Source organism: Cyprinodon tularosa, unplaced genomic scaffold, assembly GCF_016077235.1.
Source record: "Cyprinodon tularosa strain WSP-4 unplaced genomic scaffold, ASM1607723v1 ctg560, whole genome shotgun sequence".
Classification (NCBI taxonomy): Eukaryota; Metazoa; Chordata; class Actinopteri; order Cyprinodontiformes; family Cyprinodontidae; genus Cyprinodon; species Cyprinodon tularosa.
Genome location: NW_024039297.1, coordinates 1,144,272 through 1,208,829, shown reverse-complemented (window position 1 = coordinate 1,208,829; position 64,558 = coordinate 1,144,272). Strand labels below are relative to the sequence as shown.

General features: G+C 40.8%; 1 protein-coding gene across 1 annotated transcript; it reads right to left on the bottom strand.

Annotated features, from left to right (window-relative positions):
- Positions 1 to 14,839: 14,839 nt before the first annotated feature.
- On the bottom strand, positions 14,840 to 62,101 carry gsg1l (gsg1-like). The gene is made up of 5 exons (XM_038305623.1): positions 61,619 to 62,101; positions 42,104 to 42,151; positions 33,045 to 33,197; positions 28,205 to 28,316; positions 14,840 to 15,464 (listed from the first exon to the last, which is right to left on the bottom strand). The coding sequence occupies exons 1-5, from the start codon at positions 61,905 to 61,907 to the stop codon at positions 15,137 to 15,139; spliced, it is 930 nt and encodes a 309-aa protein (XP_038161551.1). The 5' UTR covers positions 61,908 to 62,101; the 3' UTR covers positions 14,840 to 15,136.
- Positions 62,102 to 64,558: the final 2,457 nt, after the last annotated feature.

Genomic DNA, 64,558 nt, shown 5'->3' with positions numbered 1-64,558 from the left:
TAATGTCCTTAAAACAACCTTAAACGTTCTTTTTTTAAATATGCTACTCACCGGGTCGTCAGCGATGTTCAATGACGTTCCAAAAAATGTTTCGTAAAGAAAAAACGTTCCTGTAGTGTTTTATTTAGCATTTTGTAAATCCCATTGAGTTCTGTTGGAATAGTCAATATTCCCCTGCCACCGGAAACGGAAATGGGGCCTGTTTACACAGTTGTAGTCTTTTCGCTTCACTCTGTGTACTCCGACGTCGAGAATCAAGAATCCACCTTTCGTATTCCATTTTCAGAGTTTTTTAAAGTGTTTAACAGAGACGTTAGCACCTCGACGTCGGAGTACACACAGTGAAGCGAAAAGACTACAACTGTGTAAACAGGCCCCATTTCCGTTTCCGGTGGCAGGGGAATATTGACTATTCCAACAGAACTCAATGGGATTTACAAAATGCTAAATAAAACACTACAGGAACGTTTTTTCTTTACGAAACATTTTTTGGAACGTCATTGAACATCGCTGACGACCCGGTGAGTAGCATATTTAAAAAAAGAACGTTTAAGGTTGTTTTAAGGACATTATCGGACATGCACTATGGAAGCCATTCTGAAGCAGCCAGGGGGGGATTCTGCATGAGCCAAAAAGCAGAGACAGGACCAATCGTCAAAATTTTGGTGTCGATCATTCGATTTCCTCCTGGACACTACAGAAAATGGGCTAAAAGTGTTAAAAACCGGAATTCTCCTTTAAGAGTAGACATATACATTTGTCTGTCACAGAATAAAGGAGAATTTTTTATCAGATTTAACAGTAAGCAATACAGAGAAGCTGAAATACGAGGAATATTTTTTCTCTTTCTAATTTTCAGCAGAAATTTGGCTGCAGCATTTTGGATCAGCAGCAGACTTTTTACTTCATTTTGTGGAGTTTCTGGTAAAGATAATTTATTTTACTTTATGGGTCTGAAACCTGCAGCTGTGGATCAGAAACATTTAACAATATACAAGACATTAGCTGATATGGTCCCTTTAAACTGAGTTTCCCAACATTATGATCCCAATGAAGACTGCCTGTCTGGGGCTGCTACCTAAATCTAAAACTTTAACACCGTAACATGATTGGAGCACTGACTAAAAGTCCAATCAGTTATATTTAAATAAACCGCAGCCCTGAGGGAAGCCATTGTTCCTAATTCTGGTGTGGCAGCTGCTGCCGTGAAGCACCTCTGCATTCAGAAATAGCCCCAGTGGTCCCATGATGACCTCACCTGTTCATGGATGGAAGAGGAAGGCTTCTCCAGATGTTGGAGCTGGTGATTTGTTGCCACGCTCGGATGAGGGCCTTCCCAGGACAAAGCCAAACTTGGTGGTTTATTCCCACACTGCAAAAATGGTCTCGAAATAAGTAAAAATGTCTTAATTCAAGCGTATTTACCCTTCATTTTAGTAGGTAAATAAGATGATTTGCCAATGGAATTAGTATTTTTACTCTTAAAATAAGATTATCAGATAATATCCACTTGAAATAAGACAATGCGGTTGCTTTTTCTTATTTTAAATGTAAATTGTCTTGTTCCATTGGCAAAGCATCTCACTTACCTCCTCAATTCAAGAACAAATGCACTTAGTTTAAGAAAAAATGACTGATTTAGATTTCCATTTTTTGCAGTGCACAGACAGATGTTTCAGGTTCCAGCTGGGAGTCTCTCAGCTGTGTTGTTCAGGCTTTAGGGTGGGGTTCTCCTCCGCCATATGTTGGTGTTGGAGGGTAGGAAGAGAAGGAAATCCTCTACTAACACCTAGATTCTTCAAATCCTCCAGGAAGAAACCACACCTGGAAAAGATCATTGCAATAAATCAGAACATGTTTGTAATATTATTACTGGTTTTACTTCAACAGATCACAAAAAATGCTACACGCTGCTGTTATACAACAGTAAAATAGTTTACTGCTGTATAAAAGGACCCTTTGTAAAGCAAGAGCAGCATATTTCTCCTCATTAATAGAGGAGGATAAGAATAATCCTAGATTTCTTTTTAATACAATGGCCAAACTCACCCAGAGCCATAGCTCTGTTTAACCGTCCATTCCACCTGCTCTTAGAAGTAATGATTTTATGTGATTCTTTATAAATAAGATTGATCTTATTAAAAATAGGATCATTAGCGCTCCTCTATCCGCGATTGTACCTGAGGTAGTCATGGAATCTGAACCGGGTTTAGACTGCTTTGATCCAGTTGAACTTTCTGAGTTAGCAAAATTATTGTCTTCATCTAAGCCTTCAACTTGGATGTCAGATCCAGTTCCAACCACATTATTTAAGGAGGTATTCCCTTTGATCTCCTCCTCCATTTTAGATGTGATTAATCAATCTCTGTTACAGGGATATGTACCTAAGGCTTTTAAGGTTGCTGGAATTAAACCTCTGCTTAAGAAACCGTCTCTTGACCCAGATGACTTGGTCAATTATAGACCTATATCCAATCTTCCTTTCTTATCTAAAATTCTTGAGAAAGTAGTTGCCAAACAAGTGTACGATCACTTACACCATAATGAACATTTTGAAGAGTTTCAGTCTGGCTTTAGAGCTCATCATAGCACTGAAACAGCTCTGGTGAAAGTCACTAATGATATTCTCATGGCCTCAGATCTTATCTATCTGATCGAATTCAGTTTGTTCATGTTAATGATAGATCTTCCTCATGCTCAAAGGTTACCTCTGGAGTACCACAGGGATCAGTGCTAGGACCAATTCTCTTTACTTTATACATGCTCCCAATCGGTAGAATTATTAGACAGCATGGGATTAATTTCCACTGTTATGCTGATGATACCCAGCTATATCTGTCTATAATCCAGATGAAGCTAACCCATTATTACAGGCATGTCTGAAGACATAAAAACCTGGATGACTCTTAACTTTCTGCTTCTGAATGCAGACAAAACAGAAGTTATAGTCTTTGGACCAGAGTCTCTGAAAAAGAAGCTGATTAGTCGGTCACTTCATTTGGATGGGATTAAACTGATTTCTGATAATTTAGTAAAAAATCTTGGTGTTATTTTTAATCAGGACCTGTCATGTTTGAATTGGCTCTATAGAAATAAACTGAATTAAAAATTTTAAATGATTCTATTTGCTTGTAAATCACTGAACTGTCTTGCCTCTGAGCTTCTACATCCTTCCAGATCTCTTTTAAATCTCTTGTCAAAACTCACCTTTTCTCCTTAGCTTTTAACATCTAGCAAGACAGTGGGCTTTATTTCATTTTATTTTATTTTTTATCTTTTACCCAATGTTATTGATTTGATTGTGTGAATGTTATTTTTACCCATGTTTTAGCTGTTTTGTTTATAGGTAGATAGATAGCACTTCTCAGTTTCACAAGGTTTTATTTCTGGTAGTAAGGAGTAGCTAGCCTAGGCTAGCACTAGCTTAGCATCACTATGGCTTCCCTCTCTCCCTCCCTTTTAATCATCTAGGCAACTGGCCAAAGCAAAACCATTTACTTCACAGCATCATTTAAAGTTTTTAAATGATGCTTCTTTTATGACTTGGTAGGATTTTTGTAATGGTCTTTATGTTGGGCTAAGCCAAGAATCAACTTAAGAAAGAAAACATGAACATATCACTCCTGTTTCAGCCTCTGTTCATTGGTTTGGAATTTTTTGCGTTTTGAATCTAAATGTTTTTTGTTTTTTTTTGGTGTGTGTGTTATTATCTGTCAAACATTATTTAAATGTCTGTTCCCTCCCGTTCTCTCAGCTCGATCCATCTGTTGATGTTGGTTTTTCCCAAAGCCAGTAAGGAGGTTGTGAGGAGAGTGTTTTTAGTTTTTACCCCCAAAATGTGGATTGAGAGGCCGTTAGAAATAAGAGGCAGACTTACCTGCTGTTTTTAGCTCCTCTCTATAAACTTTTTTCCATGGCTCTTAACTCAGTTTGAGATGTTGGCTCTTATTATTTTACCCTTTTGCTTTACTAATTTAACTATTCTATTAGTTTGTTTTATATTGTTTTTATTTCATTAAATGATTCTAGAAAATCTGTTTTTATGTTAGATCCACTAACATGTAATAGTTTTATCAGTGTATAGTACTTTGATCACTGATGTTTTTAAAGTGCTTTATAAATAAAGATGTATGTATTGAATAGAACACCTGCAGCCAGCCTTGGCTGATGTGGGAGGAGTTAAGTTTGTTGCTAGGCAACATGGCCTGCCCCTGGTTCGATGACATCATTGTGACATCATCACCTGTGACTCTGAGTCTATAAATAGAGTGAAGGCATCAAGTCATTCCATTGCTACACACCTCCTGTAGGGTGTGTGTCTCCTGAGTTCCTTCCTTGAGATTAGAGAAACAGTTTTTTCCCCACAGAGCAAATCAGTCCAGTCATCAGAAAAACAGCTTTTCTTGTTGAAAATAAAGCTTTTGTGTTTTTAACCGACGAACAAACTATTGTTGCCTTTAAATGGGAAACAACTGCTCTTTCTTTGTTGGTAAATCAGGTAAGTTAAACGTGGTGCCTTCAGTTAAAGCCGACATGTCGCCGCAAGCTAAAGTAGAAAATACAATGGAAGTTACATCTGGTAGCATAGCTGCAAACTGTTCTGGAAATGCGTGTTCGGCTGCTGTGTCTCAGGAAATGGATGCAGGATTTGGACATACCAATGAAACAGCTAGGCAGCTGGAGTCTGAGCTAACGGCTGAAAGGGAAAAGGTGCAGCAGGATGAAAAAATGGCCGCTCTTCAACAAGAAAATATGAGATTATCAGAAAATCTGCAGAGACACGCCGCTGAGCTTGAAAAACTGCAGGCAGAGCGTCAATCTGCCAACGACAAAGCTTGGCTACTGGAGACTGTGGTAGTTTGTATGAAGCAAAGTGTGCAGGAAGCTGTGATCTGCATAAACTCAAAATTAAAGCACATCGTAGCAAATCAACAAGAAAACATCAAATCATCTAAAAAACTGAGGAGGATGGTAGTAAAGGAGGCTGAGCTTGGCTTTAAGTTAACAGAAGAGGGAAGAGCAGCAGTTCAACAAGAAAACACCAGATTATTAGAACGAATTAAGATTCTCTCTGTCTTACCTCAGAAAATGGAGGCAGCTGTTCTTGCTGAGACGGAAAAAGCAAAGGAGGCTGAGATCGGCTTAGCCCAAAAAGAGCAGGAAACCAGTGAACTCAAGGCTGCTTTGGTCAAAATGAAGAAAGATTTGGAGGAACAGCGGCAGCAGTGGGAGGAAGAAAAATCCAATCTTATGGCCAACCAACAGCAAAGAGATGAGGTGGAGCAGCTGGAAAAGCAGGTGGGGTTACAGAAAAGTGAGTTAGAAAAGGAAAACGCTTATCTGCGTCTGAAAGAGCAGGAAAACAACCAATTAATTCAGGATGCTGCAAGAAAAGTCATGGAACTGGAAACGAGTCTGCTTGCTGAGAAAGCCAGAACAAAGGAGGCCGAGACCTCCTTAGCTGAGAAAGAGCAGGAAACCAGTTCCTTAAAGGCTGCTTTGCTGAAGATGGAACAAGATATGAAGAAGCAAACGCAGCCCTTGGCCTGTGAAAAGTCCCGTCGCCTGGGCAGGACTGTTGCTGCTCTGCTGCTCAGGACTGTTCAGCAGAAGAACGTCATTAGAGATATGGAAGCAGCTTTGAACGACCTTCAGGAGGTTCTGCATGGTGAAAGGCAACAGTGGCAAACAGAGACGGCCTGCCTTCAAGAGACAGTTGCAAACGCTAAGAAGGCTCTGACAGAGATGGAGGAGGAGAAGAAAACGTCAACAGAGAGCCTTATGGAGGAGCTGAAAAATCTGCAACAGAAGATTGAAAAATCCCAAGAAAGAAAACCAAAAAAGAAAAGAAAACAAATGCAAAGAATTATCAACTTCTTCAGAAAACTCAAGAAACTGTCCTCCAACCAAAACTTTAAACTTTAAACCACCTTATAGAGACTGACATTATTTTGGGAATCCCATGGGTCACGGGATTCCCGTGGGATTCCCGTGGGATGGGAGTCAGTATTAGTAACGATCACGGGATTGGGACGGTACAGGATTAAACATTAACGGGAGCAGACGGGAGCAAACCAATAGTAACTTCCGCTCTGAGTTTTTCACCCGCGCTCAAAAAAAACAAGAATGGGAGTGGTGCGGGAGCGGGAGTCATTCTGAATGGGAGTGGGAGTAATTTCACCAGGAGTGGGACGGGACAGGATTTAGATTTCTACTCTGGCCCGGGATCGGGACGGGACACCATTTTTTTCTGTGGGAGTGGGACAGAACAGGAGTGAAAATCCACTCCCGTGTCAGTCTCTACCACCTTAGGGCCCCACAGACGGTGGATTGTTTGAAGAATGGATTGAAAACTTTCCTTTTTAGAAATGCTTACAATTGCTGATTTTTAGATTTTTTTTTTTATAGGCTACGTATGCCTTCAAATGTATTGATTTGAATGATTGTCTTTTTACTCGGTTTTTAATGTTATGGTCTTTTAACCTTGTTTTTATTTTCCATTAACTCCCCAACCCCCACCCCCCTTCCCTATAACCATCACCCTTAACTTTCAAAACTCTTCCTTTAACCCTTAACTCCCCAGACCCATTCACAGAATCCAGTCCATAATATTTAGCCGTCACCCTCCATAAACTCTATGGTTCCCTATGAATAAAAAAGCACTGCCTCCATACCAGGGCCTTTTTCTGAGGTAGATTCCTACCTTGGTATTGATCAGACCCAGGTAAACAGAGTGAGGCTGCACGGTGGGACAGTGGTCAGCGCCGCTCCCTTGCAGAAGGAGACTTTTCTGCATGGAGCTGCCATACTCTCCCGTGCCTGTGTGGGTTCTCTCTGGGTGCCCCAGCTAGCCCACCCCTCTTTTGTCACAGTCAAATGTATTCATATATAAAAATATTTATGATAAATACAAAACTATATTCTTGATAAAAAAAAAATGTAAAAATGCTATGAAAAATGGCCAAAAATCGCACTTTGACCCAAAATGGCCGACCTCCAAGATACTTTTTTTTCATGATTTGAGGAGATCTACTTGTGTGCCAAATTTCACGTCTCTGTGACTTACGGTTTCCCCCGACTCACTTTAGGGGGCGCTTTGGCGTAATTTGGGGGCGGCCATTTTGGATTCCATTATAGACCGGCTATTTCACGCGGGGGACAATTTACTGCCACGTTTTCGTGAGTTTTTGAATATGCGAAGTCCCCATAAAATGCGTTCAATGTGAGAAATGAATAATAATAATAAAAAGAAACTTTAGAAATACAATAGGCCTTCGCAGCGCTTCGCTGCGAAGGCCTAAAAAACATCAAGAACTGAATTTCAAGCTTTTCTATAGGTCCTCCTATACCCCTGTTCGTCTTCAGAGAATGATCCCAGACCGTTCAAATCTATGTTGCAATCGCTTGAGGCATAAATATACTTTTTTCCATCTATTCTGGTCATGTGATTTATTAAGGTCCTTCTGGAGGGACGTTCATTTGGTGATTGAAAAGAAATGTATTTTGTTCCAATGGACGTCTCCTTTGGACGTGGGAGGATTGACTACTTGTTCCTTATTCATGTGGAGTTTATTGTTTTCCCTTCTCTTAAAGTTTGTATGTGTAAAGCAGCACAGGTTTTTCTCTGTATTGTAACTAATCTTAAACTAATTTAAAAAATGCTAAAAACAAATTCCCAAAACACATTTACACTGCATGAAAAGTGGGATTTTCGTCAATATGCGGCACTGTAGATTGTCGTGGAACTTCAGGTTAGCGGCAGTGTACGGCAATTTGGAGGCTTCGCCGAAAACTCCCGTTGCAGGGGTGGTTTTACTCCAAGTGACATTTTTCTAAAAGGTAAGAAAATCTCTGATACAGACTCAGTATAGCCTCTTACATTTTAGCTTGATGATTCAGCGTGTGTAAGCTGTGATTGACACTCCATCAGACGCTCCTCTGGCTGTGATTGGTTGTTTTGACTCGTCCCGAATTATTCTTTCCAGATTGAAATACAGGCAGTATGCGGGACCAATTGAAGTTTTTCAATTTTTTTCACAGGTTACATATCACATGTACTGCTGTCTGGGCATAGGGACACTTTTAGCCAATGTGACAAAAAAGTGATTTTTAAAAACTTACAGACTTCAGCTTTAAGATAAAAAATAAAATGTTGTCTGTCAATATGCTCAATTCACAATAACTTAATTGGAAAGGTTTCAAGAAATGAGTCTGAGATGATTCACTTTATAACATGGCGCATTATCCTGTTGGAAGTAGCCATCAGAAGATTGGTACACTGTGGTCATAAGGTCCGGCCAGGTCAAGATCCGCAATTGCAATCGCACCACACAGGAAAAAGAACATCGACAAATTCCGGTTCGTCAAATTAAAATATAGCAGCAACAGATCGGTGACTAGAAATTATAGCACAATTCTTATATATATATATAAAAAAATCTAACACCGTTTATTTAAATGATTGGATCCAAACTATTGGTTATTCACCAACGAGGAAGCAGATTTCTCATCTCCATCAAAATATTTATTTTATACCGAGGGACTTAAACTTTAATCAAATCCATTCAAAAGAAACTTCTTATTACAGGAATGAAAAGAGATGCTGTGTTTGGGAGTAATGAACAAGTTCATTAAAAAAAAGCAGTTTTGAATTATCCTTATCCCCATTACAAAAATCTACAAATATATATATATATATATATATATATATATATATTTGGGCAGAAACTGAACATATGCTCGATGATGGTGGGATTTTTTTAATATGTCATATTAAATTAAGCGCTCACAGGGTTCATACAGGAATGAGTGACTCTAATTTAATGCTATTTTAATGCTATTTGAAATGATTTTAATGCCATCAACAAGAACCATGTACACAAGTTATTAGTGTACATGAATAATGAAGGAGCTGTAAGCAGAGTTCCATGACTCCTGTATGTATGTAAACACACACACACACACACATATATATATATATATATATATATATATATATATATATATATATATATATATATATATAAGGCCTTGATTTAAAAAAAAAAAGAATGATTTTTTTAATTATTTTTATTGATCCGCGGAAACCCTGGTTCATCTCGCGCATGCTCTCTACGATCTCCAAGAAACTCAGAGCGGAGGGGTCTGGAGGATGTATGCTTTGCTTTGTGCAGGCGGTCTGGAGCGGAGTATGTGGGATTTCGAGGTAAAACTCCTCTTGGACGCGATGGCGACTCTGCATCGAACAAGACGAACTCAAAGAAGAGATGCTAGCGGTAAATATATGTTCGATTACTGCCTGCTAGGCTAAAAGAAGCCTAGCCTAAGCTACGGCTAATAGCAGCTTAGCCTAAAGCTATGGCTAATAGCAGCCTAGCCTAAAGCTACGGCTAATAGCAGCCTAGCCTAAAGCTACGGCTAATAGCAGCCTAGCCTAAAGCTACGGCTAATAACAGCCTAGCCTAAAGCTACGGCTAATAGTAGCCTTGCAAGAACAAGCTTTATTAAAGTGTATTTTTTGTGATTCACAGGAAGCAGTACGCCGTCTTCACAACTCGGAGACTAATTGCAGGCGCTATGAACCGGAGCAAGGGTAAGATTTAAAGAATATGCTTTCATTCTGCGGTAAAAGGCAATGGATACGGATGGATACCGATCATAGCTGTACATTTTGTTTTCACAGACCTCCTATTTGCTCGGAGCCATACAGCAAGTCCAGATTTGCACGATGTTGATAAAGACGACATTGTGTGTAAGTGACTTGTTTTAATGTTTTCTCCTTCCTTGTTGCTGTGACTTGCGTTTGATTTTTTATTCATACCACTCTCATTTAATTGTTTTCCAGCTGCCTGTAAGACGTATTTTCAGACGGTACGCAGGAGCTTCAGATATACGCAACCAGCCAACCCGTTGGGTGCGGAGGCTGCCAAGCAATCTGCTCGGAGTCGGGCCAGAAGAAAGAGGGTAAGACTTTATTTGGTGACTATTTTTCAGGTGCATTAATAGATGTGTTGTGTCCATACGCAGTGCGCTGATTCATTGTTTTTTTTCAGCTGCTGAAAGCGAGGCAGAGTGTGCTAGCAGATGAGGAAGTGGAACTCTGGAAGTCCGCCACCGTCGGCCTCATGTCCGACGAAGAAGATGGCGTCGTTGGCGGTGTCTCTGGATGGATTGTACGATCGCCGCCATTTCGTAGGCCGGATCTCACTGAACTCTGTGTTAAGCTGCAGTCCCGGTTAGAAGCGATGCCGAAGTACAGGGCCACGCACAGTAGGCGTCTGCACACCGGACCTGCCTCGGAGGGAATGCTGCCTGTTACCTCCAACCCCGAGGAAGCAAACGGACCGTTCACGGAGTTGTAATTTTTAGATACGCATGTGTTTGGATACGCGTTGTATATAGTTGTGTGTGTTTTAATAAAGCTCTTTCTTTGCATAAACAGCTTCCTGGCAAATGTTCATTTCCTGTATAAATTAATTCATGTCCTTGATGGTAGCATAATAATTGTGTAGTAGTGTAGGATAACATAAATACACACCATATGAATGAATAAATATATGAATGAATAAATATATATTCATAAATACATATATATATATATATATATATATATATGTATATATATATATATATGTAAATATATATATATGCCAACCAATCACGAGCGACTTTACTTGTTTAAAAAGAAGTGGTTCCGTCCAATACTCAGTAAGAAAATTAAAGCCTGGCGTGGCCACGTGTGGTTTTGCTGCCAATCACGAGCGATTTCACTTGTTTGAGAATAGTGGTTTCAGCCAATACTGAGTAGGTTATTCAAGCCAGACCTGGCCAGCCCCGCGGGTTTGCTGCATTCATATGCTAATTAGGGCCATTAGTACAGCTGATCGCTCTCCACATACGTCAGAGTCAGTTTCCGACAATTTGTGGCACGACAAACGCGGACAAGCGCGGGTTGCAAATTGTCGGAAACTGACGAAAATCAGGGAGATCTGCGGGAGTTTACGGGGGTTTACGGGGACGAAAATCTCACTTTTCATGCAGTGTTACATACACACACATTGACATAATAATCCTGCCCCATGGGGTCCACAGTCTTAATGTGCTCCTGGTCCCAAGCCCAGATGAACGGAGAGGGTTATGTCAAGAAGAGAATCTGGTGTCAATTATTAGAGAGATATTCATCCAGGTGTCCATTCTTTTTTCTTCTTGAGGGTCATCTACATTGGTTTCATTTGCATGAATATATTTAATAATCTGTGTAAAAGATATAACAGGTCAATAGAGGCACTATAAGTTATATTAAAGCTGGCGATCACTTCCACCATAATGAACTTTTTGAAGAGTTTCAGTCTGGCTTTAGAGCTCATCATAGCACTGAAACAGCTCTGGTGAAAGTCACTAATGATATTCTCATGGCCTCAGATAATGGACTTGTATCTGTGCTCGTCCTGTTGGATCTTAGTGCTGCATTTGATACAGTTGACCATAATATTCTTTTAGAAAGACTTGAATATTTTGTTGGAATTAAAGGAACAGCACTAGACTGGTTTAAATTATCTATCTGATCGAATTCAGTTTGTTCATGTTAATGATAGATCTTCAACACGCTCAAAGTTTTACCTGTGGAGTACCACAGGGATCAGTGCAAGGACCAATTCTCTTTACTTTATATATGCTCCCAATTGGTAGAGTTATTAGACAGCATGGGATTAATTTTCACTGTTATGCTGATGATACCCAGCTATATCTGTCTATAAATCCAGATGAAGCTAACCCATTACATAGATTACAGGCATGTCTTGAAGACATAAAAACCTGGATGACTCTTAACTTTCTGCTTCTGAATGCAGACAAAACAGAAGTTATAGTCTTTGGACCAGAGTCTCTGAAAAAGAAGCTGATTAGTCAGTCACTTCATTTGGATGGGATTAAACTGATTTCAGATAATAAAGTAAAAAATCTTGGTGTTATTTTTGATCAGGACCTGTCATTTAAATCCCATATCAAAGAGGTTTCTAGAATTTCCTTCTTTCATCTGAGGAACATTGCAAAAATTAGAAATCTCCTGTCCAGGGGTGATGCTGAGAAACTAGTCCATGCATTTGTTACTTCAAGGCTGGACTATTGTAATTCTTTACTATCAGGAAGTCCACAAACTGTAGTTAAAAGCCTTCAGCTGATCCAAAATGCTGCAGCCAGAGTTCTAATGAAAATTAAAAAGAGAGATCATATCTCACCTATCCTGGCTTCTCTTCATTGGCTTCCTGTTAAATCAAGAATAGAATTTAAAATCCTCCTTCTCACATATAAAGCCTTAAATGGCCAAGCTCCATCTTATATCAGAGATCTGATTGTTCCTTATGTTCCTAACAGAGCACTTCGCTCTCAATCTGCAGGTTTACTAGTGGTTCCTAGAATTTCTAAAAGTAGAATGGGAGGCAGATCTTTTAGTTCTCAGGCTCCTCTCCTGTGGAACCAACTACCAGTTTTAGTCCGTGAGGCAGACACCCTGTCTACTTTTAAGGCTAGGCTTAAAACTTTCCTTTTTGATAAAGCTTATAGTTAGAGTGGCTCAGGTTATCCTGAGCTATCTCTATAGTTATGCTGCTATAGGCTTAGACTGCTGGAGGACATAGGGACCCCCATTTCATCATTCTGCTTCATTCTCTCTCTGTTCTCCTATTCTGCAGAATCTTTTAGTTCAATCTCTAACCTTCTGCTCTCTCTGCTTTTCCTCAGAGTAGCTTTGCCTCGTCTGTTCCTGTTTGGCTGAGATGCCATCCTGGAAAGAAACATCAGCTGTGCTGCTTCTATCAACACCCTTGTTTATAGATGTTTGAGATCGGCCTGTTTTCCAGTGTGGTCCTGTTTCTCTGACCGTGACTGAGTGGATGTGCTCTCTTCGTCCTCTGTCATGGGAGCTGCCTTGGAGCTCGTCTGCCTGGCTGTGTGTTTCCTGGACGGGGCCGCCTTTTACAGCTGCTTTTTGTATCTCTGCTTCTGTCTCCTTGAACCCCAGTGGGCCTCAGCAGATGGCCGCTCACACTGAGCCTGGTTCTGCTGGAGGTTTCTTCCTGTTCAAAGGGAGTTTTTCCTCTCCACTGTCGCTACAAGCATGCTTAGTGTGGGGGATTGTATTTGAGTCAATGAGTCAATGCAATCAACTGGTTTTCCTTAGATAGAAAACTTTGTATCAATTTGACTGTATGATCTGGTTGAACTGTAAAGTGCCTTGAGATGACATGTGTTGTGAATTTGGCGCTATATAAATAAACTGAATTGAATTGAATTATGAGCAAAGCTTAGTGCTGTATAAAAGTCTGCTCATCAAATTATGATAATCCACCATAATAAGTAACTCTAACTGTCCAGAAACACTTTCAAACATGGCGCCTTCTGCTGCGCTTCTCTACTGAGCACTTCTCTCTTTCATATGGGTTTATTTCTGGTAAGGAGTAGCTAGCCTAGGCTAGCGCTAGCTTAGCATTGCTATGGCTTCTCTCTCTCCCTCCCTTGACTCTTTTCCAACTCTTCCTTCTTCCTCTCCTCTCTCCTGCTCTCTGTGTCAGATGTTCAGTTATTCATCTGCCTCCTTTAGTGATAATGTGTAATAAGTGTAGTATTTTTGTAGTTTTGGAGGCGAGGGGGTCAGAGTTAGAATCCAGGCTTCAGGCTGTTGAACATCCAGGAGTTAAAGTAGGCCCCCCACGTAGCTGTCCTCCAGCAGCGCCTGAACATCCAGGCGATTGGGTAACTGTACGCAGAAAGCGTAATCATGGATCTCTGCCCACTGGTCACCACCAACCCGTTCACGTTTCTAACGGGTTTTCCGCACTCAGTGACACACCCACTGAGAAGCCCACTCTGGTGATAGGCAGCTCCATAGTCAGAAACATTAAATACAGTAAGATCGTTATTCACGCTGGCGGTAATGACACCCGGTTACGCTGTCTCTATAATTATGCTGCTATAGGCTTAGACTGCTGGAGGACATAGGGACCCCTTTTTCATCATTCTGCTTCATTCTATCTCTATTCTCCCACTCTGCAGAATCTGTTAGTTCAATCTCTAACGTTCTGCTCTCTCTGCTTTTTCTCATAGTAGCTTCATCTGGTCTGTTCCTGTTTGGCTGTGACTCCATCCTGGAGAGAAATATCAGCTGTGCTGCTGCCATCAACACCTTTGTTTCTAGATGTTGGAGTCATCTTCCAGCAGTGATGTCACGGTGCGGTAAGCCGAGCGCCATTCTCCCCGCTTTCCAAGCTAAATCAATGGGAACTACTAGACACATCTGCAATCAACAACAATTATTGAAGATTTCCAGAGGACTTCACCATTGAAATTCACCAGAGCTATAGTGAAACTGACAATGCCCACGTGCATGGCAGCTGGATGCTGGAATACATCGGTTAAAAGTGAAAAAAAAAAATATTATTTTACCTTTCTGATTCATGATAACGGTGAAAAACCCGTAATATGTAGCCAACATTTGGAAGAAGAATGTTTTCAAGATGACTTGGATAATAGCGCATTGTGACAAACACCAGATACAGCACTGGGACTTGATCAACAGCCGATACCGCACCGTGACGTCACTAACCAGTAGGTGGCAGTAGTGTTCTTTGACAAACATGGATGTCTCCAGTAAAGCACATTCACATGAAAATTACTCTGAATTAAAAACACTGATCATTTATTCAACTGGATGGAATCATTTCAGATTTAAAGAACTTTCAGAAATTTGAAATCTGAATATGACCAGATTTCTCCTTTAAGTTTATATTGTCTTGTTCCATTTGCAAAGTGTCTCACCTGCTTAATTAAAACAAACAAACACTTATTTTAAGAAAAAAAATACTTATTTAGAGTTTATTTTATTTCAGTGAACCAAAGTCTTTCAAAATAAATATTTCACAACATACATTTAAAGGCCGGACAAAATCTACTTTCCATCCCAGTTCGTCTCACATTCCATTTAGTTTTTTTTTTTTTCTTAGACTGACATCATTGAAATAAACAAAAACATTCATCATCTTTTAGTCCATGTTTTCCCACTTTGCTTCAGGTCAAGTTGGTTGATTCCTGCAAACGGAAACCAAGGAAAAAGTTCTGGAGGTCAACAGTCAGTCTCCAGTCCTCAGCACTGCTCCTCCCCCAGAGAGTCCGTGTTCTCCCCATGGTCTATGGAGGCTGACGTGCCCCTTATTTTACCATGCATCTGACCCGGACCCGGCCCAGCTCTGGGGGCGCCGTGTCCAGGGTAGACCTCCACTGTGCTGGAGATGGACTGGAGGGAGCGGTCCCCAAAGTAGTGGAAGGCTTCCTGGTCCAGGTAGTTCTGCTCCTCACGCAGCCCCTGCTCAAACAGCTTGCGTTTGTGTCGAAACTCGATGACTGTCTTTGTGTAGGAGTTGAGGGTGGTGACGGAGGCGGCCATGCAGCAGGTGAAGGAACCCCACGCCATGCTGGTTAAAAAAAAGGACAGTAAAGGTGAGAGTCACACTGATACGGCACTGACCAAGAACATTCACACCCTCAGAGATTAAATCTTTTGTAATTTTACTAGGGATGCAGGATATAATCGGCCCCCTATCTGTATCGGCCTTAAAACTGAATATCGGACATTGGCCACCCCACCGATATTTAACCCGATATTTGATCAGCTTCTGAGTTTCTAAAGTCTAAAAAAAAATACTACTTCTTCTTCTTCCTCAAAAACTTCTTTTTTACAGACTTAAAAACTTCTAAAGACGAGGGAAAAAATATTGATCCATTAAAATATCCCAATATCTTCATATGCTGATATATTGCCATTTAAAAACACCATATCAATCTCTTTTACTAATGAAATATTGCTATATGTCATCGTTATGCTACGAAATCCCCCGAAAATTCACGAAATGTTGCCATATTTTTATATGTTGATATATTGACGCGGTATCGATCTATTTTACTAACAAAATCTCACAGGAATTTGCAAAATATCACGAGAGTTTGTAACAGAACAATGAAATTTCACCAGATTTTGAAAGTAAAATAGATCGATACCGCGTTTTTAAAAATCTATTTGATATCAACATATGAAAATATATTTGAGTATATTATTTTTCAAAGTGTCAGAAATGGATAACAAAACTGCGATTTTCAATGACTACTTATTTTTGTCCAGCTTTAACATCGGTATCGATATCGGTTATCGGCTACATGAGTTTTAAAATATCGGCATATCGGATATCGGCCAAAATCCAAATATCGTGCATCCCTAAAATTTACCTTACATGTTTCAAATTAAATTAAATTAAAAATCAGACAAAGACAGCCTGAGAAATATTAAATGTGTTTTTTAAAATTATGATCTTCTTATACTGCATTCACCCTAAATACATTTTCTGTCTAAAACGTGCCGAAGGCCTCGTCTTCTCGGACGCTTGTGCCCATTGTCGCTCATCTTGAGAATTTTGAAGTGTGTGCAGATGCATCTGTATGGAGTAAATTTTATTTCATTATTGTATCAAACAAAAGAAAAAAAATGTGAAATTGATATTTAAAAACATTGTAACACAGAAATTAAGCTTTGAACATTTTTATATCAAAATTGTTTTGGAGTAACTGCTTTTCTTCCCCCTAAAAACTTTCGGGAAATCGGGATAATCTAATTAAAGTTTAAATTGCTGCAATTAGGGGGAACATTAAAGACAAATGCAAGTTGTGTATTTAACATTTCTTTCTTCAAAAGTCTGTTAATGACTTGATTTGTGATAATTAAACAGATTTATCTTGTCTCACAGAAACTTGGCTGCAGCAAGAGGATCATGTGAGCAACAATCTTTCAGTCTGACTAACTCATTACTCCAAAGGCAGGTAATACATTTAACCCTTAGTTTCCCTCATCCAAACTGCAAAGCCAGAAAACCTCTTTTTTTTGTAACTCTGTCTCGTCCACCAGGTCTTTACTCGGAGTTTCTATCTGATTTGGTGTTGAACATAGTGGGGATTTTAACATCCATGCTGACATTGAAGGTTATAGTTGAAATGCAGCCTTTAATGGTATCATGGGCTGTGTCCGAACATCTGTCGTAACCCATAAATCCCTCGATCGCTATACAGAGTGGGGACTATATAGTGGACTTTATGGTTTAACTGACTGTTCGGCAGGGGTGGAAAGTAATGAATTACATTTACTCCAGTTACTGTAATTGAGTACTTTTTATGAGTAATTTGTAATTTTCTGAGTGGTTTTTGAAATATGCAATTTTTACTTTTACTTGAGTAAATTTTAACCTAAGTAGTTTTACTTTGCTACATTTAAAACCCCCTCACGTTACTGAGTAAAAAAAAATTAAAAACACTGATGGTGAAAAAATTAAATGTGGCCCTGCCTTGCATCCTTTATATCGTCTCATAATCCAGCGCTGCGCTTCGGAGGATGGCAGCTGCTAATCACAACGTAGGGAGTATGGATGAGGAAAGGCCTGAAGAGGAAACATATTCTTGAGACGAAAGCCAGTAAAACCCTCGGCCATATTTGGAAGGATTATTTGTTTTCAAATGCACAAAAAGGAACAATGTGATAATGCAGTGCAACATGTGACTGCCCAGCAAAACGGAGCTTTCGGCTTTTAAAACATCAACATCCAATTTACGAAAACCTGTGGCGGTAAGTTAGTTATCATGGTGTCTGTTGGACAGTAGGATTGAAAATAGTTTGCACTTTATGGTTCAGGTTGTGACTGTCTGTGAGGAAGTATGTTCTTTAGCCCAGCTGATCTTTTGCAAGTGTGGATGTCCACTGAAATACGCCTTGAAATCGATTAAAACACATTCTGCTCAATTCCATTCATGACTCATCCTTTTATTGCATTAAATAACTCAAAGTAACTAAGAAACTTTTACTCAAATTACATTTTAAATGAAGTAATTTTGTACTTTTACTTGAGTAAATATTGAGATGGGTAATTTTACTTTTACTCTGAGTAGAATTTAGGCAAAGTAAAGATACTTTTACCCAATTACAATTTTTTAGTACTCTTTCCACCTCTGCAGTTCGGACAGATGATCACTACTTTTCTGCGCCCGTTTGTCACGTGACTCTGACTCCCCACATGGTGCATGCGCCATCTTTAAAAGTAGAAAGCTGGCAGTTTTTTTCTAATATTCCGAGCAGCAGACCCAACATACAGGTGGATGGTAGCACAGGGAATGCCCAGCGTTACATCTCTTAAGTCAACTAGTTACTCAGGGAATTGCTGCTGCCTTTTAAAGCGGCTTGACGTGCAAAAAAGGGTTGTTTTTCTTTGGATACTGTCAAACCGTTTGTGTTTACTTTTTTTGCATTTATTTGCACATTTATTTAACCAGTATGTATGATTCTGCTGAGAAATCGTGCTTCATGATGAAATTCAAAAAGGGTTTTTCATGTTGATCAGGGCTCGATGTTAACCATCACCCGATCTCCCGGGGCAAGTAGTTTTTATTGTCGGGAGAGGTCAACTTTCATTGCATTTGCCCGCCGCGCAAGTACAATGACCGCCAAAAAAAAAATTATTTTTCACTCAAAATTACTTTAAAATCACGACATTCTATGAAAACAACCCAGAAGCGTTGCCGGCGCAATTTTTGTTGATTTGTACACATTCTAGCATGATTTGAAAAAGGCGCGTGATTTGGAAAAAAAAAATGGGTGATTTTCCGCCAGATGGCGTGATTTTTGTTCACCTAGCGGTAATTTTGTAACCTGACTCCACCAGATGGATTTGCTCCGCATATATTTGCTCAACCTTCCGTTGAAGTAATTTTGGGAAGGGGCGAAAATACTGGTTAGCTGATTGGCCTATGTTGGTGATAGACGGGCCAAATAAACCAATCAGATCAACGAAGCATATGACGTACTAACAGAGCGACGACGAAGAGGAGCCAATTGATAGATCAAACTCTTGCCGAAACCAGTCGGGAGAAGAGCAAAAACATCTTTTCCTCTGAGAAAAGCCTCCAGAGCAGTGTTTTGCTCTTCTTTCAGTGAAGAAATACTCTGTAATTCCGATAAAACTTGCTCGATAGCCACGCTAACGCTAGTTTCATCGGCTGAAGCCGCCATGTTGCGTCACACCTCAACCCGCCTCAAAGCCAACGCTGATTGGACGTTCGTTTGGTGAACGGCTCCAAATTTTCTTTAACGGAGAGTCTCCAGACTGATTAACGAGTGAAACCTTGAAAGCTCGCGAGATCAGGATGGTCTCACGAGGCTAGTAATTTTGATGGTTACCAAAACAACAAACAAGCTAGAATGCGCTATCATATGGCAGTCTTCTGTACAGTGATGCAGGTCATACATTAAAAAAATGTTCATTAAATTTTTTCCTCTTAGACATTGGAGAGGTACATTTAAGGGCAAGTGACTTTGACATTTCATTTGGTAAAAATCCTTAACATCAACCCCTGTTGATAAAGGCTTCAACGTGAAAAACTCCTCCTTCCTGATTGGTCCCAGATTAAAGCACATTTTAAGCCCAGTTTCTGAGCAGGTGGAGGAAATCTACTGGTAGAAGAGATGAATGTGAGACTGATGCCTCTGCACTTAAAGAAAGTGACAGCATAACAATAAAAACTGAGCGCTTGTTGTACTAAATGCACATCACATGCAAGGTTATAGGTTTATGTTGGAAGAGTATTGTGCCAAAGATGTTCTTCTCTCTGTCCTTGATTGACAGATGATTTGTTGGAGCTCAGACGGCAGCTGCAGCTGGCTTTATGCAATGAGCAGAGAGCTGTGAAGGTCCTCTCTGGGTGATTATCTGAGCGACAACAGCCCTGTCACTCACCGTACACCTGACCGTCACCGCTTGTTAACACACTCCTGCACATCCTCAAGAATAGGACAGATTGGACACGTCCATGGGCTTGATGGTGTGTATTATTTTGACAGAAACACTTTGTTTTAATGTTATTACTCTACAAATGTAAAATATCATTTTTTTCCCCCAATAACAAAGCATAAGAAATCCATTCAGATGCACAATTAAAGCATCAGTCTAGTAACATGTAGCAGGATTAATGAACCCTGCTCTCCATGACTGGATAAAACTGTTGCACCAAATTACCTGCCAGCAGGGGGTGCTGTGAGTAAAAACAGACTCTTCCAATTGCATCTCTCCATGCCTCCGGTTATGGTCATATTTCTAGTTTGAGGTGTAGGTTTGGTCAGGAGTGTACACTGTACAAAATCTATACAAAATGTATATATGCATGAGTGTGTGTATATTTTTAAGCCATGCCAGGGGGGTGTGGGGGCATGGGATGAGAGATTGCATGAATGATTGAAGACTAAATTGACTTTTGAAAATCCAATACCAAAAATGGCCAGAAGATGGCAGAAGTGCGTCTATATCTACCATTTGCATGAACCTTTCCATGAACATTTCCGTTGATATCCAGTTTTGCTGCTAAGCGTTGTGTTCGGCAAGGAAAGCACACACCCTTAATTTGTACTCGCATAGACGCTCAGATATTGACATCAGCTGTTGCCGTAGCGGGTGTCCTCTTTTTCCAGGACATGTCCTACTTTTGAGACCTATAAAAATGTCTGGGGGGAATTTCAAAATCGTTCAGGATTTTGGTCGACTACAGTGCAGCACGTAGTCGACCGCAGACCTGCGGACGAGGGCAGGGAGTCAATATTTGTGCTGTCACATTGAGAAAAAGATGAATCTCCACCCCAACAGGCTCAAAGAGTTGGGACTGAAACCGGAAACCTTTATGCTTTGGTTCTGCTGACTGATTTTTCTTTAAACTCTAAATAGATTAGAGGGACCTGTTAGTTTTTGGAACATGGCTGCGTTGGAGGGAGGCAGCAGCCTTTGACCAACATTACCTCATTCATTTACTGAAGAACACAATGCTACGTTCAGACCGCAAGCATCAGAAGCAGAAAAAACGAGCGTGCTGCTTAATTTTTGATGCTTGTACCAGTTTAGTTCTGACGCGTGGCTGAAGCATCTTTGCTGCTCTAGCTGAGCGTTGGGCGGAGCTACCCTATCCTTTCTTTGCCTGGAACAATGGCAGCTATATTAGCTGTGATCAGCGGGTAGAAAGTAGTTAGAATCTATGTTGAAGTGAGAAAGTCCTCCTGAAAACATGGTCTGTGCAGTCAGTTCATCCAGATTACCATCCTGCCTTCAAAGATTATTTCTCTGTGGGAGCCGCTCAGACCCCCACATGCTGGCGCTGCGCTGTCACTGGGAATCCCCAGCAGCAGCTGCCTCAGGCCCGCTCGCCTCTTGGGGGTTTTCCCCTACTGTTTGCGGCATCTGGAAGGTGTTTTTTTTTTTTTTTTTTTTTTTTTTTTTAACTTTATTTTTATTTTAATCGTTATTAACAAACAATACATAGAAACTATAATAGACAAAAAGTACAGAACAATCGAAGCAAAAAACAAAAAAACAGGGGGAGACTCGTATTTTAGTAACTCAAAACACATGGGGACCATCCATTTCCAAAATTAGTCCGGTATCGTTGATGTGAAGTTTGTCCATTTTTCCCATTTGTCTAAGCATTGCTGCTCCTGCGTCCTCAGCCTATGTGTTAGAAGCTCCATCTCAAATAGTGAAATCACAGTCTGTATCCACTCCTTTGTGGTAGGAGGTTCAGATTTGCACCACCTCCTGGTTATCACCTTTTTAGCTGCCACCAACAGAATTTTTAACAAATAACAATCATTATTAAATATGATATTGTCCAAAAGACCAAGGTATAATACCAGACCGGACTTGGGTATTGGGTAGCCCAGTATTGTTACAATCTTACTGTGTATTTCGTTCCAGAACTGAGTAATTTTAGGACAAAGCCAGAAAATATGCGCGTGATTAACATTAAATTCTCCACAATCTCTCCAGCATGGCTGAGCTCTAGATTTGAATTTACTAGTAATTTTGGGTGTTATATAAAATCTGATTAAATTCTTCCAACAATGTTCTCTCCAGATTCTGGAAGAGGATGTTGTAGTTTGGGTCTTCCAAATATTCAGCCAGCCTTCGTCGGTTATTAGAATATCAAATTCCCTTTCCCATTTTGTTTTAATATTCGATGTATTAGTGCCTCTATTTTCTAACAGATATTTATAGAGGAAAGACACTGTTCTTTGTTTTTTACCCTTATAGGTCTCGATCAGCATTTTGATAATCCCATTTAAATTTGGGTCTATTTTTTGTTTTATTTCTTTGTTATAGAAGTCCCTTAATTGTAGATATCTAAAGTGATCTTGAGTTCTTAGAGCAAACTCTTGCTGTAGTTCCTGGAAACTTTTAAAGTGCCCATTGTTAAGGACTACGCATAACGCTGTTAAGCCTCTTTCTGACCATTGTTTAAATCGTGTGTCTTGGATAAAATATTTATTATATGCTGGCCACTGGATCAGACCCAACTGTTTTTCTAATTTGCATATTCGGATTATATGTAACCATTTACCCAGAGAAAAACTAGTAATGGCATTAACATTCTTTAATGTATTCTTAGTGGTCTCTATATCACCAATGATACTCCGCAGTTCTCTTCCGTTAACTCTTTGTTCAATATTTTTCCATTTCGCTTCATAATTTATGTCACTTATATTTATTATGGGAGTTATTTGGGCAGCATAATAATATTTTCTAAGGTCAGGTAAGGCCCTACCTCCTTTCTCCTTTGGTATATGTAAAGTTTCAAATTTTATTCTGGGTTTTTTACCGTTCCATATGAATCTAGAAATAATCTGGTTCCATGTTTTAAACTGTCTATCCGGGATTTCTATAGCCAAGAAGAGGTACAATAACCTTGGTAACATGTTCATTTTTATCGCTTCAATTCTGTAGCTGAAGTCTAGTGTTAGGACATCCCACTTTCTAATATCCCTCCTAATTTCTTGGTCCACTTTAGTAAAGTTAGCTTTGTACAGATCACCTATGTTTTTCGTTAATCGTATTCCTAGGTAAGTCATCATAGTAGAGCTCCAATTTAAATTATATTTTCTACGTATTGATTCAGATGGTGTATAAGCGAATGTCAAAACCTGTGTCTTTTTCAAATTTAGTTTGTATCCTGAATAGAAGCCAAATATCTCTAACTGGTTGATCAGACAAGGCAGCGAGTTTTCAGGGTCTGATAAATAACAAATAACATCGTCTGCAAACAAACCTATTATATGGGACTCATTATGAATATCTATACCTTTAAGATCCTTATGTTGTCTTATGTGTTGTGCCAGTGGCTCAATAAAAATTGCAAATAAAGTTGGTGACAAACAGCAGCCCTGACGGGTAGAGCGCTCTAGTTTTATATTGTCAGTTAGATTTCCATTAATCTTGATTCTGGCCACAGGTGACTGATACAAAGTCCTCACACACTGTACAGCTTTTTCATTAAAGCCAAATTTTCCAAGTGCTTTATATAAGAAGTTCCAGCCTACGCTGTCAAAAGCTTTTTCTGCATCGAGACTGATTAAGATAGCTGATGATTTTTTATTTTGAATATGGTCTATTATGTGAAGTGCCATTCTGATGTTATCTCGCGTTTGACGACCCTTAATAAATCCTGTCTGGTCCTCATCTATGATATCTCCAATGAATTGCTCAAATCGTTTCGCTAAAATCGAGGTATAGATTTTATAGTCCATGTTTAGGATGGATATAGGTCTATAATCAGAGCATGTTTCACTCTTCCTTTTTTTCGGAATGACTGTTATGATTGCTTCTCTCCAAGAAGGCGGGAGCACTGCATGTTCCAGTGTATAATTAAATGATTTTTCTAGTAGTGGTAGGAGATCTTCGCTGAAGGATTTGTACCACTCAGATGGCAGTCCATCACTTCCTGGTGTTTTACCATTTTTTTAACCTATTAATTGCCTTTTGTATTTCTATCCTAGTTATATGGGAAGTGAGAAGTTTGTTTTGGGTTTCACCAATTGAGGGCAGATCCAGTGACTCCAAGAAGGTTTCTATCTGTCCATCATTAGCAGAGGGAGGCTGACTGTATAATCTCTGGTAGTATTTCATAAACCTGTCCTCAATAGTTGCTGGGTCATGTATCATTTGATTTGTTTCATCATCCTTTAATTTATAGATATGTCTATCTGACTGTTGCTTTTTCAATTTCTTTGCCAACAGTTTTGTTCCTTTAGGTCCCACCTCATGATATGATTGTTTAATAAACTTTGATTTCTTTTCAATTTCATATGTAAGCATTTTATCAATGTTGTTTCTTAGTTCTTTTATTTTTATTAACAGGTTGGGATTTTGGGTTAATTTGTGTTGTCTTTCCAGATCTGTTAGTTGAGCTCTTTCTTTTTCATAGGCATTCACTCTAGATTTCTTAAAGGCCGCTGTTTTTGAGATCAATTTTCCTCTTAATACTGCCTTAAGTGCGTCCCATAATATCACCGGATTAACCTGTCCATCGTCATTCTCTTCTATGTAAGTTTTTATATCGTGGGAAATTCCGGCTTTGATTGTTTTGGAGTTCAACAAGCCTACATTTAATCGCCATGCTGTTTTGCGTTTTTCAGAAGATAAATTTAGTTTTATTATTAGCGAAGAATGATCAGATATACTTGTTTCTTCTATTTTACATTCCTTTATCTTATATATATCAGATTTATTCATGAAAAAGTAATCAATTCTAGAATAACTTTTATTAGGCGCTGAGTAATGGGTATAGTCCTTTACATTGGTGTTTAATTCCCTCCAGACATCAACAAATCCAAATTCCTCAAGTGTCAATTTAAATTTTTTTGTAGTTGAATTTTGTTGTTTTCTACTATTTGTTGTATCAAGTTTTGTGTTTCATACCATGTTGAAATCCCCTCCCCAAACCAACATTCCCTCTGTTTCCATAATTATTTTGTTGAGGAGGCTATTAAGGAATTGTTTATTACTATTTGGAGGATTGTAAACATTGACCAGTGTTACCATTACATTGGCTAGAGTCCCCTTCACCATCACATACCTCCCCTCTTTATCTGACAGATCATAGCTACAATCAAATTTTATTGAATCATGAATTAGAATTGAAACTCCTCTTTTGTTTCCATGTCTGAAAGAGCTGTAAAATACCTTTGAGTAGCCAAAGCCCCTGAGTTTTTTATGTTCCGATTTAGACAGATGCGTCTCCTGTAAATAGATTACCTGTGCTTTCTCTTTTCGCATTTTAGTTAGAATTTTTTTACGTTTTATAGGGTTATTCATACCATTCACATTCAACGAAACTATCTTGATAATATCAGTCATTATTTAGTTTTGTAAGGTCACCGTGTGATTCTAGAAAAAGATCCCCCAACAAATAGCTGAACAGGCTATTAAAACACAGATGAACAAATAGAACAGAAACTTCCAAAGGTGGAGATGTATGAAAACATCCCTCAGTGTCCCTGCTGGTGGGGTGGGGGCAAAGTACCACACTAGGGTGGGGGCCCCCTCTAGTAGTAGACGGAGATCTACCTGTACTAGGTAAGTCCAACATTTGGTAAGCGCTACAACATTCACTCCTTTCGGCACTTTGTTTAAATATCTATCAAAAGACCTATGAGCAATAACTTCAGTAACAGAGGGGAGAATAATATCCAAAACAGGACTAAAACCAGCTGGTAAAGACATTCAGCTCTTAAATCGCCCGTACGTTACTTTAATTTTTTTTTTTTTTTTTTTTTTTTTTTTTAATAGTAGAGCAAACCTGTTATGATTCAATGTTCAGAGTTACTGGTCCTCACGTCTGAACTCTGTGAGCCTCTCCCTCGCGCGTTGTCCTGCACCGGTGTTGTTGATCCGTTTCCATGGTAACAGTGAGTCGAGCCTCTCCTTGGTCACTTTCAACTTGTTCTCTCTTGGTACCCAGGTCAAGTCGAAGCCTCTCTTGATCATATCCGACGCTGCTTCATCTGCGTTCTGGTAGGTCCGCACTCCAGAGTCCCAGAAGATTCTCATCTTTGTGAACGGCGTCTGGAATCTGACGCCCTTCTGCTTCAAGACTGCCTTTAATGGGCCATATGCTTTACGTTTTTCTATAACGTCCGAAGCATAATCGTTATCAAAGTAAAGGCGCTTGCCCTCCATCTCCACTTTCTGTTCCCAGGCTTTTCTCAGAACCATTTCTTTTGTGTTGGATTGCAAGAAATTCACAATTATAGACCTCGGGCCGCATTGGGAGGCGGTCTGGGTGCCAGAGCTCGGTGTGCCCGCTGAATCTGTGGTTCAGTTCCTTCCGGAAGCTTCAGCTGTTTGATCAGCAGATTGGCGACAAACTCGGAAACCGATCTACCTTCTTTACCTTCCGGAACCCCATAGATGCGAAGATTATTTCTCCGGCTTCGGCTCTCCAAATCCACAAGTTTGTCGTTCATAGCTCTGTTGCTTTCTAATGACACAAGCAGCGCATCTTTCCTTTCCAAGCACGCCGCCTCCAGATCAGCTATTCGGGTCTGCGCCTCGTTGATACTGCCCTTCTGGTTCTGCAGTTCGCGCATCATTTCCTCCCTGAATCTGTTGAAATCTTCTTTCATTGTTGCCTTTACATCTTCTTTGAGTTCTTCTATGTCTTGCTTCATCTCGTTTTTAAACTCTTTTAAGTCTTTAGAAAGCATCTTGATACTCTCCAGCAACGCGTGCTGTTGTAAGCCAACGCTAGCTTTGCTAGTAGCAGCGTTAGCCTCATCCTCACTACCATCTCCCGACTGCTCACCAAAATCTTGTGTTTTAGACGTCTTCTTTTCGGTCTTGTTAATTTTCGGCATCTTCCCCCTTTAAATGGTTTAGACTGAAGTTTTGATAGTTATCTGAAATAAGCAAGGGGGGAGATTTAAATACCGAAACGGAGGAGCCTGTTCCTACGTGGCCATCTTGTTGCAGCGCTGACCCGGAAGTCCCGGAAGGTGTTTTTTTTACATACGTAATCTAAACTGCAGGCACCAGAATAATAAAATCAAACTTATTTTGCTGGCAGGTTTTGACATTTGAAGTTAATTTGGGCGTTAAACTGTTTCAGAGGAGTGATCATAGCGCTCTGGTGTTGGGATCTGGAGCTGTACCACCTGACTCCAGCAGAGTTTGCTGTGGATCCTCCTGAGCTGAGCCTTCGACACACCTGAAGCCCATCTCGTCATCAGGAGGATCCTCCACCATATAAGCAGTCCTCAGACCTCGCATCAACGCCGCAGTGTTTATCCAGTTTGGTTAGCACCTGAGCCTCTCTGTGAATTCTTTGTTGCTTCTAGTCTCCTAGTTGGATTCTAATTCCCTTTTTGTCTCTGCCTACAGGAAACCAGTTTTTGTCCTGTAAGCTCTGGATGAGCTTAACCTGTCGACCTGCCCTCCGAGCCAAACCTGAAGACCCTTCTCTGGATACCTAAGCTGCTCTGGACTAAGAGCTAGAAAACCAAGGTCTGTCCAAACGTAAGATGCAAGACGCTGAAGCTGAAACTGAACTCTGCTGAATCAAACAGTCTCTGGATCCAACAGTGCCTCTCTCAAAGCCAAACCCGGATTCTTCAAGGTAGATCTCAGAAGATTACATCTCCACATTCTTCTGCTACGTGGCTAACTGAACTGTCTCCCTTTCAGTATCCTGTGAACCAGATCCCCAGACGTGAACCAGTACCTGACATATTTCCATGTGCTTGTGTACAATAAACATTGTTAAACTTTTACTCTAGTTTCCGTCTCTGTGGTGTTCTGCATATTGGGCCTCTCTGAACCAATCATGACATCTGCATCAGCAGTGCTGCGTCTGACTCCCTGCCAGCTCCCAGATCAGCTTCTCTGATTGGTTAATGTGGCGCATCCAGCAGCAAAAGTTAATTTCTTCCAACTCAAGCAGCAGCTGCTGCTTTCGCAGCACGTTGCTCGCGTCAGATGCTCAGGAGCTAACGATGCGCTACATCAGCTAAACCAAACGCGCTGCAGGACCTTTTGCTGCGCCTTGATGCACGTCAACCATTGACTCTGCATGTAAACTAGCTGCTTTTGCTGCCTCTGCTGCGTGCGGTGTGAACATAGCATAATACTAATGTATTATGTTGTGTATGTTCGAATAAAAGTTAAAAGAAAAAAAATATTTATACCAGAAATCCAATTTCCAATCAGAACAAAATTGATTCTAAAATTCGAGAATCGAATCGATTCTTGGAATTTGAATTTATACCAGCCCTGTTTAAACTACGTGTTAAAAGAATCGGACATGTTTGACTGACCAGAAGGACCAACCGTAGTCCCAGTTGTGGGGTCTCCAGTCTTCAGGACCCAGACTGACTGTGATCTGGAACACCTGAGTGTACATCATGTGGGCCACCATACCCAGCAGACCTGCAGCAAACACAAACAGGACAAAACATATTTCTGACAGCAATGGCTTATATTACCCTTTTAATAAACAATAATATAATTGATTTTGTGGAAACGTTTAGCGCCTGATCTTCAAAGCTTCCAAGCAGTGCTTAGTTACACATAAAACACTTTGAACGATGCAGTAAGTAGGCGTATTAGTGGTGATCAAATAATAAGACCTGTAAAACAGTTTGGTTCTTCAAACAAACAGATTATGTTCGGCCGGCAGATTGAGGGTCCATTAAAAAGGTTGAAGTTCTGAGCCATAGGAAAGTAATAATGACAATAAATACCCAAAAAATGATCATTAATATTTATATAGCACTTCACAAAGGTAGTAGGGCAGAACCATTTGGGCAGAAATAGAACTTTGATTATTTTCAACACGTATATTGTGACTGAGTTGTGTGGTCGGAAAATGTAGATTTCTCTTATTTCATATATTGATTAATGCTTTTTACTAACTGAAAAATCTATTGACTCAGTCTGTTTCACCTGCAAGGCAACAAAATGCCTGAGTGAGGGTGTTTGCAGAAAAGACAAACCTTCTTCCCATAAGAAACCAGATTCTTTCAAGGTTTATTCATAACATGTTACTGTTTAACCAAAGTGTCTGTAATTTGTTTTGACTCTGACTACTTTCCATTATTGTAAGTAAGGAGGAACGAACGCTGGCCATACTTTAATCTATGTTCAGAGATCCTTTCCATGTAAAGCCAGGCGTACACCGTATGATTTTTTGCTCTTTTCAGGCCGATTTTCTAGTTGTGTGAGAATTTTTGGATCAGGCCGACTTTTTTCCTGATGGTGCGTTGTGTAGTGAACAGGGGGTAACGAGGGGCGATCAGCCGCTAACGACCACCTCCCCATCAGGAATCGTGAGGTCAGGAGAAAATTAAACGTTTGAAAATCAGTCGGCCGTCATAAGGTGGTCCTGGGCAAACCGCTCAGAGCACAAAGAAGGATTCTTCTTCTTCTTCTTCCTCTCAGATGAAAACACAGCAGCATGGCGGACTGACAGACCGTAGTAGCCACGTTAGCTCAGCCATGTCTTTGTCCAAATACGTCGTCTCCTTTTCTTTTTAGGGCTTTCAGCACAAAATTAAACAAATATCCAAGGCAGCGCGTTTCACTCTAGTGAGCTTCATGTTCCTCTTCTACTCCTTCGGCTTCCCGCTAGACGAGTCCGAGTAGCGCCATCTCACTCAGCTGAGTCCCATCTGGTTTTTAGACGTACAGTGTGAGCAGGTAGATCGCATCAGAGCGTCGGCTGTGAGAACAAACATGGTGAGCTGGGAACTTTTAAACCGTGCGGTTTCGTTTTGCAGTGTGAGCTGTAGCTGAAAAAATCGCACTCATTCATCTAAAACAGCATTTTATTTCATCCTTTTAATGCTGTCTGTTTCACTATCATTACAAATATGTAATACAGTAATTCAGTAATGATTTTAGCTTTTAGGAATCAGCTTTCTCAATAAAAAACAAATATGAGATGTATTATTAAAATAAAAGCAGTAAAGTAACCTTATTCACACAAAATATGAAATATTTATTGTTTGTTGTCAAACCTTTTGTGTGGCTAACAAATAAAACTTTTAAATGAAATTTCTAATATTTATTTTTTCCCTAAATGTCCTTACTGCCCCACTACAGTATAATTTAATGTATAAAAAAGGTCCAATGAAAATTCTGTATAATGAAAGTTGATCAATAAAGCTGTTAAAGGTTTGCGTCAAACTTCTTATAGAACAGCTCTGACTCTTATTAGGAAAACATGATCCATCAGGATCATTAGTGGAAACCACACAGCAGTAAATCAGAGACGCTCTGCTTTCGCCTCACTAATAAATCACAACGTTCCCGAACACCAGAGTCACTCGTTACACAGAATCAATTGATTTAACGCCGCCGTGATCAGGCTTCTAATCAATTAGACATGGGGACGTAATCACTTATGAAATTACAGCAAATCAAAGCGGAGACGGTGAGCGAGTGGAAGGCATGAGAGTGATGAAGACTCGATCCTAATCAAACCATCAGCTGGGCTGTTTGTACTTCAGGAAGGCATGTGTGTGTGTATATATATATCTATATATATATTTATGTATGTGTGTGTATATATATATATATATGTATGTGTGTGTGTATATATATATCTATATATATATATATATGTATGTGTGTGTGTATATATATATGTATGTGTGTATATGTGTATATATATGTATGTGTGTGTGTATATATATATGTATGTGTGTATATGTGTATATATATATATATATATATGTGTATGTGTGTGTATATATATATATATGTGTATGTGTGTGTATATATATATATATGTGTATGTGTGTGTATATATATATATATATATATGTGTATGTGTGTATATATATATATACACATGTGTGTATATTGAAGCCGTGCCAGGGGTGTGTGGGGACATGGTATCTAAGGCTACGTTCGCACTGCAGGCTGAAGTGACCCAAATCAGATTTATTTTGCCCATATGCGACCTGGATCTGATCTTTTCATGGCTATCTGAATAACACATCCGATTTTTTTCAATCCAAATTCATTTGACCCGAAGGTCATTAATACCTGACATAGGTCACTATTCTGCATCTTACTACGCAGAAGCGTCAAGAAAAACAACCATGGCAGATGATGATGCAGAGAGCAGTATTTATGCTTAAACATATTGAAAAGCTTGAGTTTTTATGGTTGGGAAAGACCGCTAGATGCGCACCGGCACTACCATCCATCTTTACTTCCGTAAACACGGAGCACGCTGGCCTGTGACGTCATCGCGTCCTCTACTGCGCATGCGGGACACTTGCGTTGTATGACTGCAGTTCACACAGGAGATCACATGACCGAAAGAACGAGAACCCGGATACAAGCCGCTGAAATGAGTTTTCTCTGTAGTGTGTCTGGGCTTCATCACATTTCTGGAATCAAAACGGAGTGCATCTGCAATTTGAAAAATGTGTTTCGTATAAATTACAATGACCCAAACCTAATAGATAGTTTACCTCAAACTACAAACAAAAGTTAAAAACAAAATTGGCTCTTTATTTTATCTTTGCAAAGAGAGAAAAGTTCATCATACGACCCTTATTGCACGGTAATCAGCCCTGTTCTGATCTGAGCCCCATTCGTTCCTCATTACTTACAATAATGGAAAGTCAAATTTATTTGGATATATGAACGGCAACGCAAAGAAAATCGGACTTCACAAATAAATCGGAATTGAGCATCAAGGCCTGCAGTGTGAACGTAGCCAGAGATTGTATGAATGATTGAATACTAAATTTGAAAATCCAATACCAAACATGGCCAGAAGATGGCAAAAGTGCATCTATATCTAGTGTGAATGAGCGGTCGTGTTCAGAGGGTAAAGCACAAACCCTTATTTTTAACTGGCATACACAGTCAGTTATTGCCTCTGGTACATCAGCTGTTGCCGTAGCTCCCGGCAATTGTGTAGCGTACGCAGCCGCACGAACAGCAGCTTGATGGCCAGGGTCTAACTCCTGTTTGCGTAGCACCTTTTTGCCGCTTCTTGGAGCACAGCGAGCAGAAGCAAGCGCCTGGTTAACCTAACTTTCTGCACCAGTTGCTAAATGGCTCGCCATCTCGCCCCATTTCCTCCAGCCATGCCCAGCGCCATTTATTGTTGAGAACTTTATCTATGGTGGTGACATCTTCCCCAGAGTTCATGAACTGCATTGTTCCAACTCCACGCCATTCGGTTCTCTCTATCGTCCTTCTCTCCAAACACAAAGTTGGAGCCGTAAGCGGCGCAAGGGGACTTTCCGTGTAGAACTTCAGCACTGCAGCACAATCTATCTGGCAACTATTTCAAAATACGCTATATATGATGACTGTTTAATAGTCTATAATGTAATTGATGACATAAATAGTACTTAAAATAATTGTACACGGCTAAACATCATGTGGAATGGAAACAAGTGTTTTTTTGTTTTTTTGATGTTTTGACAGTTAATTGATGATAAATTGACAAGTAGGAAAGGGGCGGGACATTATAAGATGTATCCTCTACCTGCTCCTTTTCGAGCAGAAAATATAAAATTTGCATGTCACATGGGCAAAATAATTTTTTATATTTTCATTCTTAAGTTTGTTTCATTCAAATTTTTTTCTTTCTTGATTGTTTTTACTGTCTGTTTGAAATAAACAAATAAAAAAAATTGAGCAAGGAACAAGAGGAGGTACACGCTTTCCTAAGACCCGCCCCCTTCTTCTTCTGATTGGCTACTATTAGTTTCAGAGGCTTTCAAACGCAAGAGGGATTTCAATTGTCGTTTTTTTTTTTTTATTTACCGTCATGGGGCTGAAATACTTTAATCCCTACATCTATGAGATCTAGATCTATTTGACAGCCCATCTATCCATGAGTGAAGAACAGCATCATGAAGCCTCATCAGCTTCAGCCTCTCCTAGATGTGTCCTCAGAGATGTGAGCAGTGGGCAGAGCCAGCTTCTTGTGTAAGAGGTTTAGTCTGAGTCGGGATAAACGTTCCTGGCAGAGATCGTAAAGATCTGCTAAACCTTCTGACCCAAAACATCTGCATCAGCCTCTCCTTCTTAGCAACTGGAAAATGCTCTCATTTTAACATCCGTATTTCCCATCTGGAGCTCATGCTAAAGGAAACAGTGGAAGGTTCCTTCAGGTGTTCCTACCAGACAGCACGGTGAAGACGGCGGCGAAAGCGTTGAGTTTGAGTCCATCGATGACGTTGCTGGAGTGGAAGAGCTCCACACACATGAGGCTGAAGCCCACCACCAGCAGCAGGATGTACAGCACCTCCGAAACCACCGACAGCCACAGCACACCTGGAAAACACAACAGCTACTCAGATTTCCTGGACTTTTAATCCTTTAACTCAAGAAAAAGAAATTCAGAGATTTTTAAACATTTCCATCCATCCCTCTCCTGTCCACCTCCCCCCCTTAGGCCAGTTCAGAGACCCGGATCAACCCTGGACCAGGATCAAAACCCAGAAACGTTTTGCTTCAAAGCACAGCTGGATGAACGGCTCCATCCTGCAGCTGCATTTAAAGCATCTTTAACCTGGATGGCAGCTAAATAAAACTCATTCAGGTCGTCTGAAAATTTAAATATCAGATAAAACCAACCCAAAAAAATTAAAAGGCATAAATACTCCATTATAATCAGGGGTGGAAAGTAATGAATTACATTTACTCAAGTTGTAAAAAAAAATAACTTGTGGAGTTCCGCAGGGATCAGTTTTGGGACCCACACTGTTTAATTTGTTTATAAACGACATAGTTAAAATATCAAACCTTATAAAGCACATTCTATTTGCTGATGATACAAGTATCTTCTGTACTGGAGAAAACCTTCAACAACTTTCAGAAGTGGTCAACACAGAAATGGAAAAATTACAGCATTGGCTCAAAAACTATAAATTATCAGTAAATTTAGATAAAACCAAATTCATGATATTCGGAAACAATAAAAAACAGGAAAATAATCAAATTAAAATATCAATTGAAAGTGTTAATTTAGAACAAGTACATGAAATAAAATTCTTGGGTGTCATATTAGACCATAAGTTAAGCTGGAAACCTCAGATCAGCCAAGTAAAATCTAAAATAGCCAAGTGTTGCTGTTATAAGAAGAATTAGTTTCGTCCTGGATTACAAATCTTTGTTTATTCTGTACAAAACACTCATTTTACCACATCTAACATATTGTGTGGAAGTTACAGCCATTATACGTTTTACAAAAGAAATCAATCCGAATACTACATAAAGTGGGATACTGGGAACACACAAACCAGTTATTTATCAAATCAAATATACTAAATTTCTGGGACCTGGTAATATTTAGAACTTCACAATTCATTTCAAAATACGCTATATAAGATGACTGTTTAATAGTCTATAATGTAATTGATGACATAAATAGTACTTAAAATAATTGTACACGGCTAAACATCATGTGGAATGGAAACAAGTGTTTTTTTTCCCCTTTTTTTGCATTAAATAACTCAAAGTAACTAAGTAACTTTTACTCAAATTACAATTTTTTTAGTACTCTTTCCACCTCTGGTTAAAATTAAATTCATTTCAGTTTATTTCTATAGCATCAATTCACAACATTTCATCTCAAGGAACTTTCCAGTTCAACCAGATCAACCAGTCTGATTGATTAAAAGTTTTCTTTCATTCTTTCCAAAAGAAGATTTGCAATTTTTTCACGATGTCAGACTCACCAGCGGTAAGTGAAAATGGGGACGGCCTTACGTAAACATGTCACCAGAATGATTGACAGTTAGGACGACCACTTATTTAGGTGATCCACCCGGAAAAAGAACATCCTCCACTGTACCTTCAAATCATTTAAAGGGTTTTCCAATCATGACTATTCAGATGACGTCATTTCCTGCACAGATCAAAGACAAAATGCAGCATTTTGCCTCCATGACATCATCACATCCACTGACGCTTACTTTTTTTTTCTCTACGTAACAACATCCATGAGGGTACCCCACCCCCCACCCCACCCCCAGTGAGGCAAAGGCAGTATTGTGTTTCTGTTTTTTCGCCCTGAATATGTAGCAGACCTCAGTGAACTGCAGACAGTCAATAAGACATGCTGAAGGGGTGAGGTGGGACGGGGGGGACGGACTGATAACAGGAAGGCAGCGGCTCATCAGACCGAGTCTCAACACATGGCGATATAATTACTTCCTTTAATTACAGCGTGCGCTAACGTGTGTGTTTGTGTTGGCGGCGCGTGGCGTCTGCAGGTCCTGAGCATAACGCTTGTTCACTGCTGTTGTTTTTCACAGCTTCTCTCTAGATTTCCAAAACAAGAACGGCGATTTAATTAAGTTTAGACCCTCGGGGAGGCTGGCTGTGCAGAATCCTCGTTAATCAATTTACAGCTGGATTTAAATTAAAAATGAATCACTTACACAAACCCAGTTAATAAGGGAGGGAATGTTTTGATGTTATTGCATATGTTTCATGCAAACTTTTGAGTTGGAAACAATTATTTGAAGGTGTTTCGTTTTATTTTGGTTTTCTGTCAATTCTAATTTTAAAACTTCCCGTCGTTCATGAAACAGAAGGTCTGACGGCTAAATATGTGACATAATTCCTGAACAATAAGCTCTGCACTGGTGGCTACTGGAGACCTCCTGCTTCATCCTTGGAGCTTCCAGTTTGCTGATAGCACCAGCAAGGTGCAACAGGGCCCTGAGTAAAAAAAAAAAAATCAGATAATTAAGATGATCTGCCAATGGAATTAACCCTCTCATGCATGAATTATAGACTTAGACAACTTTTATTGTCATTTTCTATACAGATCAATACAAAATGACATTTCCATTTCTTAAAGTGCAGCAGTGATCCAATCCAGCAGATGTCGCTGCGGATGTGTTAACGCCAGCTGCTGTGGTCACTAGCATGTCCGGCCGCGGGATACTGAGACGAGTCATTCGTAAACAAAACATGGAGGAGACTGAGATAATTCGTCCCGTGGCTCCATTACATTTCAAGTCAGATGCTTGGATGCACTTTGGCTTTAAAAACAAAGAAGGTAAAACGAAATTGATATGATGCACATAATTTGCAAAAGGGGAAATATACATTTGAAAGTTTTCATTTCATTGGTTTAAAGGACTAGCCTGACGTAGTCCTACTCAATTCTAGTCAGAATATGAGTCTGATGCTGCTCCATAGAGCTGTGATTATGGGGCGTGTTTCGAACGAACCAGGAAAAAAAATGCCTCTGCACTCAATTGGATAGACCTACAACCAATAAGAGCAACGGAGTGCGTGACGTATGTTAAGCGAGGCATAGTTGTTGTCAACAAAAATCAAAGCGTGCAGTTTCACGCCTAGAATAAGAAGATGAGCCTTGATCGCGTTTCTCTGTTCCTCTTTTAAAATTAATTTGCTGTCGATATCTTCTAGAACAGACCTAATAGCAGAATCTACTCACCCAAACTCTCCAGCGGCAGCCATTATTGTTGTCACCCAAGCGCACTTTGGTGACGTGGTTGATTACGTTACTGTTGATCATCTGTCCATCATCGTATAAAGCCCGCCCTGACAATTTGATTGGATCGCCTGACAGTGGGCGATAATACTCGCGCTACTATGGAGCAGAGCCAGACCGAACTTCCCCGAACTCAAACCTTGTGGGCGGGACTAAGTTCTGACTGGCACCCAGGCTATTAAAGGACCACTGAGGCCATGTAAACGGTTCTGATTATTCCTTATTTTGTTATTTTAATTTGATGAATCCTAAGATCTTGTGTCAGTGTGTCCACACCAGTAATAGTAATATTTCTGTCCAGTATTTATTTCCATGGCAACACCTCCAAAAGTCATTCAATAAATCCAGCTATGTATGAATTCAGTTGCTTTCAGTTCTGCATCAATTGAAGACACGATCCAGATCATACCCAGCCACTGGTAAGGGCTGGATCTTTTTCTTACAGTGTTCAGTGAAAATATCGCAATGCATCGCAATATTTCAAGTATCGTGATGCATCGTGATAGAATCGCATCGTGGCATGTGAATCGTGATTCGAATCGAATCATGACTTCTTTGGCAATACCCACCCCTAGATCCAATGTGATCAAACGTTGCAGAAAAAACACATTGATATGGAAGTTCAGAGCATTGATATACATGGTGCAGATATGCAGTTGGTTTGGTGTTATCAGTGTGATGCAGCGTCTGTGTCAAGATATAGAGATTTCTCAACAGCTCAGCAGTCTGAAGAAGCTGCTGCAGAATCTGTTGGGCCTGCTTATTATAAAATATATCCTCAGGAATGTAAAACAAGTTTGAAATAAAAAATGTCCATCTTCATTCTATAAAGAAATATTTATCTGTCCGCTCAAGTGTAGATTTTGCATTTTATACTGTAAAAAACAATAATTTTTCAACAAAGTAGTAGTAGTAGTAGTACACTAAGCATGCTTGTAGCGACAGTGGAGAGGAAAAACTACCTTTGAACAGGAAAAAACCTCCAGCAGAACCAGGCTCAGTGTGAGCGGCCATTCAATTCAATTCTATTCTATATTTACTGTTTATTAAAGCCCGACTAGAGATACGTGGTGCACTGCAAAAAGTGCCAATCTAACAAAAACATCTTGAGAAGACGTATATCTTAATTCAAGTCTTACTAAGTACATTTGTCTTAATTTATTGGGAGATTATTGGTATTTTTAATAAGTAGAATTTAAGGTTATAATCTAAAATAATCTACTCCTGTTTAGTGCTTTAAAATAATTTAGACATGGTATAAAATCGTAAAACGTGCTTTAAAAGACACATTTTAAGTTTGTCAATTAGCTGAAGATTGTTCTTCTTTCTGTTCCTTTTCATTTTAGATGCATTTATTTGGGAATGTTTGTAAATTTTAAATTTATTTTGTTTGAATGAAATAAATCAAACTGAAAAACTGAATAAATGAAAGCGTACATTATACAGATATATATTTTATTCATTCTCTGTTATTGTTAGTCACTATGAAATAAATGCAATAAATAAATATCAATTGGTATATTTTCTTTAACCAATCAGATAACTTCTAGTTTTAACTAACAGCTCAGTGTGAAGCTACAGCAATATGCACAAAATGGTTCCTTTTCCTCAGATATTCCTTTAAATGTTTGCAGAATCTCCTTCTGGACCTGAGGGTCTGTTCCTCCTAGAGGGATCGGCCCTCATAGGAGGTTAGTGTTTCTATAAGCCATTTGGCGGATTCTGGTGCATTCACTGCAGATTTAATTAATGCATATCATCTCTGTCAAAAAAATCAATAAACTAAACTAGCAACCACTTTTAGGAGTCAATGTGGATAAAAAATAAAGATGGGAAGTTCTGCTCATCTAGGAAACAGCTTCATTGTCTGTATGGATGTTTTCAGACACCTGCTGTCCTCCCGATCATTTCAAGGCTCCGATAACTTCAATAAATCAACACTGACAACCCGACTGAAAGACTCTGCCTGTTTATATGTCAATTAGCAGCTGTCAGTTTCCCTCCACTTGCTCCTTCATCAGCATTATCATATAAACTGGGGGACCAGTTCAGCGCAGACTTTCTAGGACCAGCTTCAAGATTATATTTGAGGTGGAAACCAGCACATATTTATAGCTTTTAATCCATAAAGACAACTTTCAACCAAGTCACCTTAAAATGTCACTGATGTACCGGTGGATTTAGACAAAAATATTTCAAATAAATTCAAACATGGACATTTTTAATGACCTCAGCTGGAGTGGCGCTCAAAAAAAGTCTCTCCAATATAAACCATCTGTCAAGGCTCACAACAGAGGACCCAGAATTTAAAGCAAACTGACAGGCTTACTTCTCACAAGAGTTTATTAAGAAACGTATCTACAATACAGCAGCTGGGGCGTCTAAGGCTGGAATCTCTGCAGAGGAAAAACTCAGGTCAGTGACCACATAAGTCTGCCTGAGGAAGATTATGAATGCGTGAGTCACTAACCTGATCTTAGAGTTCAGTTCATGCCCAAAGGAAGGAGTGGAATCCAGCTGAATGATGCAAAACCAACTGTAAAATGCCTTGAAATGACGTGTTGTGAATTGGTGCTACAGAAATAAACTGAATTGAATTGGTTAAATTGGAATTGGAATTTTTTTTCCATTGGCCCCTTGATTTTCCGTTATTCCATCATGTTCTACTCACCCATGTTAGTTTAGTGTCATTTGGAGCCGTTCTGAAGATATTCCGTTAGGTTATATCCAGTAACGTCTTCCTATGGGCAACAATTGAAGGCACAAACTAAACTGTTCATGATTTATTCTTTATGGTACGCCAGCATTCATAACATGGAGGCCAATCACTGTCCCCCAGACATCCGCCGTTAGATTTTTGATATTCATATCTTTTAAAAACGAAGCGGCGCTTGTCTGGAGTAGTGACAGGCAGCCCGGGCCACAGGCGGCCAAGCTTTACCCCTTCTATTCATTCTAGCTCATCTGAATCGTTCAATTCCATTTGGAGAGCGAGATCATCTGTGGTAGCAGCTCTAGACATCTTCCAGGCATGTGAGGAAACTAGCAGCAGTTCAGAGGACAGGATGAAGGAACGGTAGCCCGGATGACGTCATACACACTCTGCTTTGTTTTTAAAAGCTATGGATGATGGATGGATGATGGATGGATGGATGGATGATGGATGGATGGATGGATGGATGATGGATGGATGGATGGATGGATGATGGATGGATGGATGGATGATGGATGGATGGATGGATGATGGATGGATGGATGGATGGATGGATGGATGGATGGATGGATGATGGATGGATGGATGATGGATGGATGACAGATGATGGATGGATGGATGACGGATGGATGGATCATGGTTGGATGGATGATGGATGGATGGATGGATCACGGTTGGATGGATGGATGATGGATGGATGACGGATGGATGGATCACGGTTGGATGATGGATGGATGGATGGATGGATGGATGGATGGATGATGGATGGATGGATGGATGGATGGATGGATGGATGGATGGATGGATGATGGATGGATGATGGATGGATGGATGGATGGATGGATGATGGATGGATGGATGGATGGATGATGGATGGATGGATGATGGATGGATGGATGGATGGATGGATGGATGGATGATGGATGGATGGATGATGGATGGATGGATGATGGATGGATGATGGATGGATGACAGATGATGATGGATGGATGACGGATGGATGGATCATGGTTGGATGGATGATGGATGGATGGATGGATGGATGATGGATGGATGATGGATGGATGGATGGATGATGGATGGATGGATGGATGGATGGATGATGGATGGATGGATGGATGATGGATGGATGGATGGATGGATGGATGGATGGATGGATGATGGATGGATGGATGGATGATGGATGGATGGATGGATGATGGATGGATGATGGATGGATGGATGATGGATGGATGATGGATGGATGACAGATGATGGATGGATGGATGACGGATGGATGGATCACGGTTGGATGGATGATGGATGGATGATGGATGGATGGATGGATGGATGATGGATGGATGGATGGATGGATGGATGGATGGATGGATGGATGGATGGATGGATGATGGATGGATGGATGGATGATGGATGGATGATGGATGGATGGATGGATGGATGGATGATGGATGGATGGATGGATGATGGATGGATGGATGGATGATGGATGGATGATGGATGGATGGATGGATGATGGATGGATGGATGATGGTTGGATGATGGATGGATGGATGGATGGATGATGGATGGATGGATGGATGGATGGATGGATGGATGGATGGATGATGGATGGATGGATGGATGATGGATGGATGGATGGATGATGGATGGATGATGGATGGATGGATGATGGATGGATGATGGATGGATGACAGATGATGGATGGATGGATGACGGATGGATGGATCACGGTTGGATGGATGATGGATGGATGATGGATGGATGACGGATGGATGGATCACGGTTGGATGATGGATGGATGGATGGATGGATGGATGGATGATGGATGGGTGGATGGATGGGTGGATGGATGATGGATGGGTGGATGGATGGATGATGGACGGATGGATGGATGGATGATGGATGGATGGATGATGGATGGATGGATGAATGATGGATGGATGGATGATGGATGGATGATGGATGGATGGATGATGGATGATGGATGATGGATGGATGGATGAATGATGGATGAATGATGGATGGATCTTGAAAAGCTATTTTATTTTTCCACATTTATTCAGACTGAGGTACTAATTTGATTGATTTAATTTTATGTTACTGACTTTTGACTTTTTCCAATAATCAAAAGGAAACAGCTGCAGGTTTTTACTCCTCATGGCCAGTAAGGGGCGCTCTCATTCACTCTCATTCTATACTGTTTGCCATCAGCTGGTTCACTGATTCAATCAGTACGTCTGATTCTTTAAATCAACACCAACGCTCTAAAGCCTGACCAATGTTCTGCCTCATTTTGCTTCTTTTTTTATCCTTCCACACTAATATCCCTCAGAATCAGAGAGATATGAAGTAGAGCCTTTTCTCAAAGCTTCTAGGGTCTGCTAAAGCCTAAGCCCCGCCCCTCCTGACTTCAACCCCATATTCCTATGATGCAGAATCCATTGTAACCAGGAGGAAATATGTATCTATTCTGGACCTGTCAAAAGGTATGAAAGTCATTTATTAACAATATATTAAGATTTTACAGTAAAATGAATGAATTTATTTGCACCACTCCACCACTGAGGATGGACTGAAGGTTGTGAGGTTGATTAGAGATTGTTTTCTTAGAGCTCTGCACGCCAAGCAGAGGGTCTGACTCTCATTCTGAGGCAGAACTCCTCAGACATCATCAACACCTCCTTCAACCTTCCTGCATCTGTGAAAAACTCGCTGCAAGAAGTTTCCTACTTTGCTCATAAGGGTCATTCATTAAAGTGAGCCGTTAGAGGAGACGCTTTAGAAAACTCGACTCAGAGTGAGCCGGTAAAAAAATTAGAAACCCATTTACGTCTCTGCAGGGTCACCGGTCTGGCTCCTCCTAACAAACGCAGAGAGCCCAGAGAAGAGACGTGTCTGTTGGTTAGTTCTTTGCCTCAGATTTCCCTGGACTCTGGGAACAGGTGGGGAGCAGCAGGGAGCGGCGGCGGAGCCTTAATGACCGTCATTACTCACCTCTCTCTGACGCCGGGGCCAGATCAATGAAGCTTCGGCACTTCTCACCTGAGAGGGTCGGAGCAGAGAGGGATGGAGGAGAGGAAAGAGAGAAGATGACTCAGCATCAAACTGGAATCAGTTAAAATAACACATTTATATAAAATTAAAAAAGCTTTGGAATCTAAAATCTAAATAACTACAATACTTTTTATGTTTATGTTATATATTACATCATATAATGTTTAACCAATAGTCATAAACTGTAAATGAGGCACATTAACTGCTTAGTTGTACCTGTTTACAGGGGCGGATTTAGGAAATTTGGGGCCCTAGGCAAAGACAGACAGGGGGCCCTCTGAATGAAGAAGACAACACATAAACAAACCCATTTTAAAGATAGAGAAATGTTAATAGAATAGACATCCATTATCTGTTCTAGGTTCTGTCCCTCTCTTCTTGTTTTCCTCTCTATGTTTTGTACTCAGCTGTTTTCGTTTTTTGTACTCAGAGTTTTGTCGCCGCTTTCCTCCTCTAAATAAAAAATGGATGACGGAGGAGACTCATCCACGACCTCCGACACTAAACTCTCCTCCTCTTGCATGTTTCCGCTGTCCATAGCGTTCCTTGACAGCGTCGTTTCTAAGTCACCAATTTAGTGCTACTTTGTCCCAATGGAATTTACCATTGGGAACCTACTAGCACTAAGTTGCTAACTGGTTAGCAAGATGCTTCCAACAAACCGGCCACAATAAGAACTTGCTTGTGAACCTTCCGTCACAACAATCCCGCCGCTTTGATAATCAACCAATCACTTTCACTTTATTCACTTGCGTAAAGTCGGGAACCACTCGGGAGAATTCGGAAATGCAACGGGAAGAGCCGCTTCCCTGCGACTTTAAGGTCTTGTGCAATACATATTTTTTAAGGATTAAAAACCTGCGACTGTTTTTTAAATTCAAAAACATATAAAAAAAAACTCACACTCAAACATCAAATTAATGTTATTTTAGAAATGTTAAATTTTTAATTGACGTGAGCGTATTGGTGTCGGAGGTCGTGGATGAGTCTCCTCCGTCATCCATTTTTTATTTAGAGGAGGAAAGCGGGGACGAAGATGTTGTGGAAGAGGACGCCAGGGCGGCAGAAGCTTGGTTTGGTGTAGAAGGCTTCCAGCCGTACATGTTTGATAGCCTGGGTGCCATTCCGAACTTAGTCCCACCCACAACGTTTGAGGTCGGGAAGTTCGGTCTGGCATTGCTCAATATTAGCGCGAGTATGCTGGCACAAAATCTGGTGGGCCAATCAAATTGTCAGGGCGGGCTTTATACGATGATGGACAGATGATCAACAGTAACGTAATCAACCACGTGACCAAAGCGCCCTTGGGTGACAACAACAATGGCTGCCGCTGGAGAGTTGAGGTGTGTAGATTCTGCTATTAGGTCTGTTCTAGAAGATATCGACAGCAAATTAATTTTAAAAGAGGAACAGAGAAACGCGATCAAGTCTCATCTTCTTATTCTAGGCGTGCAACTGCACGCTTTGATTTTTGTTGACAACAACTATGCGTCGCTTAACATACGTCACGCACTCCGTTGCTCTTATTGGTTGTAGGTCTATCCAATTGAGTGCAGAGGCATTTTTTTTCCTGGTTCGTTCGAAACACGCCCCATAATCACAGCTCTGTGGAGCAGCATCAGACTCATTCTGACTAGAATTGAGTAGGACTACGTCAGGCTACATGTTTGAGCCCTTGCCTTGCAACGCTGCCAGTTCTGTTAGCTCTACGCCTGCCGAAGACACAGACGTCCATCCCCGTGAACACTTGGACGCAACTCAATGGGAAAGGAAAGGATTCTGATTTCAACCGTTGCGTATATTAGCTGCGACACATGAATCAAGATGCTATGACCGAATTTGCTTGACAGATGATCGTTGATATATGATTGGCTGAATTTAGGTGCTCAGGCTGACGTAGAACTAACTGGCCTGCAGAATATAATGAAAAAAAAACACAGATTTTAAGACTGGATTTTATTTTAAATAGAAATTTTCTAAATTTTGGGACAATATGGTCTGATAAAGAGCACATTTATATACATGTTTAAGCCAGAATGATTTGACATTTAAATATGATTTTCCTTCTGAGGATTTGAGCAAGTGTGGAGAGATTACACCGAAGAGGCAGGAAAATGAAGGTGAGCGCAGGACGGATTTTGATTAGAGCGTCCTGGAGCAACTCTGAGCGGTGGAGCAAATGAGCGAACATCCTCCTGAGCGGAAATTGCTCGCCGCTCCGCCCCCTTCACACACTCTGATCCAGACAAGCTTTCCCCTCATTAGTTTATCTTATTTTTCTTTATTCCTGCGAAGCACCTGCTCCTCATCTAAGACAGGCGCTGTATGCCATAGACTCAGCATATTTCAAAACCAAAAGTTTTTATGCCTTTTTGCAGCCAGTAGGTTCTTTGTTTTAACTCAGAGCCTCAGATTGTTCTGCACGAAGTTAGCATGTCCTACCTGTCATTCTGAAAAAGTTAATAAAAATAAAGCACTGGATTTTGTTTTTTCAAGTTTGAAGTCGTTTCCAGGCTAACAATGCCCCTTACGACTCCCCTTTCAGAGGCATAGACCTATGTTCGCCTGCGATACCCAACCTATTGCAGGATAACAAAGACATCAGCGAGTCCCCGTTCCTAAAGGCTGGACCGGTTCTTCTGGTTCAATTTGCATGTTTTCTAAGCCCAAACAAGGCTTTATTGGCCTGTAAAACACTATTTCTGATATTTTTAATGGAAAAAGCTTCCTGGATGGGAAGCGAAACGTCTTCAAACTTGGCAAAAAAAGTGCAGTGGAATGACCAAGACCTGGATGAATCTTCACCAACATGTCCTGCCAGTGCATACGTGGCTTCTCTTTGGCTTTCTCCAAAAAATGTGTATATTTTAGATATGAAAACGTGAGCATGGCTTCTCTTTAATGCTGCCGTGTGATGGACTGACTCCCCGGGTGTTTAAGCATCTCCTCCAAGCATGGAGGGACTGATTCATCCATCCTTATTTAGCAGAACAGATCATATGGTTGGACAGAACTGTGCTGTTTTATTATAGTAATGATCAGACCTCCATCCATCCATCCGTCTTCTAGCTTCATCAATTCAGGGTCGTGGTGCAGCTGGGTTCTATCTCCAGTAGTCTATTAATAAAAGGCGGGTCACCAGTCCATCACAGGGCAACACAGACACACAACCAACCAAACATCTTCAAATCCTTTATGTCTTTAGGTGTTTATAGAAGGAGAATCTTCATTTCATTCTGAATTTGCATCCATTGTAGAAGTTGTCCTTTTATTTACAATTAATGAACTTCTCTATTCAGAGGCGCAGAGAGCAGATTTCATTCACTTCTCTCTGGCTTCATGTTTTTTTTTTCCCTGCATGCTCCGGCGGCTGCAGGGAGTTCATCAGTGCGACTCAGCAGGTCACAGATCAGCAGCTGCAGCATGAGCCATAACTCAGCCTCTGTGGTGCCATGGAGGAGCAGCAGCTCCATCCATTACTGGCCTGGTTATTGCCCCCCCCCCAATCGCTCAGCACAGCCCAGATAGAGACGCTCTGTCTGATTCTGGGGAACTAATGAGGAGCGCAGCTTAACGCTCTGAAATAAAATAAAATAAAAAATATTGTAAAACAAAGCAACAGTACAGAGAAGTTTACTCTGCAGAGGAACCTAGTGGCCCAGAACACGGTCGGTTCACTTTACTACTGAAAATAAAAACAAGGGATTTATCGAAGTAATTTAGAAAAATATATTAAGATATCATCCATCCATCCCTCCATCCATCCATCCATCCAATTTAATTCTATTCAGTTTATTTCTATAGCTCCAATTCACATCATGTCATCTCAGGTCACTTTCCAGTTCACCAGATCATCCAGTCAGATTGATTCAAAGTTTTCTATCTAAGAAAAACCAGCTGATTGCATCGACTCATTGACTCTTCAGCAATCCCTCACACTAAGCATGCTTGTAGCGACAGTGGAGAGGAAAAACTCCCTTTTAACAGGAAGAAACCTCCAGCAGAACCAGGCTCAGTGTGAGCGGCCATCTGCTGAGGCCGACTGGGGTTCAAGGAGAAAGAAGCAGACATAGAAAAAGAAGCATAGATACAAGAGGCAACTGTCAACCAACTCCACAGGCGGCCCCATCCAGGAAACACACAGCCAGGCAGATGAGCTCCGAGCCAGCTCCCATGCCAGAGGACGAAGAGAGCACATCCAGTTAGTCACAGTCAGAGAAACAGGACTACACTGGAAAACAGGCCAAGCTCCAACATCTAGAAACAAAGGTGTTGATAGCAGCAGCACAGCTGATATTTCTCTCCAGGATGGAGTCACAGCCAAACAGGAACAGACCAGATGAAGCTACTATGAGAAAAAGCAGAGAGAGCAGAACGTTAGAGATTGAACTAACAGATTCTGCAGAGTGGGAGAATAGAGATAGAATGGTAGAACCATCCATCCATCATCTATCCATCCATCCATCCATCATCCATCCATCCATCCATCCATCCATCCATCCATCCATCATCCATCCATCCATCCATCCATCCATCCATCCATCCATCCATCATCCATCCATCCATCCATCCATCCATCCATCCATCCATCCATCCATCCATCCATCCATCCATCCATCCATCCAGTTGCTGTGTGCATCAGGTGAACTTCAATGACCGTCTGAAAAGCATAGCTCACCACAGATATACGCCTGAAAGTGTGCATGCACAGAAAAATGTAGCTACCTGGGGACAAGCACGTAGGACAGCTTTACGTAAACGTATCACCAGAATGATTGACAGTTAGGAGGACCACTTATTTAGATGATCCACCCGGCAAAAGAACATCTTCCACTATACATTTAGGTTTTCTTTTTGGATTTCTACTCTTGCTTTCTATTTCTTTACATAATCTCTTTCCAGCATGTTCGGTATTATTTATTCTTTGGTGGAGTTATTAGTTTTATTTCTTTAACTTCATTTAAGTTATTTCCTAGTTACAGTTTGTTGTGAATTTATTTGTTGAGGACTTATTATTTCATACTAAATAAATGATAAGTTACTGAGTTAAAAACATAAGTTAACATTAATGTTGATAACAGTTACGGAGCCCCTAAAGGGACATGGAGGGGAAAAAAGAACTTTTACGAGATCCCGCAATACTTTTGTGAGATCCTGCAATAGTTTTGCGAGATCTCGCAAAAGTATTGCGAGATTCCGCAATACTTTTGCAATATCTCGCAATACTTTTGCGAGATCCCGCAATACTTTTGCAAGATCCCGCAATACTTTTGCAAGATCCCGCAATAGTTTTGCAAGATTTCGCAAAAGTATTGCGGTATCTTGCAAAAGTTTATTTTTTTGCGAGATCTCACAAAAGTTTTGCGGGATCTCGCAAAAGTTTATTTTTCCCTCCATGTCCCTTTAAGGGCTCTGTACACAGTTCATGTGTTAACTGTGGTAAAATTTGGGAGGTGGACTCTATTACCCAAGCTGCTCTAGGAGCAGGAAGTAGGAAAAAAAAGTTTGTATTGTTGAGCCGAGCCGACTGGCACACGCTGTATGTTATTTTTTTCCTTCACCGTTCTTCACTAAAGTTCAACCAAATGAAACTGACCGTCTCGCTTCGTCATTTTTAGTTATAAGTCACAACACAGTTACAGTAGCAGCCATTCAAAATTTCCCCACTTTCCTTGACTTTTCCTTGGCTGGTCCCCTACTATTCCTTTTTAAACATCTTAAATATTCTTTCTCTCATGATTTGTGGACATTAAGATCTAAAGAGAAGCGCCATCTCCTGGTCAGAGCCTGTAATTCAGTGAAAGGGTGGAGACGGCGTAAAGAAATATGCAGACCCAGGAGAAGGCTAGTTGCCGGGATCAGCTGGGAGCAGCCATTTTGAACGGCTGCTACTGTAGATCCTGTTTTCCCTGGTTGTTCTTTGTTGCCCCCTAGTGTCCCTTTTCTTTCCCTGTAGCTCTTATTTAGTTGCTCCTCTCCACACCTGCTCCCTATCAGCTGAATTTGCTGGATTCTCCTCATATTGGTGTTCCCTGCCTGTTCAGTATGAATTTATCTTTAAACCTACAAGAAACCATCTCTGCTTCCGTCTCTACATTTGGGTCGTCTGCAAACATCCAACAAACCTCCTGGCCTTATTCAGAGCCTGATGGTGGAAGCTCCTGTCAGCTTTTCGGGTGGAAGGAACTTTAACTGTCGATCACTGAATCCAGAGGAGGGTTGGAACCAGAACAGTAGTGATGGTGAGATGAAGCCTCATGAGGCATTGAACCGTTTGGCCAAATTGCTTCAACGATCCCCACAGTTCATGAGGCTCCATGTTAACATGTCACCACCTACTGGTGGACAGCAGAACTACAGTTTGTAATAAAATTTGTGATTTTTTTTGCAATTGTTTTTCTTTTTTTCCCCCCTTTTAAGTTCCTTTGAAATTATTAATGGTTGGTGTGTATAATGAAATCCTTTGTAATTTTTTTAAGTGTAAAATTTCTTAGAACAATAATTTAAGGTGCAGCTTTTCTGCCATTTTGGTGAAATAAACTCACGCAGACAGTGACAGTGTTTGCGCAAACTGGGCAATGATGAGCAAAATGAAAGGCGTTAGTCATTTTTATTCAAACATGATAGTTTTTCCACGTTTTTTGGTTTTAATCAGGTTGGAAGTTGTGTTCAACGAATCTTTTGACTAAACCGACCTAATTTACCCGATCTAAATTTTTACTCGGGCAAAACAATGCAAATTAGTCTCATCAGCCAAAATAATTAAGTTTAATCGCAACTTTCAAAAGTTAAAGACAGGTCTTGAACCATCAACCTCTAGCGTGGGAATCTGAGTTTTACAACTGATGCCACTTATACAGAGACCAATATCACTAACTCTGTCCGGTGGTTTGCTCAGACTTTGATCATTACATTGTTTATTGTCACCAAAATAGTTTTACACAACTAGATTGGTTGTTTTCCCAACCAATCTATTCTTAGAATCTATCCAAACCAGTGTTGGGCACGTTACTTTGAAAAAGTAATTAGTTATAACTAGTTACTTCTCCCAAAAAGTAACTGAGTTAGTAACTGAGTTACTCCACAATAAAAGTAACTAGTTACTAGTAAAAGCAACTATTGCGTTACTTTTGCGTTTCTCGCGCCCGTAAACCTCACCACCCAGCCCCCACCTTCTCGCCGTGTGTTTCCAAAGCCAGCTGAATAGAGCGGACGACAAAGACAAGAACCTGCAGACAGTTTAGCATTTATTGCAACTCAACGTAAATGACATCAGGGGGGAACGCCATGTGAAGTTTTTTAACAGGGCATTCAGATCTGGTGAGTGAATGAAATTAATAACTGGGGATCTCTAATTCTGAAATCCTGTGTGTTTGGGTTGTTATAGATACTGCAACATCTATCTATCTATCTATCTAGATCTATACTCTGTGTGTGACATAAAATATGGATCTCCATCCCTGCTACAAAGGCCATCAAATAATGTTTAAAATAAAAAATACAGTAGGTTGAAAAGGCAGAGTATCCATCCATCCATCCATCCATCCATCCATCCATCCATCCATCCATCCATCCATCCATCCATCCATCCATCCATCCATCCATCCATCCATCCATCCATCCATCCATCCATCCATCCAGATTTCTCCCTTTCATTTGATCGTTCACGCTCTCCATAGTTCTCCTGCTGCGCGCCTTTAGCGAGCATGCGCGTTTCCTGTCGCTCGCGCGGTGACTCGTGTCGCCTGCGCTGTGCGGAGATGCAGGGGAAACCGTATCTGATGGGGAAACGCAGCTCGACGTAACACCAGTATTTCCATCAGGAAAACGCTGTTTTGCTGCTGGAGTCCTCCTCACTCTCCATCTCTCTGTGTGTGCTGTACGTTAACACCCACCAGCAGAAACACCCACCTATTCAACTGACAGACGGAATCTCACTATACATCAGCCAATCTCATCCTCCCCTCTCTCATGACAAGGCGCGCACCTCTGGATGACCTAAAAAATAATCTTTAATATCTCTTAAAAAAAAGTAGCACAAACAATATTTTATTTTCTGCACAAATCTTCACTAACGTTGCACTAACCATTCAGTCTATTTGCAGAGTTTTTTTTGACGTGGGTGGGGTGTCAGCTTCACGCAGCTGCGCACGAGTCCTATCATGAAAAAAGGTTAATTGTGCGACCTGAGTAACGCGCAGTAACGGGGTGCCTGCAATGGTAACTGCGTTATAGTTACAGTCAAAGTAATTAGTTAGATTACTCGTTACTAAAACAAGGTAACGGCGTTAGTAACGCCGTTACTCTCAACGCCGTTAGTCCCATCACTGAATATCACTAACTTTGTCCGGTGGTTTGCTCAGATTTTGATCATTACATTGTTTATTCTCACCAAAATCGTTTTACACAACTAGATTGGTTGTTTTTCCAACCAATCTATTCTTAGAATCTATCCAAACTTTATCCAGCTGACAGCAGCTCTCCTCCAAACTCCCACTTCATGACTGAACACTGAGGCTGTTTAGATGCCTGTAAAATTCTTGCGCTTCCTGAACCACTTCCCCAAGCGGTCATGTGGTTTCACGGTAGCGAGGCTTCTGACGTCATCAATTTTGGCCCCGCCTCTAAATGAATCACACCTCGACACGCACTTCGGGGAAACGCCCCCTCCATTACTCGACACACGTCTCGAAGCCTCGATTCATCTCATAACATCACTAGTTGGAACGATGCAAACCAGTGAAATAAAAGTTCAGCGTTTTGTTCAACAGACAGAGCAGCGTATGAGCAGCCAGCACACATCCAGGTCTGCACTGTGGGAAGTATGAAGGTAAGGCGTGGGTTAACATGTCTGTAGGGTTTTTATGTCCTCTCTCTATGATGCAGGTGGGGGGGGGGCAGGGAGTCAATCAGCAAGTACAGTCAGTTAAAAACTGTCTTAGAAACTCATCAAAGATTTCTCTAGCTGTTTTTTCTGAGGTTAAATGAGACGTTATGAGAGTCTGCATTAAAAGTCGGCTGCAGCCAAAAGGTGAGCAGCTCAACGTCTGATTAGGACATGAATTTAAAATGTAATTAGAGAGTCGACTCATCAGTGACCCGACGACAGGACCATCAGCACCATCAGTATTCCCACTTCCACCTTCCTACGACGCGCACGGCGTCACAGCGCTCTCTGAAATGTTAATTACACACAAAAAAAGAGCCAAATAATTCCACTTATCACACTTTCAGTACATCCGGATGTAATGAAGCTGATTCATTTCAGGCTCCAGGTGCTTTCAAACATCTTTTCCTCACCGTTTTCACTTCAAAGTCCCATAATTCCTGTTGGGATCAGCCTTTCATGGCGCTCCCCCTGCAGCTGCGCAGCCTGTTTAATCAGGAGTTTGATGTCGTCTGGAGGTTAATTACAACGCTGATGAGTACGAACGGCTGAGAGAAACAACAGGTAATGTACCTGAGTGTCAGTCTGAGTTCTTTAGTTAGAGTATAAAGAGCAGAACGCGTCAATATGCAGCTATAATCAGACTAATCACGCAGCAGACTGGAAGAATGACTGTTTTTCTGAGTGTTTTTGAAAAACTTTGTTAAATTAATGATGTGAACGATAAAGTTAAAGCTGAGTCTGCTGTTTTTAAGACCTGTACAGTGTCATTTTCCTGAGGTCACCCTTAATGAAAAGCCTCTTATTCTTATTTTTCCTCTTATTTATGATCTTTATGCCCCCGTGTGTTCACTGCATGCTCCGGTTTGTAACGGTGCCGTTTTTCATCGTTCTGCTTCATTCTGTCTCTATTCTCCGACTGCAGAATCTGGCAGTTCGTAACAGAAAAAATAACTACAAAGTGAATGAGAAGAAAAGAAGCCTCAAAAGAGGCAGATATATCCCAGAATGCTTTGCAGAGAGAGAGCTCTCCTAGCAAAGCATTCTGGGATTTGCTGTTACAGCGGCCTGCTGTTGCTGCCCGACAGCGACAACTAATAACAAAGATGGCGCTGGCACCAGAGGAGGAGTTACGTTCACAACAGGAAGCAAAAAGTAGTGATCATCTGTCTGAAAGGTCAGTTAACTGAGTTCACTATAAAGTTCACTATATAGTATAAGGGTACAGGGTTGTGCATGTGCATATTTAGTGGAAAGGGCGGGTCTTCACGAAAAAACCTCAACAACATTTTAAATGCACTTCCAATATTTACCACTGTTAGGCCCTAATCACTATATAGTGGTTACCCCATTTTAAATGAATGTCCGAACTCACTTAAACTCACTTGGGAAAGCTTTCCTCCCAAAGCATCATGGGATTGGAAGAGGCCAAGAGCTGCCGTGACACTGGACAATGTTTCTCTCCCCCATTCAGGATTTCTCCGTTACATTAACACACAGTCTACTGTGTGTATATATCTTCTGTGTATATATATATATATATATATATATATATATATATATATATATATATATATATATATATATATATATACACTCACCGGCCACTTTATTAGGTACCCCATGCTAGTAACGGGTTGGACCCCCTTTTGCCTTCAGAACTGCCTCAATTCTTGGTGGCATAGATTCAACAAGGTGCTGGAAGCATTCCTCAGGGAGTTTTGTCCATATTGACATGATGGCATCACACAGTTGCCGCAGATTTGTCGGCTGCACATCCATGATGCGAATCTCCCGTTCCACCACATCCCAAAGATGCTCTATTGGATTGAGATCTGGTGACTGTGGAGGCCATTTGAGTACAGTGAACTCATTGTCATGTTCAAGAAACCAGTCTGAGATGATTCCAGCTTTATGACATGGCGCATTATCGTGCTGAAAGTAGCCATCAGAAGTTGGGTACATTGTGGTCATAAAGGGATGGACATGGTCAGCAACAATACTCAGGTATGCTGTGGCGTTGCAACAATGCTCAATTGGTACCAAGGGGCCCAAAGAGTGCCAAGAAAATATTCCCCACACCATGACACCACCAGCCTGAACCGTTGATACAAGGCAGGATGGATCCATGCTTTCATGTTGTAGACGCCAAATTCTGACCCTACCATCCGAATGTCGCAGCAGAAATCAAGACTCATCAGACCAGGCAACGTTTTTCCAATCTTCTATTGTCCAATTTCGATGAGCTTGTGCAAATTGTAGCCTCAGTTTCCTGTTCTTAGCTGAAAGGAGTGGCACCCGGTGTGGTCTTCTGCTGCTGTAGCCCATCTGCCTCAAAGTTCGACGTACTGTGCGTTCAGAGGTGCTCTTCTGCCCACCTTGGTTGTAACGGGTGGTTATTTGAGTCACTGTTGCCCTTCTATCAGCTCCAACCAGTCTGGCCATTCTCCTCTGACCTCTGGCATCAACAAGGCATTTCCGCCCACAGAACTGCCGCTCACTGGATGTTTTTTCTTTTTCGGACCATTCTCTGTAAACCCTAGAGACGGTTGTGCGTGAAAATCCCAGCAGATCAGCAGTTTCTGAAATACTCAGACCAGCCCTTCTGGCACCAACAATCATGCCACGTTCAAAGTCACTCAAATCACCTTTCTTCCCTATACTGATGCTCGCTTTGAACTGCAGGAGAATGTCTTGACCATGTCTACATGCCTAAATGCATGAGTTGCCTCCATGTGATTGGCTGCTTAGAAATTAAGTGTTAACGAGCAGTTGGACAGGTGTACCTAATAAAGTGGCCGGTGAGTGTATATTGTATCTTATTTTGTTTTTTGTCAGCACCAACACCACCAAGTCAAATTCCTTGTAAGTGCGAACCTACTTGCAATAAACTTGATTCTGATTCTGATTTGTTGTCACAGCGGCCTAACAACAAAGATGGAGCCAGCACCGTGTGTCTTCAAATCCAAACAGTCCGCGGCGCCGCGCTACGATGAATCTGGCCTTCGGAGGACGCCGGAACAGAATTGTAACTGAGCTGGCGTGCTTTAGCTGCTGGCTGGGCATCGATGGAGCGGAACCAGCAGGATCCACAGACATGAAAGATTGACGTGTAAACACGATCATGTTCACCACTAAGTCACTTTTCACTTTTTATTATAAGAATTTTTTTTAGATTCAGGTTGTGGTTCCGTTTGTCTCAAACTAAAACGGTTTTGATTGGGTTTTCGTTCTTGTTCTGTTAAAGTTGTAGCATCATTATAAACATATCTGTGCTGGTGAAAATTCTCAGTCAGTTTTTTCATTTTATATATTTCGCTCCGGCTATTCGTTAGCTTACAGCCCGCCAGATGTTGAAGGGACAATATTATTGCCGTTATTGTTAATATATAGTAGAAATTTACACATTCAGTAATAAAATGTCACTTTGGATGGTCATTTAAGAAGCCAGATGATATTTAAGATTTTTTTTAAGAATGGGGGAAGCTACCCCCCCCTTTTCCCCCCTTTAACTTTAGAATGGGGGGGTCGTACAAATGAACCAAATGACCCCCATTCCAAAGGGGGGGACCCGTTCATCCGTTTCTATTTGCATGTTTTCTAAACTAAAACCAGGCTTTGTTGGGCTGCTGGATAAAACCTGGAACTAAACGCTATTTCTGACATTTTGAATTGAAAGAGAGAAGAGAAACGTTGGAAGAGAAACGTCTTCAAACTTGGAAACAAAAGTCCAGTAGATTGATTTTAAACTTTTTTGGAGAAAAAAAAAATATCTATGGCTTTCAGTTGTATTTAGCTCTATGGAATATTTAAAGTATTTACTGCAAATGATCTGAACGTGCAAAAACCTTAAAGTTATGCTTTAATGATTAAAGAGATTAATTTAGCCAATTCCTGATTGATGCAATTCTTTGATTTCTTTTGTAAACAGGCGGTTATTAAACATAACAGCCTAGCTTATCCTCAAGCTAAATAGCTTCTTACATGAACACAGCAGAGAACAAGCAAATAAGAATGAAGTGGAAAACATGAGCTGGGTTTATAGAAAGGTCACTTCAGCAGAAAACTGAGCTGAATTTTAAGTCTCCTGCATCAACAGGAGCTGTTCTCATTACTGCTGCTAAAACAGCATCAAGCTGAGCTCCTTATGCGTCTCTCAGCCAGTCTGAGGAGATTTTTGTGATGTAATGAAGCGACTAATCCTCACTGAAGAGTCCCGAACTATTTTAATTTAACCTTTAACTTCTATGTTGGCCTTCTGTTTCTCTGCAAACACTCCAGTAAGTCCACTTCCTCTGTTTGTTTGGTCCAGTGAGAGCTGCAGAGCCCACAGAGAGTGCCTTGTGGAAAACGAGAGGAGAATCTCATCATGACAAACAAAATAGATTTCTGTTTATTTTTCACCTCTATATTCTATACGGTAGAGGATTAGGGCCACTGAAAAAAAAGAGTTAACTGATTTTTTTTTTTTTTATTTCAGTGTAACATGGGAAAAAAGTCAGAATTCTGACTTTTTTCCCATGTTACACTGAAATAAAATTTAAAAATCAGTTAACTTTTTTTTTTTTTTCAGTGGCCCTAATCCTCTACCGTAATTATAAAAGCCCCTAAACAATGAAACTCCCCCAGAAACAGATCAATGAAAACATTACAGCCAATGGGATGCTCCGAACGGGCAGAGGTCAGGGGTGTGGAGGGGGGTGCTACATCATAAGCAGTAGCGCCACCAGGGGGTGACCAGGAGTGGCTACGACCAACCTGTGCAATGCCCTGGTCACCCCACTGGCCACCCCACTGGCCACCCCACTGGTCACCTCACTGGCCACCCCACTGGTCACCCCACTGGTCACCCCACTGGTCACCCCACTGGCCACCCCACTGGTCACCTCACTGGCCACCCCACTGGTCACCCCACTGGTCACCCCACTATTTGCAAACTATTTGCTGTAAGCTGAGGGCCGGACTGGTTAAATGTTTATTAAAACATATTGAAATTAACATAGCTTATCTAACCAAGACCTAACTCATTGGGTTTTTTTTTAAACACAACATATTAATATCAATATTATTCATAAACTTTAATTATATTAATAAACTTATTTCTGATTTCCCCCCTTTAACAATCCAAGCACACTTAAGCCAAGTTCAAACCTGGAAATTATAGCTTTTAGTTTCAGTGGCCACCCCAAGATTTTTAGTGGCCCCATCTGTCCCCCCCCCACACTGGAGAAAAATCGATGTGATCATAAGACCAGCCGATGCCTGATGTTATGTTTGTGATCCAAGTCGACATTCAAGATGCTGATGTTTGTTTGTTTAAGGCTGTTTTCCTTCCTGAAGCTTTTCGCCCTTTGAAAAGAACTTCCTGGTTGTTTCCCTGATTGGTCCGGTTCTTTTGGACCAAAACAAACCAAAAATTATCAAGACTTCCGCCTGTTATGGAGCCAGAACTTCCTAACCATTGGAATTCTACCGACAACTTCTCCCAGGCGATGGAGACCAAACAAGAGAATTATGGAGTAAAGTGAATTAACGTTTCTAAACATTAATACATCAGGAGGTTTCTAAAAGTTACAGGTTTTTTAAAATTACTCTGAAAATATATTTTAATATTAGAAAATTAAATGCGTTTACTTTTTACTCAAGTACTGATGTTGAGTACTTTTTCCACTTTTGTAAAAATACATTTTAAAAGAAGAAAAAAAAATCGAGAAATGAAACTTTAAAAAACTTCTCCATCAAAAAAAAATATTTTGCTGTTTTCTCAGATTCTGTTTTTTCTTATCCTTTTTTGAATGATAACGTTCATAATTTCTCCAGATTTTATAGAATCTAAAAATGTTTTCAATATTTCTCCAATCAAAATGAGCTTTATAAATTACATTCTTTTCAAATAGTTTTTAACAGATTAAATTCTCTTCACTTCATGCACAGTTAAAACGCTCGCTGCTGACTAATAGAAATGTTGTTGCTAACGTCCAGCAGACCAATGGAAATGCATCTTCACTCCTTATTCCAGAGAAAAGCCCGCCCACATTAAGAAAGAGAATGAAATCTGGAAAAGCAGTTTGAGAAGAATGTAATTCCTAAAAGTCAATATGAAAAACAGAAATGAAAATATAAAATCCGTAAAAGTAAAGATTAAACAGAAAAAAAAAAAAAAAACTAAATGTGAGAAAACAGCAAAGTAAAATGAGTCGAAGGAAACGAGAACCCGTTCTAGAAGCCGTCTTTGTGCAGCTGGGAGCGATGCACGGTTCATCCTGATCCATCAAGCAAATTTGCTCAACAAAAACATCAAAACATGCAACAAATCTTATATTTCCTGCTTCTAAGCTGTTTCTGCAGCATTGGAGAGCCAAGGGTGTAACTTTCTGCACTGCAAAAAATAGAAATCTCAATAAGTTATTTTTTCTTAAAATAAGTGCGTTTTCCTTGAATTGAGGAGATAAGTGAGACACTTTGCCAATGGAACAAGACAATTTCCTTTTAAAATAAGAAAAAACAATTTTATCGTCTTATTTCAAGTAAATATTATCTAACCATCTTATTTTAAGAGTAAAAATACTCATTACATTGGCAGATCATCTTATTTACCTGCTCAAATTAAGGGTAAATACACTTAATTTAAGAATTTTTTTTACTTATTTCTGGATTGTTTTTGCAGTGTGATGAAAGTTGGTGGGGGCCCTCTAAGGGTGGGGCCCTCTAAGGGTGGGGGCCCTCTAAGGGTGGGGCCCTCTAAGGGTGGGGGCGCTCTGAGGGTGGGGGCGCTCTAAGGGTGGGGCCTGATGGACCTGCAGTAACTCCACCTGAACGCTTTCATTAGGGGTTCGTATTTTCCATAAATGAGCTCAAACATCTATTTATTGAATGCTTTCCTTTTGTTGAGAACACATGAGAACCAAACTACACTAAGATTTATATTTATAGGTAGTTAGAGAGACGCCTTTTAGTGCGTTACATATATGGGGCCCCAAAAACATTAATTTATGAAACAATAACAGCCGATTCCGATGCTAGTAAACTTCCTGGTAAATTGGAGATATATTTTCTTGCATGTTGCATAACCCAGTAAATCTGTTTCTCCTTTAAATCTGCAGCTTTCTCTACTTCTCTCTGTTTAAAAAGATTTATGAATCTATTTACTAAGTTAGTGATTCACTAAATTAGTTAATTTTAGCTTTGGGATGTGGGTGTTTCCAGTATAAATAGGGAGGTTTTTGGTTGCTCATTATGCACGTGGGCGGTCATATGGTTTTTTAACCAGTCACAGTCTCAGTCTCAGTCACAGTCTCAGTCTCAGTCTCAGTCTCAGTCTCAGTCTCAGACTCAGTCCCAATCAGCCAGTTTTGTCTTCAATTGTCAGTCAATCAGTCAAAGAACAGCTGCAGGAATCGGAGTGGGATCTGCAGCAGAATCCTGTGGATCCTGTAAACTGTTTTTTCTGAACAGAGAATAAAACAAAAAAACTAGATTTTCAGCCTCTTCTGATCTTTTCAGACTGCGTAACCCAGAATCCATGGTGCATCACGTCAAGGGTGTAACTTTGCAATAAAAGTTGGTGGGGGCGCTCTAAGGGTGGGGGCTGAAGGACCTACAGCTACTCAACCCCAACACTTTCAATGGGGTTTATATTTTTTCAAAAATTAGCTCAAACATATATTTATTCAATGCTTTCCTATTGATGAGAACCGATTCCAACATCAATATATGATGCATCTCTATTATGGACACAACTTCAATTACATCCATCCATCTTCCCTTTAGGCTGCCTCAGTGATTATCCTCCTTCACAAGCAGCAAAATAAAATTTAGAAATTTGTCCCATGTGTCATTGACAGCCAAAGTCTATGTATTGAACCTTTATTTTCCAGATATCTAGAAGCTCTGCAGTCTGATTCTCTGTTCAATAAGAAAACAGATCTGTGTTCATTTTAATTTGTAACTCTGAGTAATGGTCCTCTGAGAAGCCCAGCTTTTTTTTTTACTTATCTAAAAGCTCCGTATGTGTAACAAACGGATTTTTCGGTCGCATCTCTTATTCTTTTTAACCAACCCGTCTCCTAACTTTTACTGAAAAATATATTGAAGTAGCTGGCGGGTAAATTCACTGAGTGCTGCTGTGTCTCTCCTCCTCCACGTAGCTACTGCGTACACAGTGAATAGCAACCCCAAATAATATTATGTCCCAAAGCTACAGATCCCATGATATTTCACCGAGAGGAGGGACCGAGAGCAGCAGGAGAGCGAGGAGAAAATGGACTGAAAATGCTCTGAACAGAGACAGCTGCACCCAACCCCAGTTACTGTTGGCTGAAGGAAATCAACGGAGGGGGAAACAAATGGAAATTATTGGTGGGGACATGTTCACACCAGTCCTTTAGAAAGTTACGCCAGTGCATCACGTGACTATTTGATTTAAATTCACCTTTTCCTTTAATCACCTTTAAGTCTTAAAGTTTTTGTGACAAATAGTCGCTCCAAGTTTGCTTGGAGCTTCGTGTTAAAGGTGGATGGAAACAAATGCTCCAAACATGCATCCTTTTCCTCTCATTTCAGAACTTTGTTTTTCCTCAAACCAAATAAAATCCACTAGATTTTGCGATGGTTATGCCATACTATTCGGAAATGATAAGAGATAGAGTACACTAGAGATGTCCCGATCCAGGTTTTTGCACTTCCGATCAGATACCGATATTGTTTTTGGACTTCCGATCCGATACCGATACCAGCCTATTCAAGCATGCATTTAAGTTTAAGTTAAAGTATTTAGCCTTAGTTGTAAGACTCATGTTGGAAAGGGTTTTAGTACTCTTGATAACATCTAGCCAGCTGAATTAGGTGAGATTGAATAAAACACAATGATTGGTAACAACAAACTTACCTGTTTATTAAGAGATAAACACAAACTGGACAAAATTATGAATAGCAATCTGAAATTGCACAGTGAGCAGTAAAACCGTAAACAGTTAAAGGTGCAAGTATTACTGTAAGTTTTAATAAAAATGCAAAACAGACAAGAGTGGAAAATAGTCTATTAACTTAGAATCAGGACTCTACTCTTGAAAAAAGACTGCTTAAAAAAAAAATCAGTGCAAATAACAGTGAACTATTACACAAAAATGACTTATACTCCCCAATCTCCTCCACACCTAGTCTCCATCTACACATCGTGCAGGATAAAATAATCCCACACGGCTGACATTTTCCCTGCTATCTTCCAATTCACCTGTTTTAATGGTTAGGCCGGGAGACAGACCCAAAAAGACCTGTGGGTGGGTTGAAGGTGTTCTGGAAAATGCGGACCGGATTCGGGGAACACTGGCGCAAAATAGTGGAATGGATCGTTTCAATCGGTGAAACTGCAATCTGAAATTGCACAGTGAACAGTAAATCCACGTATCGGATCGGGACAAGCCTAGAGTACACAGTACATTGAGCTGTAGGTTCATGTCCCTGGAGATCATGTTATGGCTCCTGTACTGAAGACATAAAACTAAAATAAATTATGATGATGATATGCGCTGCAACAGACATTACAATTAGGTCCTTTGGATCTATTTCATTTTTTCTCTTTAAAAATTTCTGTTTTACTAATTATTTAAAAACAATGAGTTGATAGCTTCAGTGGTATTGAGACACGATCCCAGTTTCCATCTAACCAATAAAAAAAATTCAGCTGAATTTCTCAGTTTTTCTTGAGTTCTAATTCTGATTTTATAGAAAACTGTAATTTTAACTTAAATTAAGTTAAAAAAGTATGTAGAATTCCTACATTATGAAGGCATAATATATTCCAAATAACAGCTTTATTTGATCTTTTCTTCTATTATGTGAAAAAGTCATAAAATTACCAGAATAAAGTCATAATATTAAGAGAATAAGGTCTTAACATTACGTGAAACAAGTTGTTTTTTATGACAACTCTTTCTTCCTTAAAGTGAGGAATGTGGAGCATCATGTGAAGTTATACTTTAGCATCGGAAATCTTTTTAACTGGGCAGGATGTCAAAGTGGACTCTGGTTGCTGATTGGTGGAGCTGGTCGGACGTCATCTGCTGGGCGGAGCTCCAAGCTTTCTTTCTGAAACAGGTTGTTGAATGTTGACTTTATTCTCAAAATTTTATGACTTTATCCTTTATTCTCGAAATAGAAGAAAACAATCTCTAGCCTGTCCCTAATGCTACATCATAATATCTAAATCCCTGCTGCTCCCCCATGAAAACAAGCTGGCCCCCTCCTGGCCCCCTGGAACATTTGGTCTAGAACCGCCACTGGTAAATTTAAAATCTAAACCTAATTAAATTAATTAAATCTGAACGTTTTTCACTTTTAAATATACAGCAAAGCCATGAAAACCCTCAAAGGTCTCTGTGCGTCTTTGTTCTCTCTAAAACCTACAGTCAAGCATTAAAATCTACTTTAAAATGATCAGAGGATAATAACTCTATGAGCTGTTTGGGGTTTCGTCGTGCGTAAAGGCGCAGAAACCAAAGTGCGGGGATGGAACTATCAGCTGATCCTGCAGGTTTGCAGCCTCCTGCCTCCTGCAGGGACGGACCCACCTGCGCCGTGGATGTTCTCCTCGCAGGAGAACCAGATGCCGGTGTGGAAGCGGCGGAACAGGAAGCGGTCGTCGCCGGTCTCCCAGCTGTAGTGCACCTTGCTCTGGTCCGTCTCGTTCACTCCGTAGTCGATGCAGTTGTGGCGCCTCAGTTTGCTGCAGGTGGGCTTGGGCACGCGCTGGGTGCCCTCGCACCAGTACGTGGTGACGAAGGCGGTGGTGGAGAAGAACAGAGCCGCCAGGTTCAAAGCTACCGACAGCAGCGCGCGACATTTCCGCGTCGTCTTCATGGTTTTCCCGCCAGCGCCGCGCGGCAGGCAGAGAGGCAGGGCGGTCAGAGGGAGAGGAGAGGCGGCATGGCGCGGAGGTTTTACGCGCCTGCAGGTTGGTCCTGTGCGCAGACTGAGTGATGGATGTCTCCTTCCATCTGCTGCTCAGTCTGAGGAGGAGGGAAGCTGCGAGCACAACATCCCGCTTCTCTCCCTCTGACGGCGGCGTGTGCGTCATCACCTGGACCGCACCGAGCTCACACCTCCAGCGTCCCTGATCCTCCCTCACAAACATCACTTCTTATATTATGTTACATTTTTATTTTGTATCATAATCATCCAACATCTTCTCATCCTGGAACAAGAAAAGTATTTAGATTGAATTAAATGTGCAGAAATGAGAAAACCAGGCGGTAATAATCCAGAACAAATTAACATAAACTGCTTGGCTGGTCAAGTTTGTGCATTTTGATTTAATTGTTGGTCTTTCTTTCCCATATTGTGGAAGATTACTGATGCAGATGAACGTTCAAAACTCAAACTTAAAGGCAGCAATGGCTCCAACACTGGATTTAAGGAATTTTAAATCATCTGTTAAACTTTCTCTCTCCTCTCTATCATTGATCAATACTGCAGAGGCAACATTTAGACTTAAGACAACTTTTATTGGCATTTTTTAGACACAGACTGGGCTCTCCTCATCTCATCCTCCATGAGAAGTACATGTGCTTTTGTGCTGTTTTGACCAGTGAGGTGGTTATAACCATATAGGTTTACAGTCCAGTTGAGGTTGTCCTTGATGTGTGCAGGTTTTAGCAGTTCCTTTTCAGCTGTGACTCCATCCTGGAGAGAAATCAGCTGTGCTGCCATCAACACCTGTCTTTATAGATGTTTGAGCTTGGCCTGTTTTCCAGTGTATTCCTGTTTCTCTGACTGTGACAGATGGCCGCTCACACTGAGCCTGGTTCTGCTGGAGGTTACTTCCTGTTCAAAGGGAGTTTTTCCTCTCCACTGTCACTAAAAGCATGCTTAGTGTGAGGGATTGCATTCAAGTCAAGGGCTGTAAACTGAATTAAACAATATATTAGTATATCTCAAATTAATTCTATTCAGTTTATTTCTATAGCGCCAATTCCCATCATGTCGTCTCAGGTCACTTTCCAGTTCACCAGATCATCCAGTCAGATTGATTCAAAGTTTTCTATCTAAGGAAAACCAGCTGATTGCATCGACTCATTGACTCTTCAGCAATCCCTCACACTAAGCATGCTTGTAGCGACAGTGGAGAGGAAAAACTCCCTTTGAACAGGAAGAAACCTCCAGCAGAACCAGGCTCAGTGTGAGCGGCCATCTGCTGAGGCCCACTGGGGTTCAAGGAGACAGAAGCAGACATAGAAAAAGAAGCATAGATACAAAAGGCAACTATCAACCAGCTCCACAGGCGGCCCCGTCCAGGAAACACACAGCCAGGCAGACGAGCTCCGAGCCAACTCCCATGTCAGAGGATGAAGAGAGCACATCCAGTTAGTCACAGTCAGAGAAACAGGACTACACTGGAAAACAGGCCAAGCTCCAACATCTAGAAACAAAGGTGTTGATGGCAGCAGCACAGCTGATATTTCTCTCCAGGATGGAGTCACAGCCAAACAGGAACAGACCAGATGAAGCTACTATGAGAAAAAGCAGAGAGAGCAGAACGTTAGAGATTGAACTAACAGATTCTGCAGAGTGGGAGAATAGAGATAGAATGAAGCAGAATGATGAAAAAGGGGTCCCTATGTCCTCCAGCAGTCTAAGCCTATAGCAGCAGAACTATAGAGATAGCTCAGGATAACCTGAGCCACTCTAACTAGAAGCTTTATCAAAAAGGAAAGTTTAAAGGTATACTATGCAACCGGTGTTGATTTTCCAGCGAGGCTCCCCCCAGAGGGCGAAAGTAAAAGTGCACTGTTGTAAATATGCACAGCTGTTCTCCTGGTTTCTCCATCAAGCCAGATGCGGTTGTTTTGAGCTTAGCAGACAGGCGAACGCAACGAATGACTAATGCTGCGTTCACACCGCAGCTGGCGCGACAGAAGCAGCGAGTTTACATGCAAAGTCAATGGTTGACGCGGGTCAAGGCGCAGCAAAAGGTCCCGCGGCGCGTTTTGAGCAGCAGGCGCAGCACATCTGAGCAGCTGAATCAGTGCATCAGGCGCGTTTAATCATCTGACGCAGGGAGAGAGACACAGCGCTGATGATCACTCCTCTTAAACAGTTTATTGACGCCTAAATTAACTTAAAATGCAGAAATCTGCCGGCAGAATAAGCAGTTTGGATTATTTAGATGAAAAACACCTACCAGCTGCCGTGGTGAACCGCGAGGAGGCGACCAGGCCAGAGGCTGCTGATGAAGGGATCCCTACTGTCGGCGCACCGCTGGTATGTGGGGGTCTGAGCGGCTCCGACAGAAAAAGTATTGAAGGCAGGATAATAATCTGAATGAACTGACGGCACAGATTACGTTTTCAGGTGTATTTTCTCACTTAAACACATATTAAAACTACTTTATTCCCACTGATCACAGCAAATATAGCTGCAAGGCAGAGAAAGGATAGTGAAGCACCGCGCAGCCAGAGCAGCAAAGCTGCTTCAGCCGCGCGTCAGAACTAAACTGGTACAAGCAGCAAAAA

Excerpts from the sequence above, each read along its gene's own strand:
- gsg1l (XM_038305623.1), bottom strand. The coding sequence starts at position 61,907 with ATGAAGACGACGCGGAAATGTCGCGCGCTGCTGTCGGTAGCTTTGAAC. Across the intron at positions 28,317-33,044 it reads CGTCTTCACCGTGCTGTCTG|GTCTGCTGGGTATGGTGGCC; the intron begins GTAGGAACACCT and ends TGTTTGCTGCAG. Across the intron at positions 15,465-28,204 it reads GACTACGGTTGGTCCTTCTG|CATGGCGTGGGGTTCCTTCA; the intron begins GTCAGTCAAACA and ends TTTTTTAACCAG.